This window comes from Bombina bombina, chromosome 9, assembly GCF_027579735.1.
Source record: "Bombina bombina isolate aBomBom1 chromosome 9, aBomBom1.pri, whole genome shotgun sequence".
In the NCBI taxonomy this organism is placed as follows: Eukaryota; Metazoa; Chordata; class Amphibia; order Anura; family Bombinatoridae; genus Bombina; species Bombina bombina.
Window position 1 is genome coordinate 20,531,500 of NC_069507.1, and position 68,123 is coordinate 20,599,622.

At 38.0% G+C, this 68,123-nt stretch overlaps 1 protein-coding gene across 1 annotated transcript; it reads right to left on the minus strand.

The window, feature by feature from the left end:
• Positions 1 to 23,920: 23,920 nt before the first annotated feature.
• On the minus strand, positions 23,921 to 47,735 carry NODAL (nodal growth differentiation factor). Its single transcript, XM_053692854.1, has 3 exons — positions 47,525 to 47,735; positions 29,260 to 30,011; positions 23,921 to 24,073 (listed from the first exon to the last, which is right to left on the minus strand). Exons 1-3 carry the CDS (start codon positions 47,733 to 47,735, stop codon positions 23,921 to 23,923), a joined length of 1,116 nt encoding a protein of 371 aa, XP_053548829.1.
• Between the last annotated feature and the right edge of the window lie 20,388 nt (positions 47,736 to 68,123).

The following is a 68,123-nucleotide window of genomic DNA, read 5'->3' on the forward strand; positions in this document are numbered from 1 at the left end:
GAAACTGGACGTAAGCAGTACTAATAAGTAAATAAATATATAAATTCCTCCACTGTGGATTCATTTAATATTTTTTTGAATGTGATTCTGGTGTGAGGTTAGCTGGTTAAAGAGATTTAGGGAAACCAACAGGAGCAAAGCAAGGTAAAGACTGAGGAGGTGCAGACAAATATAAGTTTACTGACTGGAACAGCAGAACTACTATGGGAAGCTGTAAAATCTGAGACAGAGAGAAAACAAAAACTATAAAAAATAAACCTTACAATAATGTGTGAAGCATCAGCATGACACTATACATCAGCCACAGCAGCACATGTCACTTCTTTGCTAGGAACAAGTTCCCTCTCACCCTGCACTAGACAATGCTGCATGGGGAGGGGCGTGTGTGCACTCACGTATTCTTCCCACTGACACCTTTCTACAAAGCACTGTTCCCCTAACAAACTTCAGTTAGTTGATCTTAGGGCCATAGCAGAAAAAGCAGGGCTAAGGGGACCAGCAGATTGGATGCTGTCTGTCCAATGCTGCATGGATACAGTGTGAGATGTGTCACACAGCCTCAAGACTGAAGAGAGCAGTGTATGCAGCTGCACAGATGCTCAAATCCTCATGTGCCTGCCGCTCCAGCTTTCTGCTGCATGCACCTACAGTCAGCCCTACCCAGAAACAATCCCCACCACCAGAGCAGTTACCTGGTAACAGTAGTAACCCCAGTAGGACCTTTTCTGATGCAGTGGGAATGGCTGAATGCCGAGTTAGGGCTTTGCATTCAGTGCTGCGCAGTGCACATCTAAAACGGCACATGACAATAGCTTGGCATGTCAAATGACGCCGGCACGGTCTGGCACAGGTTTTTTTTTCTTTTTTTTTTCATATAAGCAGAGTACTTTTGACTGTGACAGTGTTAGGGCTGAATGTGTGTGTTCCCCATGTCAAATCAGCAGTCTGGTATGAACCATAAATATATATATATATAATTTATTTTTTTGGGACTCTTGGGCCCCTGAACAGAGACTGGGCCCTGGGCAGCTTCCCCTTTTGCCCTGTGTTAAAGACGGCCCTGCAGGTTATTACCCAGGAACCCTAGCTACATCAGAAGCTCTGTGTGTCGTGATTATGGTTTAAGGCAGGTTATAACCCAGAATCCTTAGCTACATAATGTGTAAGGGTGTAAAATAAATGGACTTGTTTAGTGCACATGATCATCAGGTGGTGATTGTTTGGCAAGAGGTTCCCACAAGGGTATATTTATTAATGTGCGAGCGGACATGATATGATGTAGCGTATCGTGTCTGCCGCACATCGATTAATGCCAACAGCATACGCTGGCGGCATTTATCATTGCACCAGCAGTTCTGGTGCAATGCCTCCACCTGCAGTTATTAAAAGGTTATCCCTGTTTTGTGTTTGCAATTGGTTCCTCCTCGATCTTCTAAATTCTTTTTATTCCCCTTATGAGGCTGCACTTTCCCTGGTGCAGTAAAAGCTTTGTCCTCAGTCACCGTATAAGTTACCGGTGCAGTCGTGAGGGTGTCTGCGTTACATTTATTTGGTGGCTTCACACTAGTGGTGGCTTCACTTGCAAGAGGACACAGAATTATCTCTTTATTCTTGTTCTGAACCCCTCACACATGAGGTTTAGCCCTGTCTGCTGTGACATCTTGTTCTTTACTGTATGATTTGTTACAGATGTGTTCTTCACCAGCATCTGGTTATTTGAATGAGCTCTAGTGAAGAGGAAATGACCCACCTTGTTTTGTGGGAAGTAATAGGATCTGAAGTCCAGTATATAGCAAGGGCCAGAGGAAGAGCTTGGGTGCAGGGTGAGTTGAAAGATTATAACTGGGTGTGGGTAAAAGCTGGATCCACGTCTAATTTAGATAGATATAAGTGTTTTGCACACAAACGTATTAAGACATTTCTGAATCCAACAATATTTTACACAAAAACATCTAGGTCCTTTTAGAACCAACACATTTTGTTTGTGTGTAAATATAGCACTGGATTCAGCAGAGTTGGTTCTGGTAGGATCCTGATGAATCTGTTGGTGCTCTACAAATAACCGACAAGGAGTGTCTGGATGTGTGTGTTGAGAAGACTTGGATTTGTATGTACCTATTAGACTCGGATCCGGTTGATTCTGGTAGGATCCTGGTCTTTTGGTGAATAATAGCATTGGATCTAGCAATGTCTAGATGAGTTTGTATGGAAAACATTTAGACGTTGTATGTGTCAGTCTAAATTAGATATGGCTCAGGCAGGGTCTGTCTATTTTTCAGTAAAAAGAGTTGGTTCTGAGAGGATAAGAGTTTTTGTCTAAAATGGCATTAGTTCAGGCAGCATCTGGATGTTTTTGTGTGGAAAGCACTTACATTTATGTGTCTGTCTAAATTCGACATGGATCAAGCTGGTTGCAGCTATTTTTCTGTAATATAAATGTCGGTTCTAGTAGGATCTATATGTTTGTTTGTTTTAAACAGCATTAGATCCAGTAGAGTCTGGATATGTGTGCCTGTAAGTTATCCATGGATCCGGCAGGATCCACCTGTTTTTCTGTTAAAAAGAGAGAGTGCTAGTAGAAGCCAGATGTTTTGGTTTTTTTTTGTCAAAAATAGTGATGGATGTGTATAGATGTGTTTGCATGGAAAATACTAAATTAGAGAGTGATCAGCAGATTGCAGATTTTTTTTCTTTAGACGGTTCTGGAAGTTTACCAGTGTCTGGATGTGTTTGGAAAATACCTGAATTTGTGTGTGTGTCTTAATAGGACATGAATCCAACTGTTTTTCCGTAAAAAAAAAAAAAAAAACTGGTTCTGGTAGGATCCAGATGTTTTTGTGTAAAATATTGTTAGATTCAGAAGCCTCTGGAAGTGTTTGTGTGGGAAACGCTTACATTTGTGTTTATCTGTCTAAATTAGACATGGATCCGGCTTTTTTCTATAAAAACAAGTGTTTGGTTGCGAAAGGACCCAGATGTTTTTGTTTAAATAATTGGTGGATCCAGAAGTGTATGGATATTTGTGTGGAAAACACTTATGTTTGGGTGTACCTGTGTAAACTAGACATGGATCTGACTTATACCCACACCCATTATAACGCTCATTAATGTGAAACACTCGTCCTTTCTTACAATCACCCCTTAAACATGAGTCACTTAGCTCCCTACATACAGATAGGACTCTTCTGTTAACGTTTTTTTATTTATGGCTTTGCTTGGTGTCAGTAATGTGTGAGGTGAAACTCAAGGCATAGATTGTGCTCAACAAAAAATAGAAAATAAAATGCCTTAATCTTGATAAAGGTAACGCTTTTTGATTCAACAGAGCAAATAACAGGAAGTGTGTTCCATAATAAAAAATACAAAAATCTTAGACATTGTTACTAAAGTCCCACTTTAACTGATCCAAGTGCTTCCTGCTGCTGAACAGACCATCAATTTGCATTTCAAGGATTTTCTCTCTGGTTTGCCCAGGTCATGTAGGTGTCTGACCTTGTACTATAGAGTGTATTTAAAGGGACACTGAACCCAAATTTTTTTCTTTTGCGATTCAGATAGAGCATGCAATTTTAAGCAACTTTCTAATGTTCTCCTATTATCAAATGTTCTTCATTCTCTTGGTATCTTTATTTGAATGTAAGTTTAGATGCCGGACCATTTTTGGTTAACAACCTGGGTTGTTCTTGCTGATTGTTGGATACATTCACCCACCAATAAACAAGTACTGTCCAGGGTACTGAAACAAAAATAGCTTAGATGCCTTCTTTTTAAATAAAGATAGCAAGAGAAAAAAGAAAAATTGATAATAGGAGTAAATTAGAAAGTTGCTTAAAATTGCATGCTCTGTTTGAATCACAAAAGAAAAAAATTGGGTTCTGTGTCCCTTTTAAGTATGAACTAAGGGAGACAATCAATATATTTTGGTTACTGGGGGAAAGGGGATTCCTGACTTCTCACAGCACATTTACTGGGGTACTGTTTATTTTAAGGGCTATGGAAATGTGTTGTTAAAACAGAAAGCTACTGTGTATTTTCTAAAGGGACAAAGCCAGTTCTTAATACATGTGTAGTATATATCTGCAATTTAGCATTATATAGTAAATATCTGCACATAAAAAAAAATTGAGAAATTTAAAATTTCCATTTGGTTAGTAAAACTTATTGTTTTTCAGTCCAGGAATACACTCAAATTATTTACCTTGTCGTCTTTGTCCAGGCCAAATATATATGCACTGGCCAACCAGTCACTGTTGCATATCGCAGGGTCAGATCCTGTACCCTGCAGAATTACAATCCAGCCTCTAAATTATTAATTATAGGAAAATAAATGTGTATTACAGATTTACTGCACGTAAATATAAATATGATATTGTGTTTAAAGAGCCAGTATAGTGATAAAATGCTCTAATTTGTTAACTTGTCATTTTATTGCTAGCAATGCTGTAAAGCGGTGACTAGTGCTACTGATTGAATTGGTGGAAGTTCCTGCTTGCGGCCAGCAGTGCTTTGTGGGTATTTAGTACATTAAATGGGTGTTTAACACCTATGTGTAGCTTTGCAGCATTGCTATTGATAAAATGACATACTCTTATGAATTAGGGCTTTTCATTTTATCATAACGTCTCTTTAAGGTCCATTTAGGGAGCTTAAATTTTTTTTTACTTTTCTTATGGATAATACATAAAGGGACATTAAATTGCTGTGCGCAATTACAAAAGAATGATTACTACTCACTATCTCCTACATTACGAGTTATGCGCGCTATAGGGTTTTTAACGAACGCAACCAAAAGTTGCGTTATTTCACCCTCTCTAACGCAGCCATTATACATTTTGAAATAGCCGGCTTGTGCATGCAATATAGTTGCGTTGAGTTCCATACCGCACAAAATACAAGTGCTGTTTTGACGTGCTCGTGCGCTCTTTCCCCATAGACATCAATAGGGAGAGCGGATTCGAGAGAAAAAAAACACCTGAAGCGCGGAATTAAAAGCTCTGTAATTCAGCCCCATTGATGTCTATGGGGGGGGAAGTAACGTATAAACCCCACGTCTAAACACCCCTAATCTGCTGCCCCCGACATCGCCGCCACCTACATAATGTTATTAACCCCTAATCTGCCGCTCCCGATATCGCCGCCACTATACTATTCTTCTTTATGACGTGCCAACATATTCTGCAGCTCTGTCCATGGATACAATTAATTTAAATAAAACAATGATATGAGTTCTACTAAAGTTATTAACCCCTATTCCCCTGCACCCCAACATCGCCCACACTATAATAAATATATTAACCCCTATTCCCTCGCTCCCCGACATCGCTGCCACTAAATAAAGCTATAAACCCCTAAACAGACAGCCCCCCCACATTGCAACAACCTAAATTAAACTATTAACCCCTAATTCTAAACCTAACACCTCCTAACTTTAACATAATTTAAATAGAGCTAAATTAAAGTTACAATTATTAACGAAATACCTACTTACCTGTGAAATAAAACCTAAGCTAGCTTCAATATAACGAATAGTTATAGTGTAGCTAGCTTAGGTTTTATTTTTATTTCACAGGTAAGTATGTATTTATTTTAACTAGGTAGACTAGTTAGTAAATTAACTATTTACTAACTACCTAGTTAAAATAAATACAAACTTACCTGTGAAATAAAACCTAAGCTGCCTTAAACTAAAAACTTACAAAAATAAAAAAAACTACCATTACAAAAATTAACAAACGAAATTATCAAAAACAATAAAAATTCTTCCTATTCTAATACCCTTTTAAAAAATAAAAAAACACCCCAAAATAAAAAAAACTAATCTATAATCTACCAAGGGCCCTTAAAAGGGCCTTTTGTGGGCCCTTTAAAGGGCCTTTTGTAGGGTATTGCCCTAAAGATATTGGCTCTTTTTCTACAAAAGAAAACCAAACACCCCCTAACAGTATACAAACCCACAAAATAAAGTAAAACCTAATCTACCCGTTGCCCTGAAAAGGGCATTTGTATGGGCATTGCCCTTAAAAGGGCATTCAGCTCTTTTGCTGCCCATTAAAAATAAAAAATGGTTACTCTAAACAGAAAAATCCACCCCAAAACGAAAAAAAATTACACAAAATAACAAGCAAATTATCCAAAATAATAACAATTATTCCTATTCTAATACCCATTAAAAAAAAAACAACTAATCTATAATAAACTACCAGTAGCCCTTAAAAGTGCCTTTTGTAGGGCATTGCCCTAAGTTAAACAGCTCTTTTACCTGATTTTTTTTTTTTTTTACAAAGACCCACTAACATTACACACCCCAGCCCACAAAATAAAAAAAAAACTATCTAAAAAAAACTAATCTACCCATTGCCATGAAAAGGGCATTTGTATGGGCATTGCCATGAAAAGGGCATTTAGCTCTCTTTGCGATTGAGCTCTTTTAAGAAAAGTCCAAACCCTAAACTAAAAAAAAAATACACCCACCCCAAAAAAAAAACCTAACACTAACCCCTCTTTAAGAACTCACAGTTGCTGAAGTCCTGCTTGAAGGATCTTCATCCCGGCGGATCCATCTTCATCCATCGCTGGACCGGCATCTTCTTCTTCCCTGCGGAGGCGGAGCGGTGATGCGCGGAGGTCCAGGCGGGGAGGTCCATCGATCAGACGTGGAGGTCCTCTTGATGTGATCGTCCGCTACACACTGAGGATTGAAATGCAAGGTACCCCTTTTATACTGGGGTACCATTGCATTGCTATTGGCTGAAAAATTTGAATCAGCCAATAGGAATTAGAGCTGCTTTCTTTCGTGATTCAGATAGAGCAGCGATTTTTTAAGCAACTTTCTAATTTACTCCTATGATCAAATTTTCTTAATTCTCTTGGTATCTTTATTTGAAAAGCAAGAATGTAAGTTTAGATGCCGGCCTAATTTTAGTGAACAACCTGGGTTGTTCTTGCTGATTGTTGGATAAATTCACCCACCAATAAACAAGTACTGGCTCCTTAGCTTAGATTCCTTCTTTTTCAAATAAAGATAGCAAGAGAATGCAGAAAAATTGATAATAGGAGTAAATTAGAAAGTTGCTTAAAATTGCTGCTCTATCGGTATCTCCAAAGAAAATTTTTGGGTTCAGTGTCCCTTTAAGGGCAATGCCCATACAAATGCCCTTTTCAGGGCAATGGGTAGATTAGGTTTTTGTTGGTTAGGTTTTTTTTTTTATTTTGGGGGGTTGGTTGGGTGGTAGGTTTACTGCTAGGGGGGTATTTGTATTTTTTTATTTTTTTTTACAGGTTAAAGAGCTGTTTAACTTAGGGCAATGCCCTACAAAAGGCCCTTTTAAGGGCTATTGGTAGATTATTGTAGGTGTTTTTTTTTTATTTTTATAGGTCTTTTCGATTAGGTGTAATTCTTTTTTATTTTTGATAATTTTGTTTATTTTTCGTAATTTAGTGTTTATTTTTTTTTTTAAATTTAGTGTTTGTTATTTTTTGTAATTTTTATAGTAGTGTTACGATTTTTTTTTAATGTGTATTTTGTTTTGTTTAATTGGTAGTTAGTTTAATTTTAGTTTAATAGTTATTAGTTTAATTGTTTTTTTAAACTTAGTTTTTTTTAATTTGATAGGTAAGTTTTTTTTTTAATTTAAGTTAGGGAAATTTTAATATAAAGTTAGGGGGGGTGTTAGGTTTAGGGGTTACTAGTTTAAATTTATTTCGATGTGAGGGGCTTTCAGTTTAGGGGTTAATAGTTTAATGTAGTATATTTTGTTTTAGGGGCCTTCGGTTTAGGGGTTAATAGTTTAATTTAGTACATTTTGTTGTGGGGGGCTTGCGGTTTAGGGGTTAATAGGTTATAGTGGTGTCGGGGAGTGGTGGAATAGGGGTTAATATCTTTATTATAGTGTGGGCGATGTTGCGATGCAGGGGAATAGGGGTTAATAACTTAAGTATAGTGGTGGTGATGGGAAACAGCTGACCAGGGGTTAATACTTTGTATTAGTGGTGGCGAAGTCGGGAGCGGCAGATTAGGGGTTAATAACTTTAATATAGTGTTTGTGATGCGGGAGGGCCTCGGTTTAGGGGTTAATAGGTAGTTTATGGGTGTTAGTGTACTTTGTAACACTTTAGTTATGAGTTTTATGTAACAGTTTTGTTGCGTAAATCTCATAACTACTGCTCTCAGATTGTGAAACGGATCGTGTCGGTATAGGGTGTAACACGGTAAGTCCACGGCTCCCCCTGTCTTCAGACAGGTTTTTTTTTTTTTTTAATCTAAACCTCAGGTACCTCTGCACCTTGTGTTATTTCCTTTTTCTCCTTTTCCTTCAGTCGAATGACTGGGGGTTGTGTGAAGGGAAGTCATACTTAACAGCTTTGCTGTGGTCCTTTTTGCCTCCTCCTGCCGGCCAGGAGTGATATTCCCAACAGTTATTGATGATCTGTGGACTCGCCATGTCAAGAAAGAAAAAAAAAAATTATACGGTAAACATAATTTTTTTTTTTTTATGTCACCTGTGTAATGACCTGCCTGCAATAAGTGGCCCAGACACTTCACTGAGAAACCCTTATTCACTATGCTGTGCCTGACTCTAAAGCAGACGTCGGATACGTGCACTTTTATGTTGCTAGAAGGCTTCATAAGTTACATTTGTTCACCCTAATTAAAGGGACATAATACTCATATGCTAAATCACTTGAAACTGATGCAGTATAACTGTAAAAAACTGACAGGAAAATATCACCTGAGCATCTCTATGTAAAAAAGGAAGATTTTTTTACCTCACAATCTCCTCAGCTCAGCAGAGTAAGTTCTGTGTAAAAAGTTATACTTCACCTGCTCCCAGCTGCAGGTAAAAAAAAATAAAAAATAAAATGAAGAAATGAACAGCAGCCAATCAGCACCAGCAGTGCTGAGGTCATGAACTCTTACTGTGATCTCATGAGATTTGACTTAACTCTCATGAGATTTCATAGTAAGCTTCATTTACCTGATTGGTGAAATAATATGAGAGTGCACGATGCTAGTCCCTTCAGATGTCCCAGGACAGACACACTAAAATGCTGCTTAGAAATCCTTTACAATGGGAGGTGGCTACTGAGGAACTTTTGAGGTAAAATATCTTTCTTTTTTACATAGAGATGTTCAGGTGATATTTTCTAGTCAGCTTTTTACAGCTATGCTGCATCACTTTCAAGTGTTTAAACATTTGGGTATTATGGCCCTTTAAGTTTTTTCCCCCTTGTCTGACAAAACGTGTATTGGTTCCACTGTATTTTGCAGTGAAACTGTGCTGTAAGGAGTATGAAGCTGGCACATCACAAAGTCTTTAACATTTGATATAGGCAGTTCCCCAGTCTGATCTCATGTAATGTTTGTAGTGATCTGCTGACATGTGGGTGTAGAGAAGAGAAACTCGAATAAAATCGTGCAAAAGTTAATTTATTTCACTAATGCAACTTAAAAGGTGAAACTAATATATGAGAGAGACTCATTACATGCAAAGCAAGATAGTTTGTCATGATTTGTCATAGTTGTGATGATTATGGTTTACAGCTCATGAAAACCCTAAATCCACAATCTCAGAAAATTAGAATATTACATGCAATCAAGAAAACAAGGATTGTACATAGAACAATATCAGACCTCTGAAAAGTATAAGCATGCATACTGTATGTACTCAGTACTTGGTTTGGGCCCCTTTTGCACCAATTACTGCCTCAATGCGGCATGGCATGGAAGCTATTAGCCTGTGGCACTGCTGAGGTGTTATGGAAGACCAGGATGCTTCAATAGCGGCCTTCAGCTCTTCTGCATTGTTCGGTCTCGTGTCTCATCTTTCTCTTGGCAATGCCCCATAGATTCTCTATGGGGTTCAGGTTAGGCGAGTTTGCTGGCCAATCAAGCACAGTAATCCCATGGTCATTGAACCAGGTTTTTGTGCTTTTGGCAGTGTGGGCAGGTGCCAAGTCCTGATGGAAAATGAAGTTGGCATCCCCATAGAGCTCGTCTGCGGAAGGAAGCATGAAGTGCTCCAAAATCTCCTGGTAGACGGCTGCATTGACCCTGGACTTAATAAAGCACAGTAGACCAACACCAGCAGATGACATGGCTCCCCAAATCAACACAGACTGTGGAAACTTCACACTGGACCTCAAGCATCTTGCAGTGTGTGCCTCTCCATTCTTCCTCCATACTCTGGGTCCTTGGTTTCCAAATGAGATGCAAAATTTGCTCTCATCAGAAAATAGGACTTTGGACCACTTTAGCCCAGGTAAGACGCTTCTGACGTTGTTTGTTCAGGAGTGGCTTGACAAGAGGAATACAACATTTGAAGCCCATGTCCAGGATCCGTCTGTGTGTGGTGGCTCTTGTGAAAGTCCCCAACACTTTTGAATGGCCTTTTCCTGACAATCCTCTCCAGGCTGCGGTCATCCCTGCTGCTTTTGCACCTTTTTTTTCCCCCACACTTTTTCCTTCCACAACTTTCTATTAATGTGCTTTGATACAGCACTTTGGGAACATCCAACTTCTTTTGCAATTACCTTTTGAGGCTTTCTCTCCTTATGGAGGGTGTCGATGATGGTTTTCTGCACAACTGTCAGGTCAGCAGTCTTTCCCATGATTGTGATTCATACTGAACCAGACTGAGACCATTTAAAGGCTCAGGAACCCTGTGCAGATATTATGGCTTAATTAGCTGATTAGAGTGTGACACTTTGAGCCTAGATTATTGCACCTTTTCACAATATTCTAATTTTCTGAGATTGTGGATTTGGGGTTTTCATGAGCTGTAAGCCATAATCATCACAATTATGACAAATCACGACTTGAACTATCTTGCTTTGCATGTAATGAGTTTATCTCATATATTAGTTTCACCTTTTAAGTTGCATTGGTGAAATAAACTTTTGCACGATATTCTAATTTTTCGAGTTTCACCTGTAGAGATATATATATATATATATATATATATATACACACACACACTCTGTCACATATTTCACTGTAATCTGTAGCAGCAGTTCCCAGTTTGATCTCATGTAATGTTTGTAGTGATTTACTGACATGTGGGTGTAGAGAAGAGATATATAGAGAGATACACTCACTCTGTCACAGATTTCACTGTAATCTGTAGCAGCAGTTCTGGACCTGGGTTTGTGTCTGGCTGTCGCAAGTCGCTTACAGTTTGTGGTGAAGAGATGCAGAGAACACTGGGATGAATATAAAATAACTGATAATACACAAATGTCAGATAAGATAGGAACAGTAGGGAACACATTTTATACACAAGTGCAGTGATCTGCAGAAGCCATTAGAATATTCCAATACTGATCCTAGGCGGATGTTTGTACTAACTCAGAATGTGTATCCTACAGTTTGTACGTAAATGCAATGTGTCCTGGCCCCACAAACATACACAACAGGAGGGACATGGGACTATATGGGAGAAATCCTTCTATCACCCCTGGTCAGGCAAATGCCTCAATTCTGTTTTGTGAGACCAAACCAATGTTTGATCTGGTCCCTATGAGCGCTGTTAATATGTGATCAATAAAATACCTGGAATACAAGTCAGGTGTTTTTTGTTTGTACCTGAATGGGTTAAATAAAGTGTGCGCTATTAAACTTCATATGCATGAAAACAGCAAGTGTGATAGGGGTTTTATTTGCTGAACAAAGTATTCAGCTCTGTAGCTCCTGAGAGGCAATGGCCTGTGCTTTAGACCAATACACATAATGCAAAGCTTTACTCCTGTGCTGTAAGCTGTTGTTAACAAGATGTGAAAATTAGGATTCATTTTGGTAAAAGGAAAGAAGAGAAATTCTGTGTTTCTTGTTGTGCTTCAGACTATTTCAGAACAAGACCTGTAGCTTTTATGTATATAAAACCTTTTGCTATGCCTCTCAAAGTCAGCAGGGGGCACTCTTCTCAGACCTGTGAGCTTAATCGCACTAAAACAAAGGTGCACACTTCTGAGCCTACTGCAGTATTCTCTCATGGTATAGAGCTAAGTATCTACAGAGGATACAAATAAAAAAAGGTCATTTTAATAATAAAAGTAAACTGAAAAAGGTCGGTTTTATTTTGTCTTCTGTGTCCATTTAAAATACATATGAAGGTTCCTATCCTATCAGCTGGCACACTTCTTTAATCTGTACAAGTTGCTCAAATCTTTAAAGGGACAGTAAAGTCAATTTTTGTTTTCCCTGCATGATTCAGATTAAAGCATGCCATTTTAAACTGGTTTGCTCTCTTTATATCCTTTGTTGAAAAGCATACATAGGTAGGCTCAGGTCAGGAGCAGCAATCCACTACTGTGAGCTAGCTGCTGATTGGTGGCTGCACATGCATGGCTCTTGTCATTGGCTTACCAGATGTGTTCAGCTACTCCCAGTGATGTATTGCTGCTCCTTCAACAAAGGATACCATGAGAATGAAGCAAATTTAATAGAAGTAAATTGGAAAATTATATGAAATTGTATGTTCTGTCTGAATCATATAACAAGAAAGCTTGGGTTTCATATACCTCTGTTTTGTTAATGTAGATGGCAATAAACTCTTGCCATTCAAGTGCTGCATTTGCTTTGTGTATTTCCATTACAGGACACAGCTCTTTATTTTCACTCCATAAGCAGCTGTGTAGGAGATGAGCATACCTAGGTAGGCTGTGTGGCTGCACATATATGCCTCTCGTCCTTGGTTCACCTAGCTCCCATGCGCTGCTGCTCCCTCAGGATATCACAAGAAGGAAGCAGAATTAATAATAAAAGTAAATTGGAAAGTTCTATGTGTCAAGAAAGAACAATTTAGGGTTTTATGTCCCTTTTGAGAAAAATATAATATGACTGTTCCAGTGCTATTAAATACTTTTATGTCACTTTTTGCCACTATAGCTGGTGCCATGTCCCTATCAGCCAGTGATAGAGTTGTGCACAGACGCATTTCCTGCAAATTAAACAGCTTTAAACTAATGGTTTTTATTATTTCCTTTATGCAACAGAATATTTAAAAAAAAAAGTGCTTTTTAATATATATATACTTTATATCCCTTCCTTTGCCACTTTTTAAACTATTTTTGTCACCAGCTGAACCCCTCTGATCTTTACCCCTAGATATTACCTGTGAATAAATCTGCAGCTGCAATAAACATTCCAAACAGCGAGTGTCATTTACAAAAATATATTAACTATTAAATTACATACAGTATGTACAAACGATTTACATTAACAAGTTTCAGTGCCCCTTATCTTTGGTGAGCGGGAAGCTTCCATCCCTTGTATTGGTGGGATCCTGAGGCGTTAAACTCCAGACGGAACACTCAGACAAATCCAAAGTGGTTAAGTCACCATCTGTTCATTGTGTGCAGTTATTCTTCCATATGGCTGGCGTTCTATAGAATAGATATCAGAACCATTCTGGAATAAATGTGCTTTGCATACAAAAATATTTTCCATCCTCCAAGTGGAAAAAAAGAAGACTTTCTATATCTGTTATGAAAGGGACATTGAACACTATGCAATTGCTGCATTCAAAGCAAGGATTAACCTGGGAATAATATGTAGATGTATTTTTTATATTTATATTAGTTATTTAAATATTTGAGAAACAGGTGTAAAGTTTTAGTAATTATGGGTTAGAGTGCTATTTATCGCTCTTGCGCTAACCGCACTTGACCAGCTTTTTGTGCATGTCAGATACCACACATATTACAAGTTGAAAGTAAAATGTTGTTTTTTACTTTCGCGTTAACCTGACATGTAAATAGTGGAAGTTATAATATCACAATCGCGTTAACATATTCTCCCATAGACTTCAATGGAGCGTGAAAAGTCGGAAAGAACCTAATACCCATCAAGTCACGCAAACCCAATCCCATTTTCTCAACTGCGCTAACCCGACATAAAAATATTAATATTTCACATTCCAATGTTCTTCACATATAATATGTTCTATTTATCCATAAATATATATACATACATACATATATATGAGATGGTAGGTTGTTTCTCTCTCGCTTTCCCTTAGGTGCAGAACATTGGAATGTGAAATATTTTATTTAAATACACAAACACTTTACTAAATGTGAATATTGCATGAATATGATTTTACATGTTTTCAGCTACTTGACTGCAAAGGGTTCCAATGTGCGCGCAGACACACACAAACATATATATGTGTGTGTGTACATATGTGTTTATATGTGTCTGTTAATACACAAATACAAATGCGCGCGCGCACACATATATATTTATGTGTGTGTGTACATATGTGTTTATATGTGTCTGTTAATACACAAATACAAATGCGCGCGCACACATATATATTTATGTGTGTGTGTACATATGTGTTTATATGTGTCTGTTAATACACAAATACAAATGCGCGCGCGCACACATATATATATGTGTGTGTGTACATATGTGTTTATATGTGTCTGTTAATACACAAATACAAATGCGCGCGCGCACACATATATATTTATGTGTGTGTGTACATATGTGTTTATATGTGTCTGTTAATACACAAATACAAATGCGCGCGCGCACACATATATATTTATGTGTGTGTGTACATATGTGTTTATATGTGTCTGTTAATACACAAATACAAATGCGCGCGCGCGCACACATATATATTTATGTGTGTGTGTACATATGTGTTTATATGTGTCTGTTAATACACAAATACAAATGCGCGCGCGCACACATATATATTTATGTGTGTGTGTACATATGTGTTTATATGTGTCTGTTAATACACAAATACAAATGCGCGCGCGCACACATATATATGTATGTGTGTGTGTACATATGTGTTTATATGTGTCTGTTAATACACAAATACAAATGCGCGCGCGCACACATATATATTTATGTGTGTGTGTACATATGTGTTTATATGTGTCTGTTAATACACAAATACAAATGCGCGCGCGCACACATATATATATATGTGTGTGTGTACATATGTGTTTATATGTGTCTGTTAATACACAAATACAAATGCGCGCGCGCACACATATATATATATGTGTGTGTGTACATATGTGTTTATATGTGTCTGTTAATACACAAATACAAATGCGCGCGCGCACACATATATATTTATGTGTGTGTGTACATATGTGTTTATATGTGTCTGTTAATACACAAATACAAATGCGCGCGCACACATATATATTTATGTGTGTGTGTACATATGTGTTTATATGTGTCTGTTAATACACAAATACAAATGCGCGCGCGCACACATATATATTTATGTGTGTGTGTACATATGTGTTTATATGTGTCTGTTAATACACAAATACAAATGCGCGCGCGCACACGTATATATTTATGTGTGTGTGTACATATGTGTTTATATGTGTCTGTTAATACACAAATACTAAATGCGCGCGCGCACACATATATATTTATGTGTGTGTGTACATATGTGTTTATATGTGTCTGTTAATACACAAATACAAATGCGCGCGCGCACACATATATATTTATGTGTGTGTGTACATATGTGTTTATATGTTGTCTGTTAATACACAAATACAAATGCGCGCGCCGCACACATATATATTTATGTGTGTGTGTACATATGTGTTTATATGTGTCTGTTAATACACAAATACAAATGCGCGCGCGCACACATATATATTTATGTGTGTGTGTACATATGTGTTTATATGTGTCTGTTAATACACAAATACAAATGCGCGCGCGCACACGTATATATTTATGTGTTTATATGTGTCTGTTAATACACAAATACAAATGCGCGCGCGCACACATATATATATATGTGTGTGTACATATGTGTTTATATGTGTCTGTTAATACACAAATACAAATGTGCGCGCGCGCACACATATATATTTATGTGTGTGTGTACATATGTGTTTATATGTGTCTGTTAATACACAAATACAAATGCGCGCGCGCACACATATATATTTATGTGTGTGTGTACATATGTGTTTATATGTGTCTGTTAATACACAAATACAAATGCGCGCGCGCACACATATATATTTATGTGTGTGTGTACATATGTGTTTATATGTGTCTGTTAATACACAAATACAAATGCGCGCGCGCACACATATATATGTATGTGTGTGTGTACATATGTGTTTATATGTGTCTGTTAATACACAAATACAAATGCGCGCGCGCACACATATATATGTATGTGTGTGTGTACATATGTGTTTATATGTGTCTGTTAATACACAAATACAAATGCGCGCGCGCACACATATATATATATGTGTGTGTGTACATATGTGTTTATATGTGTCTGTTAATACACAAATACAAATGCGCGCGCGCACACATATATATTTATGTGTGTGTGTACATATGTGTTTATATGTGTCTGTTAATACACAAATACAATTGCGCGCGCGCACACATATATATGTATGTGTGTGTGTACATATGTGTTTATATGTGTCTGTTAATACACAAATACAAATGCGCGCGCGCACACATATATATTTATGTGTGTGTGTACATATGTGTTTATATGTGTCTGTTAATACACAAATACAAATGCGCGCGCGCACACAGTATATATGTATGTGTGTGTGTACATATGTGTTTATATGTGTCTGTTAATACACAAATACAAATGCGCGCGCGCACACGTATATATTTATGTGTGTGTGTACATATGTGTTTATATGTGTCTGTTAATACACAAATACAAATGCGCGCGCGCACACATATATATTTATGTGTGTGTGTACATATGTGTTTATATGTGTCTGTTAATACACAAATACAAATGCGCGCGCGCACACATATATATTTATGTGTGTGTGTACATATGTGTTTATATGTGTCTGTTAATACACAAATACAAATGCGCGCGCGCACACATATATATTTATGTGTGTGTGTACATATGTGTTTATATGTGTCTGTTAATACACAAATACAAATGCGCGCGCGCACACATATATATTTATGTGTGTGTGTTCATATGTGTTTATATGTGTCTGTTAATACACAAATACAAATGCGCGCGCGCACACATATATATTTATGTGTGTGTGTACATATGTGTTTATATGTGTCTGTTAATACACAAATACAAATGCGCGCGCGCACACATATATATTTATGTGTGTGTGTACATATGTGTTTATATGTGTCTGTTAATACACAAATACAAATGCGCGCGCGCACACATATATATTTATGTGTGTGTGTACATATGTGTTTATATGTGTCTGTTAATACACAAATACAAATGCGCGCGCGCACACATATATATTTATGTGTGTGTGTACATATGTGTTTATATGTGTCTGTTAATACACAAATACAAATGCGCGCGCGCACACATATATATGTATGTGTGTGTGTACATATGTGTTTATATGTGTCTGTTAATACACAAATACAAATGCGCGCGCGCACACATATATATGTATGTGTGTGTGTACATATGTGTTTATATGTGTCTGTTAATATACAAATGCGCGCGCGCACACATATATATTTATGTGTGTGTGTACATATGTGTTTATATGTGTCTGTTAATACACAAATACAAATGCGCGCGCGCACACATATATATATATGTGTGTGTGTACATATGTGTTTATATGTGTCTGTTAATACACAAATACAAATGCGCGCGCGCACACATATATATATATGTGTGTGTGTACATATGTGTTTATATGTGTCTGTTAATACACAAATACAAATGCGCGCGCGCACACATATATATTTATGTGTGTGTGTACATATGTGTTTATATGTGTCTGTTAATACACAAATACAAATGCGCGCGCGCACACATATATATTTATGTGTGTGTGTACATATGTGTTTATATGTGTCTGTTAATACACAAATACAAATGCGCGCGCGCACACATATATATTTATGTGTGTGTGTACATATGTGTTTATATGTGTCTGTTAATACACAAATACAAATGCGCGCGCGCGCACACATATATATTTATGTGTGTGTGTACATATGTGTTTATATGTGTCTGTTAATACACAAATACAAATGCGCGCGCGCACACATATATATATATGTGTGTGTGTACATATGTGTTTATATGTGTCTGTTAATACACAAATACAAATGCGCGCGCGCACACATATATATATATATGTGTGTGTGTACATATGTGTTTATATGTGTCTGTTAATACACAAATACAAATGCGCGCGCGCACACATATATATTTATGTGTGTGTGTACATATGTGTTTATATGTGTCTGTTAATACACAAATACAAATGCGCGCGCGCACACATATATATTTATGTGTGTGTGTACATATGTGTTTATATGTGTCTGTTAATACACAAATACAAATGCGCGCGCGCACACATATATATTTATGTGTGTGTGTACATATGTGTTTATATGTGTCTGTTAATACACAAATACAAATGCGCGCGCGCACACATATATATTTATGTGTGTGTGTACATATGTGTTTATATGTGTCTGTTAATACACAAATACAAATGCGCGCGCACACATATATATTTATGTGTGTGTGTACATATGTGTTTATATGTGTCTGTTAATACACAAATACAAATGCGCGCGCGCACACATATATATATATGTGTGTGTGTACATATGTGTTTATATGTGTCTGTTAATACACAAATACAAATGCGCGCGCACACACATATATATATATATGTGTGTGTGTACATATGTGTTTATATGTGTCTGTTAATACACAAATACAAATGCGCGCGCGCACACATATATATTTATGTGTGTGTGTACATATGTGTTTATATGTGTCTGTTAATACACAAATACAAATGCGCGCGCGCACACATATATATTTATGTGTGTGTGTACATATGTGTTTATATGTGTCTGTTAATACACAAATACAAATGCGCGCGCGCACACATATATATTTATGTGTGTGTGTACATATGTGTTTATATGTGTCTGTTAATACACAAATACAAATGCGCGCGCGCACACATATATATATATGTGTGTGTGTACATATGTGTTTATATGTGTCTGTTAATACACAAATACAAATGCGCGCGCGCACACATATATATTTATGTGTGTGTGTACATATGTGTTTATATGTGTCTGTTAATACACAAATACAAATGCGCGCGCGCACACATATATATTTATGTGTGTGTGTACATATGTGTTTATATGTGTCTGTTAATACACAAATACAAATGCGCGCGCGCACACATATATATGTATGTGTGTGTGTACATATGTGTTTATATGTGTCTGTTAATACACAAATACAAATGCGCGCGCGCACACATATATATGTATGTGTGTGTGTACATATGTGTTTATATGTGTCTGTTAATACACAAATACAAATGCGCGCGCGCACACATATATATATATATGTGTGTGTGTACATATGTGTTTATATGTGTCTGTTAATACACAAATACAAATGCGCGCGCGCACACATATATATTTATGTGTGTGTGTACATATGTGTTTATATGTGTCTGTTAATACACAAATACAAATGCGCGCGCGCACACATATATATTTATGTGTGTGTGTACATATGTGTTTATATGTGTCTGTTAATACACAAATACAAATGCGCGCGCGCACACATATATATTTATGTGTGTGTGTACATATGTGTTTATATGTGTCTGTTAATACACAAATACAAATGCGCGCGCGCACACGTATATATTTATGTGTGTGTGTACATATGTGTTTATATGTGTCTGTTAATACACAAATACAAATGCGCGCGCGCACACGTATATATTTATGTGTGTGTGTACATATGTGTTTATATGTGTCTGTTAATACACAAATACAAATGCGCGCGCGCACACATATATATTTATGTGTGTGTGTACATATGTGTTTATATGTGTCTGTTAATACACAAATACAAATGCGCGCGCGCACACATATATATTTATGTGTGTGTGTACATATGTGTTTATATGTGTCTGTTAATACACAAATACAAATGCGCGCGCGCACACATATATATTTATGTGTGTGTGTACATATGTGTTTATATGTGTCTGTTAATACACAAATACAAATGCGCGCGCACACATATATATTTATGTGTGTGTGTACATATGTGTTTATATGTGTCTGTTAATACACAAATACAAATGCGCGCGCGCACACATATATATTTATGTGTGTGTGTACATATGTGTTTATATGTGTCTGTTAATACACAAATACAAATGCGCGCGCGCACACTTATATATTTATGTGTGTGTGTACATATGTGTTTATATGTGTCTGTTAATACACAAATACAAATGCGCGCGCGCACACATATATATTTATGTGTGTGTGTACATATGTGTTTATATGTGTCTGTTAATACACAAATACAAATGCGCGCGCGCACACATATATATATATGTGTGTGTGTACATATGTGTTTATATGTGTCTGTTAATACACAAATACAAATGCGCGCGCGCACACATATATATGTATGTGTGTGTGTACATATGTGTTTATATGTGTCTGTTAATACACAAATACAAATGCGCGCGCGCACACATATATATGTATGTGTGTGTGTACATATGTGTTTATATGTGTCTGTTAATATACAAATGCGCGCGCGCACACATATATATTTATGTGTGTGTGTACATATGTGTTTATATGTGTCTGTTAATACACAAATACAAATGCGCGCGCGCACACATATATATATATGTGTGTGTGTACATATGTGTTTATATGTGTCTGTTAATACACAAATACAAATGCGCGCGCGCACACATATATATATGTGTGTGTGTACATATGTGTTTATATGTGTCTGTTAATACACAAATACAAATGCGCGCGCGCACACATATATATTTATGTGTGTGTGTACATATGTGTTTATATGTGTCTGTTAATACACAAATACAAATGCGCGCGCGCACACATATATATTTATGTGTGTGTGTACATATGTGTTTATATGTGTCTGTTAATACACAAATACAAATGCGCGCGCGCACACATATATATTTATGTGTGTGTGTACATATGTGTTTATATGTGTCTGTTAATACACAAATACAAATGCGCGCGCGCGCACACATATATATTTATGTGTGTGTGTACATATGTGTTTATATGTGTCTGTTAATACACAAATACAAATGCGCGCGCGCACACATATATATATATGTGTGTGTGTACATATGTGTTTATATGTGTCTGTTAATACACAAATACAAATGCGCGCGCGCACACACATAAATATATATGTGTGTGTGTACATATGTGTTTATATGTGTCTGTTAATACACAAATACAAATGCGCGCGCGCACACATATATATTTATGTGTGTGTGTACATATGTGTTTATATGTGTCTGTTAATACACAAATACAAATGCGCGCGCGCACACATATATATTTATGTGTGTGTGTACATATGTGTTTATATGTGTCTGTTAATACACAAATACAAATGCGCGCGCGCACACATATATATTTATGTGTGTGTGTTCATATGTGTTTATATGTGTCTGTTAATACACAAATACAAATGCGCGCGCGCACACATATATATTTATGTGTGTGTGTACATATGTGTTTATATGTGTCTGTTAATACACAAATACAAATGCGCGCGCGCACACATATATATTTATGTGTGTGTGTACATATGTGTTTATATGTGTCTGTTAATACACAAATACAAATGCGCGCGCGCACACATATATATATATGTGTGTGTGTACATATGTGTTTATATGTGTCTGTTAATACACAAATACAAATGCGCGCGCACACATATATATTTATGTGTGTGTGTACATATGTGTTTATATGTGTCTGTTAATACACAAATACAAATGCGCGCGCACACATATATATTTATGTGTGTGTGTACATATGTGTTTATATGTGTCTGTTAATACACAAATACAAATGCGCGCGCGCACACATATATATATATATGTGTGTGTGTACATATGTGTTTATATGTGTCTGTTAATACACAAATACAAATGCGCGCGCGCACACATATATATTTATGTGTGTGTGTACATATGTGTTTATATGTGTCTGTTAATACACAAATACAAATGCGCGCGCGCACACATATATATTTATGTGTGTGTGTACATATGTGTTTATATGTGTCTGTTAATACACAAATACAAATGCGCGCGCGCACACATATATATTTATGTGTGTGTGTACATATGTGTTTATATGTGTCTGTTAATACACAAATACAAATGCGCGCGCGCACACGTATATATTTATGTGTGTGTGTACATATGTGTTTATATGTGTCTGTTAATACACAAATACAAATGCGCGCGCGCACACATATATATTTATGTGTGTGTGTACATATGTGTTTATATGTGTCTGTTAATACACAAATACAAATGCGCGCGCGCACACATATATATTTGTGTGTGTGTACATATGTGTTTATATGTGTCTGTTAATACACAAATACAAATGCGCGCGCGCACACATATATATTTATGTGTGTGTGTACATATGTGTTTATATGTGTCTGTTAATACACAAATACAAATGCGCGCGCGCACACATATATATTTATGTGTGTGTGTACATATGTGTTTATGTGTCTGTTAATACACAAATACAAATGCGCGCGCGCACACATATATATTTATGTGTGTGTGTTCATATGTGTTTATATGTGTCTGTTAATACACAAATACAAATGCGCGCGCGCACACATATATATTTATGTGTGTGTGTTCATATGTGTTTATGTGTCTGTTAATACACAAATACAAATGCGCGCGCGCACACATATATATTTATGTGTGTGTGTACATATGTGTTTATATGTGTCTGTTAATACACAAATACAAATGCGCGCGCGCACACATATATATTTATGTGTGTGTGTACATATGTGTTTATATGTGTCTGTTAATACACAAATACAAATGCGCGCGCGCACACATATATATATATGTGTGTGTGTGTACATATGTGTTTATATGTGTCTGTTAATACACAAATACAAATGCGCGCGCGCACACATATATATTTATGTGTGTGTGTACATATGTGTTTATATGTGTCTGTTAATACACAAATACAAATGCGCGCGCGCACACATATATATTTATGTGTGTGTGTTCATATGTGTTTATATGTGTCTGTTAATACACAAATACAAATGCGCGCGCGCACACATATATATTTATGTGTGTGTGTTCATATGTGTTTATATGTGTCTGTTAATACACAAATACAAATGCGCGCGCGCACACATATATATTTATGTGTGTGTGTTCATATGTGTTTATATGTGTCTGTTAATACACAAATACAAATGCGCGTGCGCACGTATATATGTATTAGACATGTATATGTGTGTATCTATATGTTAAAACCCTTTGCAGACTTTTTTTCTCTAACACCTGAGACCTCATATCTTTGAGCCATTACAACTTTTTTTTTGCAAATTTCTTAAAAATAATTTCTATTAGTGTTATGAGTGTAACTGTACTTTTTAAATGTATTTTTGATGTGTTTTGTGCAACGTTTTAGTCAAGAGTAACATTTAACCAGAGCTCTGAAGTTGAGCTATCCCAACGCACATTAAATTCAGTTGCGCTCGAGTGCACGCGTTTTACTTCAACCTGTAGAACATGCACGACGTCTGACGCTCACAAAGAGCCGCGACAAACCTTTTTGCTTGTGCATAACAGCGCACCACTTGCAATCTAGCCCTATAACGGGTACTGCTGTGTGGTAACTTAGGTTTCCCTTACCTCCTCTGTGAATGCCAGTTAGGAGCAGTGAGGTACTGGAGTAGTCATCCCAGTGTCTTATGTCCCTTTAAAGCTGTGCACAGATCTCCTGTATAAGAGACGCTGCATATAATATCAGGGAATCACCAGTCTAAGCACTCTAGTGAATTCATTGTCTGTAAACTCTTCACTGACACCCACATTCTTCTACAATCATTTCTTCGTGATGTTCAACAACGATTTCTCTGTCTTTGCGGTAAGCCATGCTCAGCGCACTCATCTTTAGGGGAGCACAGCAGACGGGAGGAGCTTTACTGCTCATGTAGAAATTTACAATACTCTAGGATAAAACAAAAAATAAAACTTTACTCTCAGAGGTGACAAGTATAGGAGCATAAAATAATACACTTACAGCACAATGAGACAAATGCTTGCTTCAACTTTTTATCCATTAAATGAAATATTGTAACTTCTGTAAAACAATGGTTCATGTTTGCTTATTGATAATTGATACAAGTTTGAAAGTGCAATGTTATTTAGTCTCAAAACCAGAAATGTATGTACTGAACATTGCAAATTAAAGTATCTAATATAAAATGTATAATTGTGTATAAAAAAAACTGCAATGTGCTTTCGTTGTTTCTTTTGCCCTATTTTCTGTACTTTATCTCTACAAATGTGGGATTTCCAGTACTGAGAATTGGAAGTCCTTTACAAGCCTACCCCTTCTACATATCTGTTCTAAATTGACCTCAAAAGAGGTGATAGGGTGTGGTACAGCAAAACAAGGCAGGCTTTTCTAACAAAATTACAGTGGCTAGGTGACACCAATAGCAAATCTAAGTTGGCTCCTTCATATATGGCAAGTGGTGAGATGAATTTGGACATTGAAAAATGCAGCAAACGTGTTAATGTATAAAGAAAGTTCTCACACTCCGCTGGTATTTTTATTTATTAAATGTCTATGCAGAAGTCTTGTAATTTTTTTTTTACCAAACTTAATTTTGTGGATAATTACGATACTTGATTGCGAGTGACTATCGTTTACCATCACTTTAATCTCAAATATGTATTCCCCAAGAAAAAAGAAAAAAACGTAGTTATAAGTAGAAAAAATGCAATGCACTTTCATTATTTATTTACTTTTTGTGGTGGGTTCACACAATGCTCCTCCAAAAGTTTTACCTTATTCTGCTCTTGATCCCACAGCGTATACTTTTCACAAATGAGCAGTCATTTTACCCCTTAGCTGCCAGTTACATACATAATTTGACCTCTTTGGCTGGGGTAACATATTTGTATTTCATTTAGACACAGGAGACCTCTTACACTCAGGGACTATAGAAACTGGACATACAGTATAAGTGTTGAGTATTTTGTGAAGATTTTACTGGACTGTCTGCAAAAATACTGGACTGTCCAGTTAAATACTGGACACTAGGCAGCCCTAGCTGTGCTTATTTGCTGATATATAAGTATGAAACTGTAGTTTGTAGATGTATTTCCTACGGCTTTACTGACCCATCTTTTTATTACTTTACAAATAAGTTATATCTTATTTATGATCAGTACCACACAATACCTTCATCTCATTTAAACATTCTTTTGCTAATTTCAACAAATGTCTATTTACATTTTATTCTTGTCCTTGTAGCTTTTTGTAATTGTTATTATCAGTTATTTGTAGAGCGCCAACAGATTCAGCAGCGCTAAACACATGGATCTAATATGCAAGGTGATCAAGGGATAGAGGGCCTTGCCAAGAGTTTCACTGTTGTAAATCAACTCATGAAGGTGATCTACAAAGCAGCTGGGCTCGCAGGCTTACATGCTAAGGGGGTTCAAGGGGCTAACTAAAGGGGTAGAGGGGCTAAGATAGGAAAAGTTAGTGTATATTATATGCATCCCTGAACAGTAGAGTCTTTAAAGAGCACTTGAAAGTTTGAAAACTAAGGGAGAGTCGTGTAGACAGGAATGTACAAAATAGGGACTTGTCTGGAGAAGTCATGTAGACAGGAATGTACAAAATAGGGACTTGTCTGGAGAAGTCATGTAGACAGGAATGTACAAAATAGGGACTTGTCTGGAGAAGTCATGTAGACAAGAATGTACAAAATAGGGACTTGTCTGGAGAAGTCATGTAGACAGGAATGTACAAAATAGGGACTTGTCTGGAGAAGTCATGTAGACAGGAATGTACAAAATAGGGACTTGTCTGGAGAAGTCATGTAGACAGGAATGTACAAAATAGGGACTTGTCTGGAGAAGTCATGTAGACAGGAATGTACAAAATAGGGACTTGTCTGGAGAAGTCATGTAGACAGGAATGTAAGTAGGTAACATGAGAGGAGGAGGTCATGAGCAGAGCGAAGGGGACTGGAGGGAGAGTATCTGGAGATTAGGTTGGAGATATAGGGGTCAATTTACTAAATGTCCGCTGCACATCGATAAATGCCGACAGCATACACTGTCGGGATTTATTATTGCACCAGCAGTTCTTGTGAATTACTGGTGCAATTCCGCACCCTGCAGTTCCACGGCCAATCGTCGTTAGCAGGGGGTGTCAATCAACCCAATTGTATTCGATTGGGTTGATTTTTGTCCGCCACCGCAGAGCAGGCGGACAGGTAATGGAGCAGCGGTCTTTAGACTGCTTTTTCATAACTTCTGTTTCCGGCAAGCCTTCAGGCTCACCGGAAACAAGGGGCATCAAGCTCCATACGGAGCCTGAAAAATTTACCCCATAGGGTGGAGCAGTGTTATTGAGAGCTTTAAAAGTTAGAGTCAGGATTTTATGTTTTATTCTGGAGGTTAGAGGAAGCCAGTGATGGGACTGGAAGAGAGATGCAGCAGATGAGGAGCGACGTGTAAGGAAGATCAGTCTGGCAGAGGCATTCATTATGGATTGTAAGGGAGATAGACCGCAGCTAGAGAGGCTGGAGAGGATGGATGAGAGAGTGGATTAAATTCTTAGTTGTGTCTTGTGTGAGGAAGTGGCGAATTTTGGAGATGTTTTTAAGGTGGAGACGGCAGGAATTGGAAAGACTGGATGTGGGGAGTGAAAGAGAGATCTGAGTCAAGTGTGACACCGAGACATCGGGCATGCAGGGTTTAGTTAATTATGTTATTGTCAACAGAGAAAGTTGGGGGGCAGGGATTTTGGATGAAGGGGGGGAAATAAGGAGCTCAGTTTTGGAGAGATTTAGCTTAAGGTAGTGAGAGGACATCCAGGATGAAATATTAGAAAGACAGTGACACAAATGAGTAAGGAATAGGATAGGTCTGGTGCAGAGAGGTAGATTTGGGTATCAGCAGCATACAAATGGTATTGAAACCCATGGGACTGTATTAAGGAACCTAAGGATGATTTATAATTGAGAAGAGAAGGGGACCAAGGACAGAGCAATTACAGAACATCAAAGTCTGTAAATTGGAGAGTTGTGTAATTCATGCGCACGTGTATATTTCCTGTCTTGGATTTAGAAGATTCTCCCCAATTAACTTGTACATTTTATATTATTAATACATTAACTAAATGCTATTCTGTTTCTTGCAAATATTTTTTTTAAACAAATGCTGTGTTTTATCTCCGTATTTAGCAGCAGTGTATCCGGCATCTTCCTAATGGCATATTACTGGGAAAAGAAATGTTCCACCCTTTGTTTGCTGGATGACAGTTAGATAGCTGTATGTTAATGAGGCTGAGCCCCCGCTGTTAGTGACTACAGAGCTTTATCACAGTTAGTGGTCAGGGAAGTCTGAGGTTAGTCACATCCAGCTGAGACTGATTTAAGGTTAAAATGAAAGGGACATTTCACAAACAGAATATATTACTGTATGACCATTTGTTTTGTTTTTTTCTTCTGATGTATTTATCATCAAGTAGTTTAAAGTTCCAAGCTAAGCGTACTGCCATGTTGTAATCTAGGTTATTCTCATGGATGCCGGTCATGTGATGAGCACATGGCCAAAACAGGGATTTCAAGAGAGAGTAATATCCCAATTATTGTCACCAGCTCATGCAAGAAGGGAAGGTCTAGGTTTGCCTCATTATAGAGATTTAAAGATGGAGGAGTAGAACACACACACGAATGGGGCAAAGTAAGGGCAAGTCTCACAGGTTATAGGAAGAATATATATTTTTTGCATTAGAAGAAGAACTGTCACTTTACTTTGACTTCCATAGTTCATACTTTTTAAAGGGACATGAAAATCAGACAGATATTTTTATATGTACTTCTGTTACGAATCTCACTGCATTCTCTTGGTATCCTTTATTGAAACCATACCTAGGTATGCTCTTCTGTGAGCTAGCAGCTAATTGGTGTCTACACACATATGCCTCTTGGCGCAACTCTTATGCAGGATTATGCTGATAACAAATACGGACAACCCCTCCCCAAATCAAATGGTTGCTGCTTGTCAGGATCGTTAACGCTTTATGTTGTCCGTATTTGTTATGACCAGAATCCCGCATAAGAGGATACGAGCGTTCTTTAGGACACGCTACAAGTGATATCGTTTGGGGCAGCATGAGATCCGCAATCTGCAGCCGGAGGTACCGGTCAGTGTGCTGACCACTGGTGCCAACACAATTGTGAGTGTTTTCTAACCTTCTTTCACACATTACCTACAATATAATACAGTATGAGGCGCCCCTTGTTTTCCTTTTGATCTTCAGAAAAAAATGACTACTCATTTGGAATTCAACCTAAATTCTATTTATTATGCATATGATGATCACTGTATTTCATAGTTCTTTAAAGTGACGGTAAACTTCACCCTTTGTATAAACAGATCTGGACTGTTAGTGATAATTTAGATGGAGATTAATTCATCAGTTGTAATGAAGTTGCTTTAACTTACTTTTTAACATAGAAATGAAAATCAAATACCCTGCGCTCCGCTACCCACTTCAAAAGTTATTTTTTTGTGAGCTAATGGTTTGAACTGTTCTCCAATCGGTGCTCTCGCTACAAGAAATAAAAATAAAAAAGATGAGTGTATGGGTAAAAAACAATTCAAACCTTTAACTCACAAAAAAAAAATATCTTGAAGTGGGTGGCGGAGCGCGGGGTATTTGATTTTCATATCTATATTAAATAGTAAGTTATAGAATCTTCATTACAACTGAAGAATTAAACTCCATCTAAAATATCCCTAACAGTCCAGATCTGTTTATACAAAGGGGAGACTTTAAATAAATAGTCATGTTTAGAGATGCATAGTATATGTCTACATTACAAAACACCTGCACATCAGATATCTTTTATTTGTATTTAACCTGTTCATTTCTAAGCAACATTTTCATTGCGTTCTGTATAATCAGCTCTGCATAAATCTGAACTAACATTTGTGAAATCAATACATTAGCATTTCACAAGCTTTTGATAAATATGTATTTGTAAAGCCTTAGGGCTAATCAATCTTTATTAGTTTCATGTATAATTAACTTCATTTGTATCCTTCTTTCTAGCCACTGTGAACGTTGTGTGTACAAACAAGTAGAGTCTAACAGTAACTTACCTGTAAGTAGGCATGGTTATGTGGCCTGAGACCCTCATTCACTGGGCTTGGGCACAAGCCCTCACACCGATAGGCATTGTATTTTAAAGGATGAATAATCCATTGGTCCCATCCAATCAGTGAAAAATCCACATAGAAATCGACTCTCCTACAAAGAGTGCTAGCATTGTGTACAGCCTGGGCGTGCCTCATGCCTGACATGTGATCTCTTATAATGTGGCTTCTTCGATGACGCTTAGGGCTCTTGGGTTTCAGGTTGACTTGTAAGGGTACCAAGTATTTGGAGAGTGCAGCATCATGGAGCAAAGTGGCAGTCACTGTCTCCTTCTCCTTCCTTGAAAGGTTGGAATACACAAACATCAGAACTTTTTGGTCGTTGGGCTTTATATTTGTTGCCTTTTGGGTTTTTTGCAATCTGTGCACCTGCTTTGAATTAGTTTGATGTTTTATTACAGTCCTTTTAGACCATTTCTGTACTACCTCTGTAATGTTTAGCTTCACCCAATCGTCGGAAGGTCTTGACTGAGCCCTTCCTGTAAATGAGCCCAAGTGCAGATATGTCTGACAAAGCCTATCACTCCCTTTACAAAATGACTGGTGAAATATATCTATATTTACTTCCAGACCATCGTGTAGATGCCCAGCGAATGTAGCAGCCTCAAACCGCAGTTCTGCCATCAAAATGTCTTCTTCTGTATTGAGGATTCCAAAATCAAACACAACTACCCATCGTTCGTCTACCTTCTGAAAACCTAAAAAATACCAAATTAAAATATGTTAGATGTGATTATGATTTATTTTACAATTGTTAGCTTACAAAGAGCTCAAATTATAACGTACAATGAAAACAGACATTTTCTTTGGGATTGGTGAATGTCCCAGACATAATATCTGTCTACAGTTTCAGTGATTAAACAATTTTATTACACAAAAGCCAGAGCCTAGTGAGTTGTTTTATATATTTACATTTATTATTTGATATCTAGAGAGTAATGTGACCGGTCATTGAAAAGCAGAGATTGTTCTTTTCAGTGAGGGGTCTCATCCATGTACGTTTTTTTTATCAGAGAAAGAGAGGCTCAGGGTGGGCATTACCCTTTTTTATTTAAAGGGAAGTTAAACAGCAAAATAAACCATTTCATTCCAATTAGTTTAAAATATTATGAGAAGTCTTTGGTGGATTTATTGTGCAAATGAAATGATTTTTTGCATCTGCTCTCATTGGGTAGAGGGAGGTGACCTTAGCTCTGATTGGCTAGCATCTACTAATGTATACAGGTAGAGGTCAGTGTGTAAAGGAAGAGGTTGGTGACAGCAGCTAAAAAGATTAAAAGAAGAGAATAGAGATAGGGACAAGCTATAGGAATGTTTACACCCACCAGTACTGACCACAGGGTGTGCCATTTTACTGTAATAACATTTTGACACCATCCCCCAAACATATCACTGCTCCTGGCAAGTGGGTGTATTCCAGGGACTCAGAGAAACAGAAGACCCTCATCAGTGAGACAAAATGTCTGTACCCGGTACAGCTGATTTAGTTATACACGGGGACTGTAAATTTATATTGTTAATTGTTTTAATATTTAAATACATTTCCTCTATGTGCTAAGGGGTTAATTGCATTGCTAATGTGATCCCCTTTACTGCTTCAGATGAGCATGAGGCCAGTCTTTGTAGCATACATAAGTATGGTTGCTCCCGATTGGCCCACAGGCTGTAACCTCATCTAAAGAGGAACATTAGTTTGAATTTGTAAGTTAAACGACTAATTCTTTAATAAAATAGAGAACTGAACATTTACACCACAATCTGTGTGTTCTTAACATGAATTGTTTTATTAAACGTTTGACAAATGACAAAATGAAACAACATCTAATGTTTAAAGGGACGTCAAAGTCAAAAATGAAAGAATTATGAAAACCCCAAAAAATGTTTGATTCAAATAGGTAATATTTTCCAAATTACTCGTTCTCTAATCTGCTTCATTCTCTTGGCATCATTGAAGGAGCAGCAATGCACTATGGGAGCTAGCTGAGCACATTGGGCAAACAAATGACAAGTGGCATATACAGTGTATATGCAGCTACCAATCAGAAGCTAGCTAGTGATTTGCTTTGCAGGGGTTAAACACATATATACAAGCAACAGTACAATAATAAAATGATCTTACATATTAGCGCATTTACTTTTATGTCCCTTAAGTGTGGTTCTGTCACATTAAAATCAACAAACAAATAGTTATAAACCAACAGATTTATTTTATTTTCTAAAATCAGATTATATTTATCAAAACTATAAGAAATCCATGTGACCTGTTTATTATTTCCTTGCATCTCAGTTACAATATATTTTAGTTTTATCTGTTAGACATTTTAACCCTTATTTTAAAGGGACAGTCTACAACAGAATTTGTATTGTTTAACAAGATAGATAATCCCTTTATTACCCATTCACCAGTTTTGCATAACCAACACAGTTATATTAATATGCTTATTAACTTGTATCTAAGCCTCTGCAGACTGCCCCTTATCTCAGTTATATTAATATACTTTTTACCTCTGTGATTACCTTGTATCTAAGCCTCTGCAGACTGCCCCTTATCTCAGTTATATTAATATACTTTTTACCTCTGCAATTACCTTGTATCTAAGCCTCTGCAGACTGCTTCTTATCACAGTTATATTAATATACTTTTTACCTCTGTGATTACCCTGTATCTAAGCCTCTGCAGACTGCCCCCTATCTCAGTTATGTTAATATACTTTTTACCTCTGTGATTACCTTGTATCTAAGCCTCTGAAGACTGCCCCTTATCTCAGTTATATTAATATACTTTTTACCTCTGTGATTACCTTGTATCTAAGCCTCTGCAGACTGCTCCTTATCTCATTTATATTAATATACTTTTTACCTCTGTGATTACCTTGTATCTAAGCCTCTGCAGACTGCCCCTTATCTCAGTTATGTTAATATACTTTTTACCTCTATGATTACCTTGTATTTAAGCCTCTGCAGACTGCCCCTTATCTCAGTTTTATTAATATACTTTTTACCTCTGTGATAACCTTGTATCTAAGCCTCTGCAGACTGTCCCTTATCTAAGTTATATTAATACACTTTTTACCTCTGTGATTACCCTGTATCTAAGCCTCTGCAGACTGCCCCCTTATCTCAGTTATATTAATACACGTTTTACCTCTGTGATTACCCTGTATCTAAGCCTCTGCAGACTGCCCCTTATCTCAGTTATATTAATATACTTTTTACCTCTGTGATTACCTTGTATCTAAGCCTCTGCAGACTGCCCCCTTATCTCAGTTATATTAATATACTTTATACCTCTGTGATTACCTTGTATCTAAGCCTCTGCAGACTGCTCCTTATCTCAGTTATATTAATACACTTTTTACCTATGTGATTACCCTGTATCTAAGCCCCTGCAGACTGCCCCTTTCTCAGTTATATTAATATACTTTTTACCTCTGTAATTACCTTGTATCTAAGCCTCTGCAGACTGCCCCTTATCTCAGTTATATTAATATACTTTTTACCTCTGTGATTACCTTGTATCTAAGCCTCTGCAGACTGCTCCTTATCTCAGTTATATTAATACACTTTTTACCTCTGTGATTACCCTGTATCTAAGCCTCTGCAGACTGCCCCTTTCTCAGTTATATCAATATACTTTTTACCTCTGTGATTACCCTGTATCTAAGCCTCTGCAGACTGCCCCTTTCTCAGTTATATTAATATACGTTTTACCTCTGTGATTACCCTGTATCTAAGCCTCTGCAGAGTGCCCCCTTATCTCAGTTATATTAATATACTTTTTACCTCTGTGATTACCTTGTATCTAAGCCTCTGCAGACTGCCCCTTATTTCAGTTATATTAATATACTTTTACCTCTGTGATTACCTTGTATCTAAGCCTCTGCAGACTGCCCCCTTTATCTCAGTTATATTAATATACATTTTACCTCTGTGATTACCTTGTATCTAAGCCTCTGCAGATTGCCCCTTATCTCAGTTATATTAATATACTTTTTACCTCTGTGATTACCTTGTATCTAAGCCTCTGCAGACTGCTCCTAATCTCAGTTATATTAATATACTTTTTACCTCTATGATTACCCTGTATCTAAGCCTCTGCAGATTTCCTCTTATCTCAGTTATATTAATATACTTTTTACCTCTGTGATTACCTTGTATCTAACCCTCTGCAGACTGCTCCTTATCTCAGTTATATTAATATACGTTTTACCTCTGTGATTACCTTGTATCTAAGCCTCTGCTGACTGCCCCTTATCTCAGTTATATTAATACACTTTTTACCTCTGTGATTACCCTGTATCTAAGCATCTGCAGACTGCTCCTTAGCTCAGTTAAATTAATATATTTTTTACCTATGTGATTACCCTGTATCTAAACCTCTGCAGACTGCCCCTTATCTCAGTTATATTAATATACGTTTTACCTCTGTGGTTACCTTGTATTATAGCCTCTGCAGACTGCCCCATATCTCAGTTATATTAATATAAGTTTTACCTCTGTGATTACCTTGTATCTAAGCCTCTGCAGACTGCTCCTTATCTCAGTTATATTAATATACATTTTACCTCTGTGATTACCCTGTATCTAAGCCTCTGCAGACTGCCCCCTTATCTCAGTTATATTAATATACTTTTTACCTCTGTTATTACCTTGTATCTAAGCCTCTGCAGACTGCCCCCTTATCTCAGTTATTTTGACAGACTTGCATTTTAGACAATCTGTGCTGACTTCTAGGTAAATCAACATGCATGAGCACAATGTTATCTATATGGCACACATGAACTAATGCATGAACTCAGATAAGAGTCGGCCTTCAAGGACTAAAAAATTAGCATATTCGCCTACATAGGTTTAGCTTATAACTAAGAATACCAAGAGAACAAAGCAAAATTGATGATAAACGTACATTGGGAAGTTGTTTAAAATTACATGCCCTACCTGAATTGTGAACGTTTATTTTTGACTAGACTGTCCCTTTAAGAATAGGGACCCAATTTTCTGTAGCTCTGCAGTAGTGGGGGTTCTATTGAAATGCTGAGGGGGGCTATGCACCTCCAAATACTTGTGTAGCACCCCTATAGAGCTGCGAAGGGTAGAAAATTAGTTATAAATAAAAATAATCTTCCATTAATACTCAAATATAAACAAAAAGAGGGAGGGACTCATTTGCCTTATATTATAGCAGATTTCTTTCTGTGACATTAATGCACACTATGAAATGATATTAAAGTTGTCAGTTCTACACTTGCAGCCAGCCGCTATTGGTTGTCATGCGCAGCAAGTGGGAGGAATATCTGGGTGATAATAAAACTCTCTTTTGTCACTGATGGATTTGCAGACAAATTATAAAACAAAAAAACTACTTTCACATTTTTTTGATGTGATAAACAATTTATGACAATTTTAAAAATGATTTTAGCATTGTTCAAATCAGCTTTTATCATTTATAAAGAGTAAGCAGATCTGTGTGAACAACTACAGTAGATATATGGCAGAATCTAGTGGTAGTTTTATGTAAAATTCTAGAAAAACACAGAGTGTTTATCAAGGACACCTAATTTGTCACCTATTTACTGTTTGTACTGGTGGGGAGGGGTCAGTTTTTTTCTAATTTAATTTCCACAGAGTGTAAATTTATGCTTCCAGGGGCAGTCTTGTCACTTCTGTTTTTTTGCAAATGTAAAGTGTGATAAACACTTTTTGATGGTCTAACAAGTGGGATTATTTCCAAATCCTCCCAGAAGAACCTCTTTACAGTAATCCTTGACACTGCAACATATTAATCAGTTACCATTTCAAATTCATTTTGTAGTTGTTAACAATAAAAGGGATATGTAAGTTAAAATGAAGCTTTAATAAGTCAGATAGAACACACACGCTCATATATATATAGTGTGTGTGTAATAAAATAAACCTCTCTTCAAATATATCACTTTCTCTTGGTCTCCTTTGCTGAAACATAGCTTCTTTTCCATGACAGCATACTGAGGTAGGCGAGGAGCATGCACGTGTCTTGAGCACTGTATAGAAGAGTGTAACAATGTTATACATACATGCACACCTCTGAGCCTTGCTCTCATGGAAGTGAGCTAAATTTGAGCCTTGCTCTCATGGAAGTGAGCTAAATTTGAGCCTTGCTCTCATGGTAGTGAGCTAAATTTGAGCCTTGCTCTCATGGTAGTGAGCTAAATTTCAGTAATACCAATAGAAAGAGCAAGATTTAACAATAGAAGGAAAGGAAAGTGTGGGCAGGGGGTGGAATCGCTGCTCTATCTGCATTCTGAAAGTTTAATTTTGATTTCATGTCCCTTTAAGAGAAAAGATAATCTCATGTAAGTACAGTTATGGAAGAAGAGACATTAGCTGTAACACATGCTGGAATTATATGGAAGCATTTACCCCTCCCAGAGCACTTACACATTTACTTGAAAAAGCCTGAATGCCACTGTATCTGAGTTACCTTTAGCCTAAAATCAGTCACAATGCTCATGTGTAGTAGAAAAGCTTTCTAATCTGTTTACATGATTTATTTACCTTCATTTTCAGTATTTTAGCACTGACATTATTTAGTTTTTCCACCATTCCTAAAAAGGGAGAAGTGAATATTGCAGGATTTCAAATATGGCCCTGCAACATGCTACATTGCTTATGTTTTTCCCCACAGCTGATGAGAAATTATAAGCATATTGAAAAGGCTGGCCAGAAAAAGTGGTTTCTCTCTGAGCTGCTCTGGATTTTGTAACCAGCAAATTTGGCTAACAAAGTTTTTATAAAATATATACATATAGGACAGGCTTATAAGTGGAGTGCTATTTTGTATTGCTAATGAGCACTCACTGTGCTCAAGGTAAAATATTATCACTATCATGTTAGCTCTGGTATTAAAAGTAAAAAGTTAGTGTGCAAGCAAAAGACTCGGGCACACTAACTTCAGGATTTTGGATATCGCTCACACGCACTAACTCTCTGTCCCCTAGGCTTCTATAGGACACGCTAAAGAAAGCCTTTTCATTTTATTGTTCGCACTAACCTGAATCTCTGCTTAGAAGAAATTATTCTTTTTATTTAAAAAAATTATATTTCTATATACATCTAAATATTTATTTTTGTAAAATAGATATCTACACCTATATATCACACCAGTCCATAGATGGGCACTCACATTATGTTCTCTGAAGGTGGATCTTCAGAAAAAGGGGAAGTCTAGTCTAATATTTTTTTGACAAATGGGGACTACTCTTAAACTCATTGGATAATCACCTCCAGAGTCAAATGATCAACCCTCTTAAAGTGCCATATAACAGGTTGAGATCTGTTCATATCCTAAAAGGGCTAATTAAAGGGACACTAAACCCAATTTTTTGTTCTTTCATGATTCAGGTAGAGATGGCAATTTTAAGTTATATTCCAATTTACTTCTATTTTCTAATTTGCTTCATTCTTTAGATATTCTTTGTTGAAGAAATAGCAATACACATGGGTGAGCCAATCACACAAGGCATCTGTGTGCAGCCACCAATCAGCAGCTACTGAGCCTATCTAGATATGCTTTTCAGCATAGGATATCAAGAGAATGAAGCAAATTAGATAATAGAAGTAAATTAGAAAATTGTTTAAAATGGCATGCTCTTTCTAAATCATGAAAGAAAAAATGTGGGTTTTATGACCATTTAAGTAAAAATAATTTGCATAACAAAATTGTTTAAAAATTGCTGGCAAGTATTATTTTTTTTAAACATTTTATTATTACAAAAAAAGGGTTAAAAATAATTAAATATTATATTTAACCCCCTCCCCCACAAACTCAGTATTCAATAGGATGCATTTCCAGTGTGATCCATTCAAGAAGGAATGATGGGGCAGGAGAGGCAGATCCATTGGAGCAGGTTGTAGGTTTGTGAGGGCCTCACATTTTGCCATCTCTTTCTCATGCACCATAAGAGGAATACCAGCTAAGCAATCTGAAGAATTGTATGGGAAAAAGCTATCAATCTCAGGATAATCTTCTTTAGGCGGCCTAGCAAGGTAAGCTAAATCAGTAGCTTTTTTTTGCTGCAGGTGCATGCCCTTTAAGTGTCTTCAAGGCAGTGTGTGTCATAGCCACTTTCTAAGGTATCACCTGTTTATTGACATTCCACAATGCTTTTCTGGAAGCCACAGGTTCAGTTGACTTGAAGACTTTCCCAGGGCATGAAGTCTGACCCTTGTAGATAAAGGCTTTGTGGACTTTGCATAATGCTTCACACAATCTTTAGATGATAGGTTAGTGAGAAGGTCTCCATTCTCTTGGTCAACATCATTGTTGTCATCTTTCTTCGTAAACAATCACAAATAACACCTTAAAGCTGGCAAGTATTTTCAAATAATTTGCAAAAATTAGCAAAATTGCTTACAAAACCATGCTGTCTGGAGAAGTCTGATCCACCCCCTTTATCAGTGTTTATCATCAGAAACACAGGCATTGTATTTCAACTGAGTTCACAGCAGCTTGCTTCTAGGCATGCTCCAGCAGATAATGAGTGTTAAAGGGACAGTCAACACCAAAAATGTATTGTTCAAAAAGAGAGATAATGCTTTTACTACCCATTCCCCAGCTTTGCACAACCAACATTGTTATATTAACATTTAAACCTCTATATTTCTGCCTGTTTCTAAGCTACTAAAGACAGCCTCTTATCACATGATTTTCATTTGCTTTTCACAACAGGGGAGTGCTAGTTCATGTGAACCATACAGATAACATTGTACTCTTGCACGTGGGTTGAGGCAGATACTGCATTAATTGGATAAAATGGGAGTCAATATATAATACATAAATCAGGGGGCTATCAGAAAAGGCTTAGATACAAGGTAATTAAAGAGGTAAAAAGTGTATTAATATAACCATCTTGGTTATGCAAAACTGGGGAATGGGTAATAAAGGGATTATCTATCTTTTTAAACAATAACATTTTTTGAGTTCACTGTCCCTTTAAGTCTTGCATTCTACCAAACCAATGGAGGATATAGATGCAACCATAAAAGAAATTGTGTCGGGGAGTTAAAATTCAGAAACTTAAAAGAAGGGTTAATTGCGAGGCACTGCAGTATAAATTTGCAGGTAAAGTACATATTATTATATTTTGGGGCCTATCTATCAAGCCCCGAAAGGAGCTTGACGGCCCGTGTTTCTGGCGAGTCTTCAGACTCGCCAGAAACAGCAGTTATGAAGCAGCGGTCACAAAGACCGCTGCTCCATAACCTGTCCGCCTGCTCTGAGCAGGCGGACAGACATCGCCGAAAATCAACCCGATCGAGTACAATCGGGTTGATTGACACCCCTTGCTGGTGGCCCATTGGCCGCGAGTCTACAGGGGGCGGCGTTGCACCAGCAGCTCTTGTGAGCTGCTGGTGCAATGCTGAATACGGAGAGCGTATTGCTCTTCGCATTCAGCGAGGTCTTGCGGACCTGATCCGCACTGTTAAATAGGGGCCTTTGTCTCTATCTCAACTTGTTCTATGTCTCTGTAAGAATTCCAATTTCATTATGGAACTAATCTCAGAGGAGAATGGTTATGTGATGAACCTGGGCAAGAGAGATGAGGAATTATGAGGAATAACTCCTTCTTTATAAAAAAAAATCTTTAAAAAAAAAAAAATGTATTTCCTTTTTTCTTTTTTTTATTTATTTACATGTTTTGCTTTGAAACGTTGAATACAGTAAGATAAGCTGTAAAAAGGTTGATCATGTGATGTCATTTTTTTTTATAACTGTGAGATTTAGATAACATTGATGATATAGATATAATACTTACATTTAACGGAAAGCTTGGACTTAGAGAATTGTATACTATTCTATTCTACTTTCCTAATATTCTGTTCACTATGTTATATGCTATTGTTATACGAATTTCTGAATTCATTTTCACAATAAAATAAGAAATAAAAAATAAAAAGATAGGCACTCACATATGCAGATGGGATACAATATTGGTCTTGTTAATCTTGCCGATATATTGACCAATTTTTTTATTGTATTTTAATGGCTGAATAAACTAACATTTTTGATAACGAAGACCTGTTAGTGCTTATTTTTGGACTGGTGTGCTTTTCAAAGATAGTCTGTCCCCCCCCCCCTATAAAAATTTAGTCAAAGCTGAATTAAATATGGAAAGCTCTCTAGTTTGGATAAATAGAGATACATTTTGTAGTTTATACAAATTTTTAGGAAAAATAATCATCTTAAATAAATGAATCTTTCTGAATAAGGGAGGGTTTCCAATTTCTTAAGCAAATAAATATTTTGTTAAATAACTCTTTATAATTTGGAGTATACCAATGTTTTGTGGTTTTGCTAAAAAAAATTTTTTAAGTTTTATTTATGAAATATAGCAGTTCAAAAATAAGAAAGATTACAGAAAACACAAATTCATTCTCTTTTCAAACAAAGTAATTGATTAATGATATGGTTATATTGCTTCAATTTTATTAATGTGCTATACTTTCTATTTTTCTCTGATCCTTGAAGTCATCAAAACCCAATCCAAATACCAAAAACAAACACAATCTTTTTATATACAAGAAGGGAAGTAAGAGGACGAGCAAAAAAGGAGAGAGAAAAAAAGAAAAAGGGAAGAATAAAAGAGGTTCCTTCAGGAAAATCAAAACCTCATCGCAAATATAAATTCTGTATAAAAGGTGCATCTTTGAATGGCTATACTAATTGTTTCTGAATGTTGATTTGTTCTGATTTAATAAAAGGATAACATTTAGAAAATATTTTTTGATGTCAAAATCAGGATTAACCAGTAAATCAAAATGTTCTATTATCTATTGAAATCTTAATGTGCCTATATATCTGTTAAATCTGGCACCGTTTTATCTTTCCAACTAGCAAGTACAATAGCATGGCCACATAGAATAGCATTATTGATTCATTTAATATCCATAAGACTAGGGCTTGGTTCTTTACTAAGCAAAATATCCTCAAAATTACATTTTACTTGTTGATTTGTTAGCTTTGATAACCAATAAGAGATTTTATGCCAAAGTGGCTTTGCTAATTTTAATACCTAAATAAGTTATAAATTTGTTTGTTAGAACAAATTGAGGGTCTTTTATTATTAACTTTGTAACCTGAAAAGGAACTAAATATATCTATTATTTGTAATAATTTGGCCACATAACTAGATGTATTCCGAAAGTATAAGTAATTTGTATGTACATTTGTGTGTGTATATATATAATATATATACATACACACACATTTGTGTATATATGTGTATGTATGTAACTACACAGATATACATGTACACACATACATATATATAATCATGTTTAAATACATACATATAGCATTATTAAGGCTTTCACTTGAGCGCAACCCATAACTTTCAATTTGTAATATCAGCAATATTTAGAGCATTTGCAATATCTATTGACAGTAATAGGTGCGCTAGAGCGAAGTCAGCCACGCTAAACCTTCTCTGCTACGTCTGATTTACTATGGACGTAATATCAAGTTGCGCTCTAATATTCACGCTGTCTAGCGATACTGCTCATTGAATCCCGTGCTACTATTAGCACACCACTTGAAATCTGGCCGATATTATTTTAATGCAGATATTTTGCAATGTAATGCTTAATCACTGACATATTTTGAGAATATATAAACTTTATATTCCTTTAAATTTCTCCAGAATAATGAGCTGATACCTTTGTCATACAATGAACCAATCGGAAATGTTCTAAATGAAAAATGAAATGTAAATTCCTTCCTGGTTCAGAACAGCTGCAAAACAGATTCTCTATGAAATAACTGTCGCCCACTTTGCATTGTAGTTCAACAACATAAACTTGTTTTAAATTAAAAATGCGATTTAAAGACACGATACATACATATCTATACTGTATATTTGTGTGTGTGTTCATTAAATACATATATTAAGAGCACTCGAGGGCCCATAATTAAGACTAATTTCTTGTCCTATAGACAGACAAGCTTTGTATATTTACCCTTAGGATATAACATAATTTCTGTAGATATTTTGATAAATATTTGAAAGCCCTATAACCCTTTGCCTGCCAGACATGCTTGTAACATGTCAGTGACTGGTATCCAATGGGTTAATAAGCGATTGGTATTTCTGTAGAAAAAGAAATATGTGAATCAACAAATGAGAGAATCTCTGCTTCATGTTGAAGAGAATTAGTGCCAGAAGACACAACAATAATGAATGAGAGTAATGAGATGTGAAGCTAATGCGAGCTCTTCATGTGATGCAGATAATCCAATCAGGTTTGCCTTGAAAGGTTTTGCTGGATGTGTATTGCAACAAGTGAGTGCACAATGGTCTGTCTGGCTATAGGAGCAAGCTGTGGTACCCAGGAGCGCAGAACAACAATAAGGGGGGCTGCTGATAGTGACCTATAATAGAAAGGCCAGAAAGAGGATGTGTATTTGGGCAGATCTAGCATGTGTCTGGCACATGGATTTAACATCTGTAGCAGCAGATCAGGGTTATCAACTCAAATGTGAGTAATAAGGAGATTCTACATATGCACAGATAATTCTTACAATATAATCAGACTCATCATGAGCTGGTTCATCAGGTCTGATATGTACAGAGTATTCCTACACAATAACCAGACTCATCATGAGCTGGTTCATCAGGTCTGATATGTACAGAGTATTCCTACACAATAACCAGACTCATCATGAGCTGGTTCATCAGGTCTGATATGTACAGAGTATTCCTACACAATAACCAGACTCATCATCAGCTGGTGCATCAGGTCTGATATGTACAGAGTATTCCTACACAATAACCAGACTCATCATCAGCTGGTGCAACAGGTCTGATATGTACAGAGTATTCCTACACAATAACCAGACTCATCATCAGCTGGTGCAACAGGTCTGATATGTACAGAGTATTCCTACACAATAACCAGACTCATCATCAGCTGGTGCATCAGGTCTGATATGTACAGAGTATTCCTACACAATAACCAGACTCATCATCAGCTGGTGCAACAGGTCTGATATGTACAGGGTATTCCTACACAATAACCAGACTTATCATCAGCTGGTGCAACAGGTCTGATATACACAGAGTATTCCTACACAATAACCAGACTCATCATCAGCTGGTGCAACAGGTCTGATATGTACAGGGTATTCCTACACAATAACCAGACTTATCATCAGCTGGTGCAACAGGTCTGATATACACAGAGTATTCCTACACAATAACCAGACTCATCATCAGCTGGTGCATCAGGTCTGATATGTACAGAGTATTCCTACACAATAACTAGACTCATCATCAGCTGGTGCAACAGGTCTGATATGTACAGAATATTCCTACACAATAACTAGACTCATCATCAGCTGGTGCATCAGGTCTGATATGTACAGAGTAGTCCTACACAATAACCAGACTCATCATCAGCTGGTGCATCAGGTCTGATATGTACAGAATATTCCTACACAATAACCAGACTCATCATCAGCTGGTGCAACAGGTCTGATATGTACAGAGTATTCCTACACAATAACCAGACTCATCATCAGCTGGTGCAACAGGTCTGATATGTACAGAGTATTCCTACACAATAACCAGACTCATCATGAGCTGGTTCATCAGGTCTGATATGTACAGAGTATTCCTACACAATAACTAGACTCATCATCAGCTGGTGCATCAGGTCTGATATGTACAGAATATTCCTACACAATAACCAGACTCATCATCAGCTGGTGCATCAGGTCTGATATGTACAGAGTATTCCTACACAATAACCAGACTCATCATCAGCTGGTGCATCAGGTCTGATATACACAGAGTATTCCTACACAATAACCAGACTCATCATCAGCTGGTGCATCAGGTCTGATATGTACAGAGTATTCCTACACAATAACTAGACTCATCATCAGCTGGTGCATCAGGTCTGATATGTACAGAGTATTCCTACACAATAACCAGACTCATCATCAGCTGGTGCAACAGGTCTGATATGTACAGAGTATTCCTACACAATAACCAGACTCATCATCAGCTGGTACATCAGGTCTGATATGTACAGAGTATTCCTACACAATAACTAGACTCATCATCAGCTGGTGCATCAGGTCTGATATGTACAGAGTATTCCTACACAATATCCAGACTCATCATCAGCTGGTGCAACAGGTCTGATATGTACAGAGTATTCCTACACAATAACCAGACTCATCATCAGCTGGTGCATCAGGTCTGATATGTACAGAGTATTCCTACACAATAACCAGACTCATCATCAGCTGGTGCATCAGGTCTGATATGTACAGAGTATTCCTACACAATAACCAGACTCATCATCAGCTGGTGCATCAGGTCTGATATGTACAGAATATTCCTACACAATAACCAGACTTATCATCAGCTGGTGCATCAGGTCTGATATGTACAGAGTATTCCTACACAATAACCAGACTCATCATCAGCTGGTGCATCAGGTCTGAAATGTACAGAGTATTCCTACACAATAACAAGACTCATCATCAGCTGGTACATCAGGTCTGATATGTACAGAGTATTCCTACACAATAACCAGACTCATCATCAGCTGGTGCAACAGGTCTGATATGTACAGAATATTCCTACACAATAACCAGACTCATCATCAGCTGGTGCATCAGGTCTGATATGTACAGAGTATTCCTACACAATAACCAGACTCATCATCAGCTGGTGCATCAGGTCTGATATGTACAGAGTATTCCTACACAATAACTAGACTCATCATCAGCTGGTGCATCAGGTCTGATATGTACAGAATATTCCTACACAATAACCAGACTTATCATCAGCTGGTGCATCAGGTCTGATATGTACAGAGTATTCCTACACAATAACCAGACTCATCATCAGCTGGTGCAACAGGTCTGATATGTACAGAGTATTCCTACACAATAACCAGACTCATCATCAGCTGGTACATCAGGTCTGATATGTACAGAGTATTCCTACACAATAACCAGACTCATCATCAGCTGGTGCAACAGGTCTGATATGTACAGAATATTCCTACACAATAACCAGACTCATCATCAGCTGGTGCATCAGGTCTGATATGTACAGAATATTCCTACACAATAACCAGACTCATCATCAGCTGGTGCATCAGGTCTGATATGTACAGAATATTCCTACACAATAACTAGACTCATCATAAGCTGGTGCAACAGGTCTGATATGTACAGATAATTCTTACAATATAATCAGACTCATCATCAGCTGGTGCATCAGGTCTGATATGTACAGAATATTCCTACACAATAACTAGACTCATCATCAGCTGGTGCATCAGGTCTGATGTGTACAGAATATTCCTACACAATAACTAGACTCATCATCAGCTGGTGCATCAGGTCTGATATGTACAGAGTATTCCTACACAATAACTAGACTCATCATCAGCTGGTGCATCAGGTCTGATATGTACAGAGTATTCCTACACAATAACCAGACTCATCATCAGCTGGTGCATCAGGTCTGATATGTACAGAGTATTCCTACACAATAACCAGACTCATCATCAGCTGGTGCATCAGGTCTGATATACGCAGAGTATTCCTACACAATAACCAGACTCATCATCAGCTGGTACATCAGGTCTGATATGTACAGAATATTCCTACACAATAACCAGACTCATCATCAGCTGGTGCATCAGGTCTGATATGTACAGAGTAGTCCTACACAATAACTAGACTCATCATCAGCTGGTGCATCAGGTCTGATATGTACAGAGTATTCCTACACAATAACCAGACTCATCATCAGCTGGTGCATCAGGTCTGATATGTACAGAGTATTCCTACACAATAACCAGACTCATCATCAGCTGGTGCATCAGGTCTGATATGTACAGAGTAGTCCTACACAATAACCAGACTCATCATCAGCTGGTGCAAAGGTCTGATATGCACAGGGTATTCCTACACAATAACCAGACTCATCATCAGCTGGTGCAACAGGTCTGATATGTACATAATATTCCTACACAATAACTAGACTCATCATCAGCTGGTGCATCAGGTCTGATATGTACAGAATATTCCTACACAATAACTAGACTCATCATCAGCTGGTGCATCAGGTCTGATATGTACAGAGTATTCCTACACAATAACCAGACTCATCATCAGCTGGTGCATCAGGTCTGATATGTACAGAGTATTCCTACACAATAACCAGACTCATCATCAGCTGGTGCAACAGGTCTGATATGTATAGAGTATTCCTACACAATAACCAGACTCATCATCAGCTGGTGCAACAGGTCTGATATGTACAGAGTATTCCTACACAATAACCAGACTTATCATCAGCTGGTGCATCAGGTCTGATATGTACAGAGTATTCCTACACAATATCCAGACTTATCATCAGCTGGTGCATCAGGTCTGATATGTACAGAATATTCCTACACAATAACTAGACTCATCATCAGCTGGTGCATCAGGTCTGATATGTACAGAATATTCCTACACAATAACCAGACTCATCATCAGCTGGTGCATCAGGTCTGATATGTACAGAGTATTCCTACACAATAACCAGACTCATAATCAGCTGGTGCAACAGGTCTGATATACACAGAATATTCCTACACAATAACTAGACTCATCATCAGCTGGTGCATCAGGTCTGATATGTACAGAATATTCCTACACAATAACTAGACTCATCATCAGCTGGTGCATCAGGTCTGATATGTACAGAATATTCCTACACAATAACCAGACTCATCATCAGCTGGTGCATCAGGTCTGATATGTACAGAGTAGTCCTACACAATAACTAGACTCATCATCAGCTGGTGCATCAGGTCTGATATGTACAGAGTAGTCCTACACAATAACCAGACTCATCAGCTGGTGATGCAACAGGTCTGATATACACAGAGTATTCCTACACAATAACCAGACTCATCAGCTGGTGATGCAACAGGTCTGCTATGTACAGATTATTACTACACAATAACCAGACTCCTCATCAGCTGGTGCATCAGGTCTGATATACACAGGATATTCCTACACAATAACTTAAATACCCTTTTTATTATATTATTAAAATACAAATGTCCCCTTGATTTCTTACACTGACTACAAGTTATGTCTAAAGGTTTATTTCATCACAACACCAAACTGGATGGAGAATAAAGAATAAGTTACCAATAGCCTTAACATACCATACAATATGCACAAAATGCCAACCACTGCAAGACAACGTTCAGTATGATGCCACCAGGGGGCAGAATTTCCTATCATTATATAGAGATGAACACAGGTCACATGAGTCATTAGGCTAAGCAGGCATATGTCACTGGGCACATGTTAAGCAAACCATGACATTATGTTGCTTTATGTTGAAGCTGGTCTCTGATCTCTAATCTTTTGTTTGGGCAAAAATTTAACATCAGCTGCACTTATAGAAATATGGAATTAATTTATGAAGTCTGCCAGAAAAATTTAAAGGAATTTTTGTCATTGATCAAAGAGATATGGAGTTTCAAAATGTGTTTTGTTTGCTGAAAAAAAATATTTTAGTAAGCTGAATAAACCACCTTTTTGCATTGGCTCTTCTTCCTCTGCATTAATAGCTGAGGGAGTTGTCTTTATCAGATATTGATTATTATTTCTTTAGAATAAGTTGTTAATGCCCTGCTAGTTGTAATGTCAGTTTAAACAGCTTTTTACTTAACCCCTTTCATGCAAAACATTTGAACCTGTTTCATTTTTTGCTCATCATATATGTGATAATATTTTGTACAACAGCCCTTAAAGGAGAATCAAACAGTAAATAAATGCTACATATAATGATCTATTTAAAGCAAAGAGTATGCTGGGAATATTGTGTTTTTTAATTGAATAAGTTGTTTAAATATTGATAAAATAAGTGTATAAATTGTATAAATAATGGGTACCACCATGTTAAGATACATTTTGTTATAAATAAAAATAAGTGTATATATTTAGTTTCTATTAATAATGGGTACCACCATGTTAGGTACACATGGGGTAAAATAAAAATAAGTCTATATATTTAGTTTCTATTATTAATGGGTATCACCATGTTAAGTACATATGGGGTAAAATAAAAATAAGTCTATATATTTAGTTTCTATTATTAATGGGTACCACCATGTTAAGTACATGTGGGGTAAAAAAGCCACTTACTTTTAGCAGCCAGACTCCTTATAATATCTGCGCGGGGACCTGGTGGCACTGGCTGTTTTACTGGTTCAGAATCGTAATCACTGGCGAAGTCCATGCGGCTAAAGCTCTGGTAGAGGCTGATCATGTAGTTGGGTAGAGAGGACAAACCTCTTGTCTCCAGCCCTCCCAATCCTCTGAAATGTTCTTGTGAGATGTTGGGTCTATGTCCCATTTTTATAACAAAGTTAGTTCCTCCTGAGATCAGCAAGAGGAGAATGAATTTCTGTGTGATTGTCATTATAGCCGTGTGCTTAGTGACTTCAGTGACAGCAGCTTATATAGTTCTCCCCCAGAGTCATTGATATGCACAAGTGAACTGACCATTCAGTCTGGGCATAGCCTGCTGAGCATCAGGAATACAGTAACACCTTGTCTGGAGTCAGGGCATCAGGTGACACTTGCCAGAGTAAGGTGACTGCACCTATTGCACCTATTTAGGATTATTATCATAACCTGATTACAATAATAATACAATATAGTTACTAAAAACAATTCCTATCTAACAGGTGACATGGTATGAAGGTTAATTTATTACCTGTTAAAAGTGCATTATTGTTTTTTTTCTCCTCCTAGAATAAGCTTGTCCAGCCTTGGACTCAAGAGCCACAGAAGCAAAACCCTCGAAACGCCTATTAATTGTGTTTATCTTATCTCCTCTGTTGTTGCTATTTGGTATCAAATATAAATGAGCTCCTGTACTGAGTAAACAATCACTGGAGCTGATCAGAATTCTAAACCATTCAGGGTGCACAACAGCCTTTCTGGAGAAAGTGGAAAAAACAAACATATTTTAGTTTTCAATTACAGGAAAATGGGGCAAAAAAAATAAAAAAAGAACACTTCATTTCATGTTATTTTATGTATTATTATTTGTTTACAAAGCACAGTTAACCATTTTACAGGGGCTGCTTTAAGTTTAGTGTCCCTATATTCCCAGCTTGCTTTCCCCTAGGATCAGTCAGTGATCTCCAGCACAGTATTGCAGCAGAGATTCTCCTTATATTGACATTTTGCAGCTCAGGGCTTTGTTAGTGCCCCTCTGATTAATGCTCCTTGTTAAGCAATAAGCACCACTCTTTAAGGCGTTGTATAATTAGTGACAATTCATTAAGTTGGGTACAAACTACTGGGAGGCTCCAGCTGCAGTAGACACTTCGTGCCTCATATAATTAACCCCCTGGGGCAAAAGTTTGCATTGTAATTAAAATGACACACAATTCGTTAGGAGGCGGAGAAGGTGTTACAGGGCCAAGTAATGTCCCTGCTGGTGCACCTGTAACCCAGACAGAGTCAGACCTTACTGAGTTAGTTAGCTAGTCTCTGTTCTATAATACTAGCAGAGTATGTGTCTGTCTGTATATACATATATATAATAACTTATACTAACCTGTATGTACAGCATACACAAATAGCTGCATGGAATGGTCCTGTGGATGGGCTTGTGGCTCAGTGTGTTGCAGACAGGGAGTAATAGAGGACCCATGGAATCACAAAGCCATAGGCTGAACATTAACAGCTGCAGTGCCAGTGGAAGATGTAATATTTCTAATGATATATTACACAAAGTGTATTTCATGTCCACAGGGTAATCTGAATAAAGAGAAAAGAAGATATGTTTGGGATATATAGGAAGTGAATATTTACACAATATCTCACCATGCGCATCAGAGGTTTGTTAGTGACATTATCTTTATATTTATTTCACAATGATGTCACTATGGTCCCTACGTTTTCAGCCTATTTATAAACAGGCTATTTACATGACAGGGGCATCTCTATTGCCTTCATCAGAAATGTTTTTCAGATAGAGCATGCGATTTTAAGACACTTTTTCAAATGTGTTTCGTTCTCTTGGTATCGCTTCTTGAAAAAGAATACTCACATATCCTACACTAGTGGGAGCTAGCTGCTAATTGGTGCCTGCACAAATTTGTCTCTTGTGATTGGCATATTAGAGGTGTTCAGTTAGCTGCCAATGTTCCTTCAACAAAGGATAACAAGAGAATGTAATTAATTTGATAATAGAAGTAAAGTGGAATGTTGATTATATGTATGTTCTATCCAAATCCCAAAATAAAACTTTGGGGTTTCCTGTTCCATTAAAGGGACACTAAACCCAAAAAAATCTTTCATGATTCAGATAGAGCATGCAATTTTAGATAACTTTCTAATTTACTCCTATTATCAAATTTTCTTAGTTCTCTTGCTATCTTTATTTAAAAAGCAGGAATATGATACATAGGAGCCGGCCCATTTTTGGTTGAGAACCTGGGTTATGCTTGCTTATTGGAGGGTAAATGAAAGCATCAAATAAGCAAGCGCTATCCATGGTGCTGAACCTAAAATGGGCTGGCTGCTAAGATTTACATTCCTGCTTTTAAAATAAAGATAGCAAGAGAACAAGAAAAAATGGGTAATAGGAGTAAATTAGAAAGTTGCTTAAAATTTCATTGTCTATCTGAATCACAAAAGAAAAAAATGTGGGTTCAGTGTCCCTTTAAGCCATAGCTAACTCATATCAGCTATACCTCATACAAACCACATTAAAGTGAATGTAAATTTTTTATGTTATGAAAGTATAATTATATAGGTAATCAGTATACTAAACAAACCGCCACTTTCATTTTCTCATAAAATGTATAATAATTTTTTTAAATACATTTCTAAATATCGATCGTTGTATATACCTGCTCCTCCCACTCTCAACTTCCTTATTCTTTTTAATCCTACGGATACAGCGGTCCCACCCTCTGTTTACATAGTGGCAATGCGCGCTCCCATGTATGCTAAACACTGCGCATGCGTCAAACCACGATGCTGCTGTCTGTCAACATAGTATTCAGTGAATGAATACATTCACTGAATACTATCGTTGGGTAAAGAAGCAAAGCATCTGATCGTCATTCCCGTAAAGCGATAAAATATTTATAGAATGAATGAAGTCAGAGAAGTTTGCTATTGCGCATGCGCGAAATATGAACGAGCTTCAAATAATAACGTCGGAAGAGCTGTCTAACGCAAGCGCAATGAGGAAGTGTGACGAAAGCAAAAGGGGTTTGGTCCCCCCGTGGTTAATCCAATGATTGGTTCTAAGGATCGTGACTACAATGACAATACATTATAGAAAATGCCGGGCGGACGATTATAATGACGGATGCAACGGTATAAACAAAAAAAACACGGTAATTACAATCTTTAAAAAAAAGTCATTAATTAAACTCATGTTATTTAAACGTAATTGTTAAGGGGAAGTTTAGAGAGAGCAATGAGTTTACATTCACTTTAAGGGCTAATCCCACCCCTTCAGTTTGTGTACATTCTGGGGATAGGCGGACAATCAGCTAATTCAATTACAAGAATAAACCAAATAGAGCCATTTCCCTCACACATGTAATAGTGTGCAGCAGGGGAAAATATTACAGCACACCGGCCCTTTAACAAAACACCTGAGACAATGATAGGGCCGTGACCCTGTATTACAGATCTGGCTATCCTTTGCTCAATAGGAAAACAAATCTGTCTGTCCACAAAAACCCCTAATACAAAAGAGAAGACAGGTTCACAAAATGAAACTTTCATGATTCACTTGCAATAAAAAAAAACAGATTTACTTTTATTATCAGATTTACTGCTTTCTTTTGGAGTCCTTTATTAAAACGTAGCTCCTTTCCTTGAGTGCATACTGAGGTAGGCTTAGGAGTGTGCACATATATCATGTACTATATATAACATTGATACAAACATTGTAGCAAACAGCTACCATATAGTTCTCAAGTCACGTGCGCGCCCCGAGGGAAATTAAATAATTAAAGTAAATTATAAAATAGTTTTCATACTGTACACTTTGTCTGAATGATAAAACGTTGTTTGATTTTTACGTCCCTTTAATGTACAAACGCTGTAATCAACCATATTTTCTTCTTTTCATTTCTAACAAATTATTGTAAACTTATTTTATGAGAAAAGCGTGAAATAAAATTCCAGAATGACAAGTCCAGGACGCGTTTGTGAACAATAACTCTCTGTACATCCGTTTAGCTAATGTATATATTTATATAACATCATTTTTACTGTTTGTGTTACATTTGGCTCCAGAGCTAATCTGGCCGTACACACTTTTCCTTATTGTATATATTCGTACACAATATATCGTCTAATGAAAAACCTGTGCAGTCTAACGGCTTCCAGAACAATCTCACTATTAAAGGGACAGTAAAGTCCAAATGAAAACTGTCATGATTCAGATAGGGCATGTAATTTTTTTATTTTAAATAATATTTTATTGAGGTTTTTGTATTTAACAACAGAAATATAGCAGTTGTGTACAGAAACATTCAATATACAAAGTGCTTTCTAACAATCATATTTAGGCTCATTAGTAGAAATATATTATCTAACATTCAATATGTCAGTTACAAAACCTTGGGATTGTAGATTCTGCACTGTCAGTCTTCATCTGTCCTTGAGTGTTTAACTAGCTGCGACTAGCCACAACTGTACTTTTATATAGAATAATTGAACATAATGAAACCTCATTTTTCTTTTTAAGATATAACTATATAGTAACTACTGCTCCAGTCTCTCAAGGACCGACAAAACTGTATGCATTATATAGAATGGTAGTCACGTATAAGCCTTATAGACCTCCCGAATGATAGGAATATACCTTACATCGCTGGAGGTGGTAGGACCAAAATGATAAACGGTCATATTTAAACCATGGCACATAAATTATAATATGATTATATTTTAGAGCAGACAGAAAGCTGCTAGTCAATAACCCCAGATAATAAACTGGGAATTTTTTTTTAGGTTTGAAATTAAGTCACCTTCACAAAATTTATAACTGTAAACCCATAACATGAGTTTGCTTTAAATAATAAATTCCCCCCACATATAGCAAATGTACCCACTTTAGCTAAGCTAAACTGCTAATGTACCTAATAGTGGCTCCTCATCTACTTTTACAAATAATGTAATGACTAAACTAATATATAAAGTTCTTTCAACCCTCGCCGGCTGAGAGAAGAAAAGTAGGGCTTTTTATGAGCTTGTGAGCCGTATGGGATATATCAAAATCACCATCAGCAATGGTAGTAATAATAAATTGTGGGTAACATGAAATTAATATATAGCTGATATATGGCGTGAATGCACAACTTGACAATAGTGTAGCATATATAACAAATAAAGAGCATTCTTATGTCACATAGTATAGACTACTGATATTAGAGCATTATAAAACATATAACAAACTTATAGAATGTAACCATATAGTTAGGTGGATAGATGGAGGTTCAGAGTGGACTTGGCAGAACCACATATATAGCAACATTAGGACATGCAGGTAGCCTCCTAAAGGATTAGTCAACAGAGACACTAATGTTTTAATAACTGAAACTTTTGTGACATCTAATATTAGCTGCATTAGCTTGCCCTTAGGGTAGTGGGAATTGAAGCTTATGGTTATCATGAGAACACACAGTGAAACAGCAAATTGCGTAAAGCAAAACAGACTAGGCCATGGGGCATCCAATAAGGCAAACAGTGCTCCGAGTATGGTCTCATGGACTTTAACATGTCACTCAATTATTATTTAAGCTACCCACCAGCCCACATAATTAATGAAACAAGCTAATAATACTAGCGATATAAAATGAATAAAGAGTTCTCCATTTGTGTCTAGCCTGGGTTAAGATTGATCATGTCTACAAAAAAGTAAATTAACATGTTGAATCCACTCGCAGAATTACTAATTCGAGTGCGGGAGTATAGCAATCTGTCATCAGTTAGTGATCAGGAATCACACCACAGCTCACCCTATGCCCTTCCTGAGGATTGTTTCCAGTAAAAGTCCTCCATAGATGGTATCGCAGTCGCTGGACTTAGCTATCCACATCCAACAAGGATCGACAGTCTCAGAGACACTCTGGTACTGAGACTTCGTAGCCTCCTCAACATAAGGTACTTCAATACATGTCGGCCCTAGACCGCGGGAGTCGACCGCACCTCCCCGGCCCCAGGACAAGGCTGAGGTATGTACATATGCGTCTCTCCTGGAGTGTGGGCTCTGTGTCCATGCATTGCAAAAACACTTCACTAAGATCTCGGGCCGTGTTGTAGCCTGAAGACTGACTGGCGAAGCGATGTAATACATTAGGGACATCTAGATCTTTGCGATTAATTGGAGCTTGCTTGCAGGTAATCTCAGGGTAAAATCCCGAAGGCTGTTGCGGTGGCGTCATCATTATAGCTGTCTCCCGACGCGTGCTTCTTATAGTTGCAGCAAGGTCAACCATGCAATCATCCATTTTGGCTTCAAATCGTAGTAGAAATGCCTGCACGAGTCCACACCGCTCCCCCATGCTAAATGTCAATGTTTCTGTGGTATCAAGTAGTCTAATAAGTGCTGTATTATCACACTCCCAGGAGGGAGGGAGAGGGCTTGAATTCTCGGCACTAGGCTGCCGCCTGGGATTATGATAGTCTGGAACTGGGCTCAGTACTCATATATTTTACAATAAGGGTACCAATCTCTTCAGAAGAGCTTCCCCTGCCAAATGACCAAATGAGTTGCATCCAGAGCTCAATAGGAGTCTGAATAAACAGTCAAATTATGAGATCACATTAGGAGCTTCAGAGAATGTGATCTGGTATGGCCGCCGTCCGGACCCGCCCCAGGGCATGTCATTTTAAACAACTTTCTGATATACTTTTATGAATGTTTTACTCTTCAAGTCTGCTACATATCTGTCTCTAATCAGCATCAACAGAAGATAAGTAACTGCAAAACAATGACAGTAGCTAGCTGTGTATACTGCAGTAATGAGATTGGGTCCCCTAGATCAGGTAAATGGTGATGGGTGTGTGTGGCTATTTAAAAACAATTGCAGCAAACAGTCTTCACGGCAGCAGAGAAGCAGTGGGGCAGCAGCTTAAACGTTAATAAAGATAAAGTATTAGATAGTGCTACTGCTACACTCCAGCAGCACAATGGGGACAGGATAGTTAAGAAAAAAGTGAAGATAAAATATAGACAAGCTCTCTATACAGAGTGACACAGTACTGGGGACAGCAGACAAGCTCTTTATACAGAGTGACACAGTATAGGGGACAGCAGACAAACTCTCTATACAGAGTGACACAGTACTGGGGACAGCAGACAAACTATCTATACAGAGTGACACAGTATAGGGGACAACAGACAAGCTCTCTAAACAGAGTGACACAGTATAGGGGACAGCAGATAAGCTCTCTATAGAGAGTGACACAGTATAGGGGACAGCAGATAAGCTCTCTTTACAGAGGGACACAGTATAGGGGAAAGCAGACAAACTCTCTATACAGAGTGACACAGTACTGGGGACAGCAGACAAACTGTCTATACAGAGTGACACAGTATAGGGGACAGCAGACAAGCTCTCAATACAGAGTGATACAGTACTGGGGACAGCAGACAAACTCTATATACAGTGACACAGTATAGGGGACAGCAGACAAACTCTCTATACAGAGTGACACAGTACTGGGGACAGCAGACAAACTGTCTATACAGAGTGACACAGTATAGGGGACAGCAGACAAGCTCTCTATACAGAGTGACACGGTACTGGGAACAGCAGACAAACTGTCTATACAGAGTGACACAGTATAGGGGACAGCAGACAAGCTCTCTATACAGAGTGACATAGTATAGGGGACAGCAGATAAGCTCTCTATATAGAGTGACACAGCACTGGAAACAGCAGACAAGCTCTCTAAACAGAGTGACACAGTATAGGGGACAGCAGACAAACTCTCTATACAGAGTGACACAGTACTGGGGACAGCAGACAAACTCTCTATACAGAGTGACACAGTACTGGGGACAGCAGACAAACTGTCTATACAGAGTGACACAGTATAGGGGACAGCAGACAAGCTCTCTATACAGAGTGACACAGTATAGGGGACAGCAGATAAGCTCTCTATACAGAGTGACACAGCACTGGGGACAGCAGACAAGTTCTATATACAGTGACACAGTATAGGGGACAATAGATAAGCTCTCTATTCAGAGGGACACAGTATAGGAAAAGCAGACAAGCTCTCTATACAGAGTGACACAGTGTAGTGGACAGTAGATAAGCTCTCTTTACAGAGGGACACAGTATAGGGGAAAGCAGACAAGCTCTCTATACAGAGTGACACAGTACTGGAGACAGCAGACAAGCTCTCTATATAGAGGGACACAATGTAGGGGACAGCAGACAAACTCTATATACAGTGACACAGTATAGGGGATAGCAGACAAGCTCTCTATACAGAGTGACACAGTACTGGGGACAGCAGACAAGCTCTCTATACAGAGTGACACAGTATAGGGGACAGCAGATAAGCTCTCTATACAGAGTGACACAGTATAGGGGACAGCAGACAAACTCTATATACAGTGACACAGTATAGGGGATAGCAGACAAACTTTATATACAGTGACACAGTATAGGTGACAGCGGACAAGATCTCTATACAGAGTGACACAGTACTGGGGACAGCAGACAAGCTCTCTATACAGAGTGACACAGTATAGGGGACAGCAGACAAACTTTATATACAGTGACACAGTATAGGTGACAGCGGACAAGATCTCTATACAGAGTGACACAGTACTGGGGACAGCAGACAAGCTCTCTATACAGAGTGACACAGTATAGGGGAAAGCAGATAAGCTCTCTATACAGAGTGACACAGTATAGGGGAAAGCAGATAAGCTCTCTATACAGAGTGACACAGTATAGGGGAAAGCAGATAAGCTCTCTATACAGAGTGACACAGTACTGGAGACAGCAGACAAGCTCTATATACAGTGACACAGTATAGGGGACAGCAGACAAGCTCTCTATACAGAGGGACACAGTGTAGGGGACAGCAGACAAACTCTATATACAGTGACACAGTATAGGTGACAGCGGACAAGATCTCTATACAGAGTGACACAGTATAGGGGACAGCAGATAAGCTCTCTATACAGAGTGACACAGTACTGGAGACAGCAGACAAGCTCTATATACAGTGACACAGTATAGGGGACAGCAGACAAGCTCTCTATACAGAGGGACACAGTGTAGGGGACAGCAGACAAACTCTATATACAGTGACACAGTATAGGTGACAGCGGACAAGATCTCTATACAGAGTGACACAGTACTGGAGAGAGCAGACAAGCTCTCTATAAAGAGTGACACAGTACTGGGGACAGCAGACAAGCTCTCTATAAAGAGTGACACAGTACTGGGGACAGCAGACAAGCTCTCTATAAAGAGTGACACAGTACTGGGGACAGCAGACAAACTCTCTATAAAGAGTGACACAGTACTGGGGACAGCAGACAAACTCTCTATACAGAGTGACACAGTATAGGGGACAGCAGACAAGCTCACTATACAGAGTGACACATTACTAGGGACAGAAGACAAGCTCTCTATACAGAGTGACATAGTAGTGGGGACAGCAGACAAGCTCTCTATAAAGAGTGACACAGTATAGGGGACAGCAGACAAACTCTCTATACAGAGTGACACAGTACTGGGGACAGCAGACAAGCTCTCTATACAGAGTGACACAGTAGTGGGGACAGCAGACAAGCTCTCTATACAGAGTGACACAGTAGTGGGGACAGCAGACAAGCTCTCTATAAAGAGTGACACAGTATAGGGGACAGCAGACAAACTCTCTATACAGAGTGACACAGTACTGGGGACAGCAGACAAGCTCTCTATACAGAGTGACACAGTAGTGGGGACAGCAGACAAGCTCACTATACAGAGTGACACATTACTAGGGACAGAAGACAAGCTCTCTATACAGAGTGACATAGTAGTGGGGACAGCAGACAAGCTCTCTATAAAGAGTGACACAGTATAGGGGACAGCAGACAAACTCTCTATACAGAGTGACACAGTACTGGGGACAGCAGACAAGCTCTCTATACAGAGTGACACAGTAGTGGGGACAGCAGACAAGCTCTCTATACAGAGTGACACAGTAGTGGGGACAGCAGACAAGCTCTCTATAAAGAGTGACACAGTATAGGGGACAGCAGACAAACTCTTTATACAGAGTGACACAGTACTGGGGACAGCAGACAAGCTCTCTATACCGAGTGCCACAGTATAGGGGACAGCAGACAAACTCTTTATACAGAGTGACACAGTACTGGGGACAGCAGACAAGCTCTCTATACAGAGTGACACAGTACTGGGGACAGCAGACAAGCTCTCTATACAGAGTGACACAGTGTAGGGGACAGCAGACAAACTCTATATACAGTGACACAGTATAGGTGACAGCGGACAAGATCTCTATACAGAGTGACACAGTACTGGGGACAGCAGACTCTTTACAGAGTGACATCTCTCTTCTTCGCATATTGCATTCATTTCATTCTTTTTAGTTGAGCTGCCTCATTTGAGAAGATCTCAGGGTACGTCCAGTATAATATTCACTATTATTATAAACACAGGTTATTTTATGTCTTTTTATTTGGTTAAGGTTGTTTAATGCTGGGATGGCTGGCGACACGTTTAGATTATTATCTCTGTAAACTGTCGTACAACATAAATCACAGTCGCGTCTAGAATCACAATGAGACTAAACTAAATATTTCTGCACTCTATTGAGAAACCTAATTCTCACAAAGTTTACTGTAACACCAAAACGGCTGCAGTTTTTAGAGATTTTTCTCAGCCTGTACATTCTGTGCTGCTTTTAAGCACCTTCATAAAATACTGGGTGACATTTTTTTTAAAAAGGTAAAACCTCAGAGCTTTGGGTAATATCGTTCCCATTGGTCAGGTATGTTCTAGAATACTGAGACGCCAGAAAGATGGTGCTTATACTATCCTTTGTTTGCTTTATGCAACAATATTTTAACAATGTTATAGAAATAGTGCTTCAAGGGACATGAAATGCAAAATGTATACAATTTTAACTTTCAATTTACTTATATTATCTAATTTTATTCTCTTGGTATCCTTTGTTAAATAAAGAGCAATGCACATGGGTGTGCTAATAACAGAGGTATATATGTACAGCCACCAATAAGCAGCTCCTGAGCCTACCTAAGTAAGCTTTTCAAAAAAGGATACCAAAATAACAAAATAAAGTAGATGATACAAGTAAAGTGGAAAGTTGTTTAAAATTGCGTGCCCCCTCTAAATCAGGAACGAAAAACATTGATTTTGATATCCGTTTAAAACATGTGCACGCTACTGAGCCTACCTCAGTATGCTCTCATGGAAAGGGGCTAAGGTTCAAGAAAGAATACCAAGAGATAGATGTAACTTTAATAAAAAAGTAAATCAGAAAGTATTTTTTTAAAAACCATTGCTCTATTGGAGAATTAAATTTGAGAATTCTATGCCTCTTTAACCATGTGTTTTCAGCTTGTAAAAATGAATAGCTATTGTTACCCTACTTGCTCATTTTGGGAAGGAGTTGGTTGGTATCGCTGGGGTTAAAAACGTATGTCTTTACAAATTAAACAGATGCTACAGCAGGTAAAGTAAATATGTCTGCCCCTTTACTATACTGCTGGCTGTGAGAGGGTTGTCACAGGAGGTGGTAATGGTGCCAGCATGATACGGTTGGCACAGGAAGTGGTAATGGTGCCAGCATGATACGGTGGGCACAGGAAGTGGTAATGGCACCAGCATGATATAGTGGGCATAAGAGGTGGTAATAGTACCAGCATGATATAGTGGGCATAAGAGGTGGTAATAGTACCAGCATGATATAGTTGGCACAAGAGGTGGTTATGGCACCAGCATTATACGGCGGGTACTGGAGGTGGTAATGGTACCAGCATGATACGGCAGTACAGAAGGTGGTAATGGTACCAGCATCATATGGCGGCACAGGAGGCAGTAATGTTACCAGCATGATATTGTGGCACAGGAGGTGGTAATGGTACCAGCATGAGATGAAACTGTGTGGGAGTTGCAGAACAATGTTGGTCCAAAGCAGAAAACACCACTGATTCAATTATCAGCGATAGCTAAATAATTATGTTGTTTGACTAGTGCTGCTGATTAGATGAGTGGGACCAATAATATACCATGGGAAGTGCTGGGTTTGTAGTTTTAAAATGATAGCGAATTAGAGCATTTCGATTTTTTGACTATTTTGGCCCTTTAACCCCTTAACCCAATGTGATGTATATATACATTGTGCGGTACTTTCAAACAAACGAAATCTATGGCGTGCGGCTGCATCAGACCGGAACTGGAACCACAATAGGGAAGGCTATTGTGATGGATACCGGCTACCCCGACTGGGCAGCTCCGCCAAAGGGTCCTTCCTGTACCTGGAACATGTCGCTATGTAGCGGAGAAAGTGATTATAGCGCAGCCCACCCAGATGACTAGACAGAGTAGTATTCAGGTGAAACACAAAATAACAACTTTATTGTGGAAACACACTCACCTAGATTACGAGTTTTGCGTTAACAGGGTTGCGGTGCTAACAAGCAGTTTTCCCTCACCGCTCACCTACAGACAACGCTGGTATTACGGGTTTTTACAAACCCGGCGTTAGCCGCAGAAAAGTGAGCAGAGAGCAAAATTTTGCTCCATATCTCACCTCAATACCAGCGCTGCTTACGGTAGCGGTGAGCTGGCAAAACACCCCTAATCCGCCGCCCCCGACATCGCTGACACCTGCATAATATTATTAACCCCTAATCTGCCGCTCCAGACACCGCCGCCACCTACATTATATGTATTAACCCCAAATCTGCTGCCCCCAACATCGCCGAACCCTGCATTATATTTATTAACCCCTAATCTGCCGCCCCCAATGTCGCCGAAACCTACCTACACTTATTAACCCCTAATCTGCTGCCCCCAACGTCGCCACCACTATAATAAAGTTCTTAACCCCTAAACCTAAGTCTAACCCTAACCCTAACGACCCCTAACTTAAATATAATTAAAATAAATCTAAATAAAATAACTACAATTAACTAAATTATTCCTATTTAAAACTAAATACTTACCTGTAAAATAAACCCTAAGCTAGCTACAATATAACTAATAATTGTAGCTAGCTTAGGGTTTATTTTTATTTTACAGGCAACTTTGTATTTATTTTAACTAGGTACAATAGTTATTAAATAGTTATTAACTATTTAATAGCTACCTAGTTAAAATAAAGTCAAATTTACCTGTAAAATAAATCCTAACCTAAGTTACAATTACACCTAACACTACACTATAATTAAATTAATTACCTAAACTAAATACAATTAAATACAATTATCTAAAGTACGCAAAAACCCCACTAAATTACAGAAAATAATAAAATAATTACAAGTTTTTTTAAATGAATTACACCTAATCTAATCCCCCTAATAAAATAAAAAAGCCCCCCAAAATAATAAAAAGCCCTACCCTATACTAAATTACAAATAGCCCTTAAAAGGGCCTTTTGCGGGGCATTGCCCCAAAGTAATCAGCTCTTTTACCTGTAAAAAAAGTACAATACCCCCCCAACATTAAAACCCACCACCCACACACCCAACCCTACTCTAAAACCTACCCAACCCCCCCTTAATAAAACCTAACACTAACCCCTTGAAGATCACCCAACCTTGAGAAGTCTTCACCCAACCGGGCCGAAGTCCTCAACGAAGCCGGGCGAAGTGGTCCTCCAGACGGGCTGATAGAATTCTATCAGCCAATCAGAATTCAAGGGGCGCCATCTTGGATGACGTCATTTAAAGGAACCTTCATTCTTCAGTTGGACTTCGTTTGAAGAGGATGCTCTGCGTCGGATGTCTTGAAGATGGAGCCGCTCCGCGCCGGATGGATGAAGATAGAAGATGCCGCCTGGATGAAGACTTCTGCCCATCTGGAGGACCTCTTCTTCCCGGCTTGGATGAAGACTTCTGCCCGTCTGGAGGACCACTTCACCCGGCATCGTTGAGGACTTCGGCCCGGTTGGGTAAAGACTTCTCAAGGTAGGGTGATCTTCAAGGGGTTAGTGTTAGGTTTTATTAAGGGGGGATTGGGTGGGTTTTAGAGTAGGGTTGGGTGTGTGGGTGGTGGGTTTTAATGTTGGGGGGGTATTGTACTTTTTTTACAGGTAAAAGAGCTGATTACTTTGGGGCAATGCCCCGCAAAAGGCCCTTTTAAGGGCTATTTGTAATTTAGTATAGGGTAGGGCTTTTTATTATTTTGGGGTGCTTTTTTATTTTATTAGGGGGATTAGATTAGGTGTAATTAGTTTAAAAAACTTGTAATTATTTTATTATTTTCTGTAATTTAGAGGATTTTTTTTTCCGTACTTTAGATAATTTTTTTAAATTGTATTTAATTATATTTAGTTTAGGTAATTAATTTAATTATAGTGTAGTGCTAGGTGTAATTGTAACTTAGGTTAGGATTTATTTTACAGGTAAATTTGACTTTATTTTAACTAGGTAGCTATTAAATAGTCAATAACTATTTAATAACTAATGTAACTAGTTAAAATAAATACAAAGTTGCCTGTAAAATAAATATAAACCCTAAGCTAGCTACAATGTAACTATTAGTTTTAAATAGGAATTATTTAGGTAATTGTAGTAATTTTCTTTAGAATTATTTAAATTATATTTAAGTTAGAGGGTGTTAGGGTTAGAGTTAGACTTAGATTTAGGGGTTAATACATTTAATATAGTTGCGGCGACGTTGTGGGCGGCAGATTAGGGGATAATAAATGTAGGTAGGTGTCGGCGATGTTAGGGACGGCAGATTAGGGGTTAATAAAATTTAATTAATGTTTGCGATGCGGGAGTGCAGCGGTTTAGGCGTTAATATATTTTTTATAGAGGTGGCGATGTCCAGTTCGGCAGATTAGGGGTTAAAATTTTTATTTCTAGTGTTTGCGATGTGGGGGGCCTCGGTTTAGGGGTTAATAGGTAGTTTATGGGTGTTAGTGTACTTTTTAGCACTTTAGTTAAGAGTTTTATGCTACGGCGTTAGCCCATAAAACTCTTAACTACTGACTTTTAAATGAGGTACCAGTCTTGACAGGAAAGGGTCTACTGCTCACTTTGAGGAAGACTCGTAATACCGGCGTTAGGCAAATCCCATTGAAAAAATAGGATACACAATTGACGTAAGTGGATTTGCGGTATTTTCGAGTCTGGCCAAAGTGAGCGGTGAGCCTGTCATTTCAAGACTCGTAATACCAGCGGGCGTTAAAAAGCAGCGTTGGGACCTTTCAACGTTGCTTTTTAAGGCTAATGCAAGACTCGTAATCTAGCCGACTGTTTTTATACACAAACTGATCAAGATAAAGAGCCTTGTCAGATCCTCATATCTCCCACCATTTCCGCCCCTTCAGACAGACTGGCGCCCCCCATAGTGTCCATTGTCCCAGCCGTACAGTGGGAGCTATTCTGGGGTGATCCAGGGTGTGGTTGGAAAGCCCTCGGTCCCCAGATGCTACAGTCCAGTCCGGAGCTACGGGTGATCAAACGTACACCGGGAAGGCCAAAGGGAAATAGGAGTTGTAGGGTGGTCCTGAACCCCCAGTTCCCAAGGGAGCTCTCCTTCGGCAATCACCCCACTTCTTGCCCTCCCTAGGGAGTACCCATCACCAAAAGAGCGGAGCTCTGGGGTGAAGGGCCGCTGAAGCGACCTGGTGTAAATGTCAGCGGGTATGCGGGGAGGAGCGGCCGGCCAGTAGTTCCAGGAGCCTGGCCAGCTGGAAAGGGATTAGGCGGTCAGAGATCAGCTCTTCTGGGAGGATGTAAAGCATACAAAATAAACAAAACCACGCGTCTAGGAGATTGCAAAAGCTCTCCAAAATCCGCTGAGAAATGGTGAGGGGCTAGGTAGTAGGGGGTGGAGGTTTAACCTTGGCAGTCTGGTATCCGTGACAGCTCCCCCCTTCCAGTTTGGCAGACCTGGCTAGATCCACACACGGGTCGGCCTGGGGCTGTACGGGGAGCTATTCTAATTCAGTTTCCCGGGGAAGTCTGTCAGTATTTCCATTGCTTTTTCCCGGCCTGTATTGGATGGTAAAGTTAAAGGGCTGCAAGGCTAAATTAAATCGCAGCAGGCGTCCATTGTCCCCAGCAACTCGGTTCATCCAAACCAGGGGGTTATGGTCCGTGAGGACGGTGAAGGCCCGTCTGTACAGGTATGGCTGAAGTTTTATCAGGGCCCACACCAGGGTCAGGCACTCTTTCTCCACCGCCGCATAGCCTACTTCTCTGGGCAACAGCTTCCTGCCTATATAGGCTACAGGGTGGTCCTGCCCCTTGTCGTCCACCTGGCTCAGTACTGCTCCCAACCCGAACATGGAGGCATCTGTTTTGACACAAAAATGTTTGGTTGGGTTAGGAGAAACACACAGCACAATCGTTAGAGCATGATCAGTACAGCACGATCATTAGAGCACGACCAGTACAGCACGATCAGTAAAGCACGATCGGTGCAGCACAATCATGCTCCATATGAAGGCAGGTGCCAGATCGTTACAGACAGTGACACTGTGTGTGTGTCACCGTCTGTAATGATCATCTGCTGGTGCCAGTATGATCAGAACAGCACGATCAGTAGAGCACGATCAGTACAGGATCTCTACACTCCAGAAAAAAAAAAATATTAAAATAATATTAAAGGGACAGTCAAGTCAAAAAACAACTTATTCTTGTTCGAAAGCTAAATCTAGTTGGTTCATATGCTAAGTTCTTAGACCCTGAAGGCCACCTCTAATCTGAAAGCATTTTGACAGTTTTTCACCACTAGAGGGCGTTAGTTCATGTGTTTCATATAGATAACATTGAGCTCAGGCACGTGAAGCTCATAGGAGCAAGCACTGATTTCCTAAAATTGCAAGTCTGTCAAAAGAACTGAACTAAGAGGGCAGTTTGCAGAGGCATAGATACAAGGTAATCACAGAGGTAAAAAGTATATTATTATAACTGTGTTGGTTATGCAAAACTGGGGAATGGGTAATAAAGGGATTATCTACCTTTTAAACAACAACAATTCTGGTGTTTACTGTCCCTTTAATAATAAAAATAAAATTCAACTACATACTGGCAGACTATCTGCCAGTACCTAAGATGGTGGTGACCAGTGGGGGGTGAGGGACGAAGAGAGCTGTTTGGGAGGTATCTGTTAAGGATCAAGGGGTGGGAGGTGTCAGGTGAGAGGGTAATCTCTACACTAAAACTAAAATTAACCTTACAAGCTACCTGGTTAACCCCTTCAGTGCCAGGAATAATACCAAATTGTATTTACAAGTAACAGTGTGTAAGTATTTGCAAGAATTAAAAAAAAAAAGTTTAACAACACCAATAACTACTTACTATTTTAATGGGATGTATGAGGTTGATGGGATGATGCATTACATCATCAAGCATTTTTAAGCTTCCACTTCCTATTCATAGATCAAGAGCAGCAGCAGCAATGCACTACTGAGAGCTAGCTGCAAAAACAAACAAACACTGACTTCTGACTTCAGCTCAGCGTTTAAGCTTCCGCCCTAGTCCAACTGACTACTTCCCGCGCTGCAAACACACTGCTGTCCCACTCACTGACTACACGTGCAATCAGGAGACTATGTGCCGCCAAAGCCGCCAATGGGAATAGTTTCAGTTCCTACTGAGCTGCGCCAATAGGTTAAGATGATCTGTGACCCACTAGGTATGCGTAGCAGGCAGGCGGAAAGCAACAAAAAATAAGATGTAAAAAAAATTTTAAATTCAGAAAAATTTGTGCTGCAGCAGGGACACACCTACACATTGCCGCCGACACACTAATGTGTCACGACACACAGTTTGGAAAGCACTGCTCTAACACATAAGATCATGGGCAAGATTACATATGCTTTTGCAGGCGATGCCTGTTTTTACGCGGTTTTGGTATCACATATATGGCGCCGCATATAAAAGTGGTGAGTATATTTCACCCGTCGCCTGCAATTTTAACTCTCATAAGCTTATATAGAACCGCGTCGCAAATCGGTATCACATATTCTGCGCAAGGACTTACGCCGGTTTTTACGCGGTTTTGGTATCACATATACGGTGCCGCATATAAGGACTTACGCCGGTTTTTACGCGGTTTTGGTATCACATATACAGTGCCGCATATAAATGTCGTGAGTATATTTTACCCGTCGCCCGCAATTTTAACTCCCATAATTTAACATAGAACCGCGTCGCAAGTCGGGATCACATATTAAATCTAAAATGTCTCCATTTTCACCTCGCCACACATAGGAAGGCGCAGCAAGCCTTGCGCTGAAAATGTGAGCACCGTGACTTCCGGAACTGCCTGAAAATATTAACTAACACCTAACGCATGCGCAATATCTATCTACCTGTCAACCGCCAACCCCCACCGCAATAACTAATAAAGTATATTAACCCCTAATCTGCCATTAACCCACATCACAATAAACCTAATACATGTATTAACCCCTAATCCGCCATTAACCCACAATGCAATAAACTTAATAAAACTATTAACCCCCCTAATTCGCCATTCACCCACAACGCAATAAACCTAATAAAACTATTAACCCCTAATCCGCCACTAACCCACATCACAATAAACCTAATAAAACTATTAACCCCTAATCCGCCACTAACCCACATCGCAATAAACCTATTAAAACTATTAACCCATAATCCGCCATTAACCCACAACGCAATAGTTGTTTAACTTAGGGCAATGCCCTACAAAAAGCCCCTTAAAGGGCTTTTGGTAGTTTAGCGTTAGATTAGGGGGTGTTTTAATTTTGGGGGGCTTTTTTATTTTCATAGGGATTAGGTTTAATTTTTTTTAGTTTGGATAATTTTGTTTATTATTTTCTGTAATGTTAGACTTTTTATTTTTTGTAATTTTAGATAAATTTATTGTAATTGAATCTTAGGTTTAATTTTCTAAGTACTGTTAGGAGTTAGGATTTTTTATTTTAATTATAATTTAGTATTTTATTATTTTATGTAATTTGGGGTTAATTTAGTGGGTGTTAGTTTAGGGGGCTTAGTAATTAAATTAGTTATTTGCGTTGTGGGGGTTTGGCGGATTAGGGGTTAGTTTAATTAGGGTACTTGCGTTGTGGGGGGTTGGCAGATTAGTGGTTAATAGTTTTATTAGGATTATTGCGTTGTGTGGGTTTGGTGGATTAGGGGTTAATAGATTTATAAATTTTGTTGCAATATGGGTTAATCGCAGATTAGGGGTTAATAGTTTTAATAGGTACTTTGCGATGTGGGTTAATGGCGGATTAGGGGTTAATACATTTATTAGGTAGTTTGAGATGTTGGGGTTGGCGGATTTAGGGGTTAATACTTTTACTAGGTAGATCGCGATGTGGGTGAATGGCGGATTAGGGGTTAATAGTTTAATTAGGCATATTGCATTGTGGGGGGTTGTCGGTTTAGGGTTTAATACATTTATTATTAGTTGCAATGTGGGGGGTTGCGGATATAGGGGTTTGACGTGTCAGGTTTATTTTTGGCAGGTGGGTTAGACTTTTACGGGATATTTTATATATATATATATATATATATATATAAAAAAAATTTAGGCGCCTGCAGTTTCTAAAGTGCCGTAAATCACTGGCGGCGCGGGTTTCAGCAGTTACGCTGAAGCCTGCGCAGCATATGTAATCTCGCCCCATGTTGTTTGCTACTTCCCTTTAAGTACTGCGTAGCACTTGTAGCTGCTTTTAGACTTATTCTGTGATGTTCAATGCTGTAAACTCAGCAGAACCAGAAGGAAAATAGACCAAACAGGAAGATCCTATAAGTTTCTGCTAATGTGAAGTTTAGCAGTTGGGAAATTATTTTATGTCTTTTCTTCCTGCAAGTGCTATTTCCCCTCCGAGCCTCACCTGTCACACAACATTAAAGTGATGGTAAACTGTCCCCTTTATAAAATCAGATCTGGACTGTTATTTCAGATGTAATGAAGATGCTATAACTTACTTTTTAATATAAATATGAAATTCAAATACCCTCCGCCCACTTCAAAAGTATTTTTTTCCGTGAGCTAACGGCGTGAACTGTTCTCCAATTGGAGCTCTCGCCTTTAGGCACTTTTGTTGTAGCTAAAGCACTGATTGGAGAACAGTTCAAACCTTTAACTCACAAAAAATATGACTTTTGAAGTGGGCGGTGGAGTGCGGGGTATTTGAATTTCATATTTATATTAAAAAGTAAGTTATAGAATCTTCATTACAACTGATGAATTAAACTCCTTCTAAAATATCACTAACAGTCCAGATCTGTTTTTTTTATAAAAGGGAGAGTTTATCAACACTTTAGTATTTGCTAGAATTCGTTACTCACAAGAAATACTAAATAACAGTGTCACTTAGTTTAATAAACAGCCCCCAGGGGGTCTCTTAATAGTAGTATGGAGCAGGTGTCATTGTTGCAGTGACAGTTTCTTTACAAGTGCAGTTTTTTTTTTGTTTTTTTTTTGTATACACCAAACATATTGGTTCTTTTACAGAAATGTAACTGTTTTTTTTTCAGAGATTTGTGTTTTATGGGTTTTCAGAAATTCTG

Bases quoted from the DNA above. Each gene is read 5' to 3' on its own strand.
- NODAL (XM_053692854.1), bottom strand. From the start codon at position 47,735: ATGGGACATAGACCCAACATCTCACAAGAACATTTCAGAGGATTGGGA. The intron at 30,012-47,524 runs GTAAGTGGCTTT...GGTATTTTTTAG, and splicing joins AAGGAGTCTGGCTGCTAAAA to GTTTTCAGAAGGTAGACGAA. The intron at 24,074-29,259 runs GTAAGTTACTGT...GTTTTATCCTAG, and splicing joins ATAACCATGCCTACTTACAG to AGTATTGTAAATTTCTACAT.